This window comes from Hyperolius riggenbachi, chromosome 4 (assembly GCF_040937935.1).
Source record: "Hyperolius riggenbachi isolate aHypRig1 chromosome 4, aHypRig1.pri, whole genome shotgun sequence".
Classification (NCBI taxonomy): domain Eukaryota; kingdom Metazoa; phylum Chordata; class Amphibia; order Anura; family Hyperoliidae; genus Hyperolius; species Hyperolius riggenbachi.
In genome coordinates this window covers 15,175,104-15,247,192 of record NC_090649.1, presented here as the reverse complement: position 1 = coordinate 15,247,192, position 72,089 = coordinate 15,175,104, and the positions used below count along the sequence as shown (strand labels likewise).

At 45.6% G+C, this 72,089-nt stretch overlaps 1 protein-coding gene across 1 annotated transcript; it reads left to right on the top strand.

The window, feature by feature from the left end:
* Positions 1-35,639: 35,639 nt before the first annotated feature.
* On the top strand, positions 35,640-69,053 carry LOC137504552 (vomeronasal type-2 receptor 26-like). The gene is made up of 7 exons (XM_068233133.1): positions 35,640-36,072; positions 40,378-40,411; positions 40,484-40,512; positions 44,315-44,427; positions 46,917-47,141; positions 65,129-65,252; positions 68,137-69,053. Exons 1-7 carry the CDS (start codon positions 35,640-35,642, stop codon positions 69,051-69,053), a joined length of 1,875 nt encoding a protein of 624 aa, XP_068089234.1.
* Positions 69,054-72,089: the final 3,036 nt, after the last annotated feature.

The window sequence follows — 72,089 nt, the reverse complement described above, 5'->3', positions numbered from 1 at the left end:
TAGCTTCCCCCCGAGATGGACAAAATGGACAAACCAGGTAGAGGAAGAGGTAGAGGCAGACCCAGAGGAAGGCCACCTGGCACTGGCAGGTCTGTGCGAGGTGGTGTTGCTGTGATTTCGTGCGGACCTGGACCAAAGTACAGTGCTCAGAAGAAGGCACGTGCCATCACTTCCCAAAATTGTGAGGACGTGCTTGAGTATTTAACACAGAAAACCTCATCTCCCGCAGCCACCAGCGCTACAACAAGTGCCACATCCGCTGCATTTGACACTTCGCAGGAGTTATTTGGTGGTGGTGGTGGTGAAATCACTGATACACAGCCACTAGTACTACTGCAACAACAAGAAGAAGGCGCAGGTACACCACCTCATACGTCTGAGTTAGGTGGCGATAGTATGGACGTAATGTGTGAGGAGGGGCATGATTATCCACCTGAAGTTGGTGCAGTTGAGGAGGTGTCTGAGGAAAGCGAAGCAGGGCAGGAGGATTATGATGACGATTATACGGATGTCACGTATGTACCCAATAGAGGAGATGACCAGGGGGACAGTTCAGAGGGGGAGCCAGAGAGGAGTAGGAGGAGACGACTCCATGATAGAAGCAGAGGGAGCTCGTCCTCAGAAACAGCTGGGGGCAGTGTCCGGCGCCATGTATCGCCAGCTATGGCCAGCCAGCCAACATGCCCTTCAAGGTCAGCTGTTGATGCCACCGTAGTGCCATCACCCCAGGGGGGCTCTGCGGTTTGGAAATATTTTACGGTGTGTGCCTCAGATAGGAGCAAAGCCATCTGTTCTCTCTGCCTCCAAAAATTGAGCCGTGGAAAGGCCAACACTCACGTAGGGACAAGTGCCTTACGAAGGCACCTGGAGAAAAGGCACAAACAGCTATGGGAAGAACACCTGAGGAAAAGCAGCACCCCTCAAAAGACAAGCCACCCTCCTTCTCCTCTTCCTCCTTCAGGTGCATTGTCTTCATCCGCTTTCTCCCTTGAACCTTCACAGCCACCCTCCTTCACACCACCTCTGCCCTTGAGCGGTTCCTGCTCCTCTGCCCACAGCAGTAGCCAGGTGTCCGTGAAGGAAGTCTTTGAGCGGAAGAAGCCAATTTCGGCCAGTCACCCTCTTGCCCGGCGTCTGACAGCTGGTGTGGCGGAACTATTAGCTCGCCAGCTATTACCATACAAGCTGGTGGAGTCAGAGGCTTTCCGTAAATTTGTGGCCATTGGGACACCGCAGTGGAAGATACCAGGCCGCACTTATTTTTCACGAAAGGCCATACCCAAACTGTACCGTGCAGTTCAGAGGCAAGTGGTGTCAACTATTGCAAAGAGCGTTGAGTCAAGGGTCCACCTGACCACGGATGCCTGGTCTGCCAAGCACGGGCAGGGCCGCTACATTACGTACACAGCCCATTGGGTCAACCTGGTGACCGATGGCAGCAAGCAGGGAGTACGTGGCTGCACAGCGGACCGACTTGTCACACCTCCACGGCTTGCAGGCAGGCCTCCTGCCACCTCCTCTCCTTCTCCTCCAGCTACATCCTCTTCGCTGTCAACCTCCTCCTCCTCCTTGGCTGAGTGGCAGTTGAACTCTAGCGGTGCTGCCATCTCCTCTTCTGCTCCAGCTACACAGCCCCATCTCCCCAGAGCCTACGCTGCATGCCAGGTACGATGGTGTCACGCAATTTTAGACATGTCTTGCCTCAAAGCGGAGAGTCACACTGGAGCAGCTCTCCTGGCTGCTCTTAACAAACAGGTGGAGCAATGGCTGACCCCGCACCAACTGGAGATCGGCAACGTGGTGTGTGACAACGGCAGCAATCTCCTTTCTGTTTTGAATTTGGGAAAGCTGACACATGTACCCTGCATGGCACATGTGCTGAATCTGGTCGTGCAAAGATTTGTCTCAAAGTACCCAGGCTTAGAGGACGTCCTGAAGCAGACCAGGAAGTTGTGTGGGCATTTCAGGCGGTCTTATACGGCCATGGCACGGCTTGCAGACATTCAGCGGAAAAACAACTTGCCGGTGAGACGCTTGATATGCGATAGCCCGACTCGCTGGAATTCCACCCTGCTCATGTTCTCTCGCCTGCTAGACCAGGAGAAAGCCGTCACCCAGTACCTGTACAGCTACAGTAGAAGGACACAATCTGGGAAGATGGGGATGTTGTGGCCCAGCAGCTGGACACTGATGCGAAATGCATGCAGGACCATGCGGCCGTTTGAGGAGGTGACCAACCTGGTGAGTCGTGCTGAAGGCACCATCAGCGACTTGATCCCCTACGCTTACTTCCTGGAGCGTGCCGTGCGTAGAGTTGTGGATGAAGCTGTGGAGGAGCGGGAACAGGAACAGCTATGGCAGGAGGAGTCGTGGGACCAATTTTCAGCCGAACCACAGGTTTCCTCAACACCTGCGGCACCACAGAGGGGGGAGGAGGAGGAAGAAGAGGAGAACCTGCGGCACTTGCAGAACAAGCTGTCAATGATGCTTTACAATGCATTTAAGGGTGATGTGACAGTACAACGCAATAAAGGTACCACTGGCAGTATTCCTCCTCCTCCTCACCAGTCCACGCAGGCAAGGACAGGCCGCTCCAGCGATCTCGAGGTGATGTCGGACATGCGGACATTCTTTAGTCCAACGCCTCGCAGTAGCCCTTCGGGATCCACCCTCCACCAACGCCTGGACTGGCAGGTAGCCGACTACCTGGCCTTAAGTGTGGATGTACACACTGCGACTGCAAGCAGCGAGGATGAACCCTTGCTCTACTGGTTGCGCATGCTTGACCTGTGGCCAGAGCTGTCCCAATTTGCCATACAACTTCTCTCTTGCCCTGCCGCAAGCGTCCTGTCAGAAAGGACCTTCAGTGCAGCTGGAGGCATTGTCACTGAGAAGAGAAGTCGCCTAAGTCATGACAGTGTTCAGTACCTGACCTTTATCAAAATGAACGAGGCATGGATCCCTGAGGGCTATTGCACGACCAAAGACTAAGTCAGTCCCCACAGACAGCATCTCTGCCTGCAGGCCGTTTGACTGCCTTCTCCGCCGCCACCACCACCAGGGTCCAGGACTCTAGGCGGATTCAAGAATTTTTAAGGCCGCTGCTAGCAGCGGCCGCTACACTAATTTTTCTTGGGCATGCACATGCCTGCCTAATTTTTATGGCTGAACTGCAGGCGGCTGCAACAATAAACAAAAGGCATGTACATGTGCCCATCCCCCTTCGTGATCATTACCTTGCCGCGGTGAAGGGGCTTGCGTATCACAATGAAGCAATGACCGCCGGCTATATGAGTGTCTCGGGTGGGGGTGGCACACCAAAGATAATAAGGTCGTTGTTTCATTGTGGTCAGACCAAATTTGATCAGCTGGACAGTCACTGTTCTGTCATTCAGCTACATCAGCCGGGCGAGCATATGGGCTGAAAAGCCACCATCACCTGCACTCTCGTCATGGTGTGCACCAGTCCAGCACGGCCGTCACTACACAAACGGCTGTTTGCAGTCACTGCATACCTTTCACTGCATCTGTGACTGCACATTATACCTGGCAGTCAGTGCATAACTTGCACTTGAATGGATACAGTTTCAAAAAATTTAAAAATACAACCATCTAAAGTTTCAAACAATTTAAAAATACAACCATCTAAAGTTTCAAACAATTTAAAAATACAACCATCTACATTTTCAAACAGTTTACAAAAATGCTAACAAAAATTGCCCTTCGTAAAACATTCTTGGCAAATGCTTTTGACTTGGTTTGTCTTCTGCTGGCTCAAGGGTCCATCTGACCACAGATGCCTGGTCTGCAAAGCACGGTCAGGGCAGCTACAGCATGGGTCTCAGAAGGCTCCCACTTCGGGCCGGAATCCAACCTTCATTCCCCGCGGTCACAATGGCAGACTTGCCCTCCATAATGGATTCTCGCCGGAGACCAACCTGGTGAATCGCAGTGAAGGCACCATCAGACTTGCCCTCCATAACGGATTCCCGTTAAAGGATTTAAAGTTGATTCATTACAATTAGGGCCTCAAAAGGTCCTCCTGAGTCCTGTATTGTTATTTTTGGTCACTACCTCGGGGCGGGCGCGCATGCCTGCCTGCCTGCTGCCCTCTTTGCCTGGATGTGTGGTGGTAGCCGTTGATTAGGCTCCAACTCCGGAACGCAATACAACCATCTAAAGTTTCTAACAATTTAAAAATACAACCATCTAAAGTTTCAAAGAATTTAAAAATACAACCATCTACATTTTCAAACAATTTACAAAAATGCCATCAAAAATTGCCCTCCGTAAAACATTCTTGGCAAATGCTTTCGACTTGGTTTGTCTTCCGCTGGCTCAAGGGTCCATCTGACCACAGATGCCTGGTCTGCAAAGCACGGTCAGGGCAGCTACAGCATGGGTCTCAGCAGGCTCCCACTTCGGGCCGGAATCCAACATTCATTCCCCGCGGTGACAATGGCAGACTTGCCCTCCATAACGGATTCCCGTTAAAGGATTTAAAGTTGATTCATTACAATTAGGGCCTCAAAGTCCTGTATTGCATGCCTGCCTGCTGCCCTCCTTGGATGTGCAGTGGTAGCCGTTGCTCAGGCTCCACACCGGATTCCATACCTCATTCCCCGGCCATTACCCGGGGTCACAAATGGCAGACTTGCCCGCCTCCATATGATTCTCGTGAAAGGAATGTGGTGTCATATTTGCCCGCCATAACTGGTTCTCGTTAAAGGATTTAAAGTACATTCATTTCAAATACACAGCAGGGCCTCGAAAGTCTTCCTCCTGTATTGTTATTTTTGGTCACTACCTCGGGGCGGGCGTGCATGCCTGCCCGCTGCCCTCCTTGGATGTGTAGTGGTAGCCGTTGCTCAGGCTCCACACCGGATTCAAACCCCTCATTCCCCGGCCTTTAACCGGGGTCACAATGTCAGACTTGCCCGCCTCCATAGGATTCTCATTGTAGCGGTACTGAACAAGTACACAGCAAGTGGAAAATGTAATTTAAAAACAAAACGTAAGCTTTTTAACAGTGCCATGGAAAGTTGAGAAGGAAGTCATACATTACCTGACATCACTGAGTGAGGAAGAGCAATCTCGCCATGTTGCGCAGTAGTCCAGCACGGCCGTCACAACACACAACAAACAGCTATTTGCGGTGCGTTACACAGTGAGTTTGGTGTGTCAGTGTGAAGCAGTACTCTAATTACACTTCCTGATTGATGTATACACATGCAAGATGTTTTAAAGCACGTTAGGCCTGCAATTTAGCATTCAATGTGATTTCTGTCCTTAAAACGCTGCTTTGCGTCACATCCAGATTTTTCCCCGGGACTTTTGGCATGTATCCCACTCCGCCATGCCCCCCTCCAGGTGTTAGACACCTTGAAACATCTTTTCCATCACTTTTGTGGCCAGCATAATTTTTTCTATTTTTCAAAGTTCGCCTCCCCATTGAAGTCTATTGCAGTTCGCGAACTTTTCCGCGAACCGAACCTTCCGCGGAAGTTCGCGAACCCGGTTCGCGAACCTAAAATCAGAGGTTCGGCCCATCTCTAACAGACAGTAGTGAGATAGTTCACCCGAGGAGCGGGTAGAACTATAATTAACAACCGTACTGGTCACCCGAGGGGCGGGTGACTCAGGCTGTAGTGTAGCCACTATCCCCTGAGGGGCAGGTAGAAAGGATAGTACTTGTAATAAATGGCAGAGATGCCGCCGCGCAGTCTGGCGGTGGGGCGGCTATCTCCGCGTTCAGACGGGCGGTTTCACATGTCTGGGTCGGCTGGGATCTCTAGTGCACATGGATGGAGAGCTACATGCGCGCGCGCCAGAAGTCAGGACCTTTGTACCAGCAGGAACTGTATCAGCTGATCAGGACGATCAGCTGATTCCTGCTGGACTCCTGATTGGCTGAGTGGCTCGGGCGGGGCGGCAGAGTCCTGCAACTATATATACTGCTTGCTTGCCAGTTGCTGGTTGTCTGCCGTTGCGAACACTTACATGGAAGCACTCAGACCTTAGTCAGATCCTACAGTGTGTTAGAACCAGGAGGACCTGGGAATTCACACTGAGCCAGATTACTTCTGTTATCATTGTGTTATACTTCAGACTAGTTCCAGGGTGTTGAGACCACGGACCTCACACCCAAGATTAGGGACTATGTGTTATCATTCTGTTATACTTAAGACTAGTTCCAGGGTGTCGAGACCACGGACCTCACACCCAAGATTAGGGACTCTGTGTTATCATTCTGTTATACTTCAGGCTAGTTCCAGGGTGTTGAGACCACGGACCTCACACCCAAGATTAGGGACTCTGTGTTATCATTGTGTTATACTTCAGATTAGTTCCAGGGTGTCGAGACCACGGACCTCACACCCAAGACTAGGGATACTGTGTTCCATCATATTATACTCCAGACTAGTTCCAGGGTGTTGTGACCACGGACCTCACACCCAAGACTAGGCATTGTTTTCATATCTGTTATGACCTATTGCATTTCTGACTATCCCTCTGCTTTCTGATTCGGTACCTACGCATATCTGATTATCTGCTGCCAACCCTGCCTGCCTTTGGATACCGAATCAGCCTTCTGTCTCTGTACCTTGTCTGTCCGTGTGTTGCCGACCCGGCTTGCCCGACCTTGAGAGCTATCTCTCTCCATTAGAGATAGTCTCCAGACCTGCTAGTGACATCCACCTTTCAGGTGTCACTCACTCACAGGTCCTTCCTACTTTCAGCCTGGGGCTCCACCTCTTTGGAGGTCTCAGGCTGTTGAAAGGTTTTTGCACTTCTCAGAGGGCGGTATCGCCCATACTGCCAAAGACCACCTGCTCCTCGGGTGGTCCAACTCAAAGTCATTACTGTTGCACCAAACACTCACACTATATAGGTGTCCAGAGGTTAGTTATACTTGGATTATCGGTGATTCTGCAGATCATCAATAATCAGGTATATATCTGTATTCTTGTGATACTGCAGATCACCAATAATCAGATTCTCTCTGTGTGCTGACACCGATCGTTACAGAACTGTAGTGACTATTCACCTGAGGAGCAGGTGATTCAGATTGTACTGCAGCTACTGACCGCCTGAGGAGCAGGTGATTCAGACTGTACTGCAGCTACTGACCACCCGAGGGGCAGATGATTCAGATAGTACTGCAGCCAGTATTCACCTGTGAAGCAGGTGATGCTAGCAGAGGATCCCTCACCAGTGACTAGGCTCTCTGGTGAGGACAGGAGAGTCAGACAAGCAGGTTTGGCAACGAGCGGACAGATAAGGTACAGAGACAGAAAGCTAGATCAGAGTAGTGTTTCAGGCAGAGTCGGCAACTATATCAGATAGGCAAAGGTACAGGATCAGTAAACAGAAGAGTAGTCAAGCTAGCAGAAGGTCATAACAGATAATACAATTCAATTAGTACTTTAACCTCCTTGGCGGTAACCCCAAACATAGTTCGGGGTAAGCCGCCGGAGGGTGCCGCTCAGGCCCTGCTGGGCCGATTTGTTTAATTTTTTTTTTGCTGGACGCAGCTAGCACTTTGCTAGCTGCACCAGCACCCCGATCGCCGCCGCCGCGCGCCCGATCGCCGCTATCCGGTGCGGCGCGCGGCCCCCCCCCAGACCCCGTGCGCTGCCTGGCCAATCAGTGCCAGGCAGCGCGGAGGGGTGGCCCGGGACTCCCAATGACGTCCCGACGTCAGTGACGTCGGTGACATCATCCCGCCCGTCGCCATGGCGACGGGGGAAGCCCTCCAGGAAATCCCGTTCTTTGAACGGGATTTCCTAAACGGAGATTGCCGAAGGCGATCGAAGAGGGCGGGGGGATGCCGCTGAGCAGCGGCTATCATGTAGCGAGCCCTGGGCTCGCTACATGATATAGAAAAAAAAACTTAAAAAAAAACTGCTGCGCTCCCTCCTGGCGGATTTTTTTATACCGCCAGGAGGGTTAAGCTATCAACAGAATCTGGCTAAGTGTGGATCCCCAGCTCCTGCTGGTTCTAGCACACTTTGGGATCTGACTAGGTCTGAGTGCTAACACGTAGCATATAGGCATGGTCGGAATAGCCGATTTCCGTTTCCGGCACAATTCCGCATTCCGACATATACAAATTCCGTTACCGTTCCATTCCGACGGTATACCGGGGCAGTTCCGCGGAATTCCGATTTATACGGAATTCCGTTGGAAAAATCTCTCTCTCTCTCTCTCTCTCTCTCTCTCTCTCTCTCTCTCTCTCTCTCTCTCTCTCTCTCTCTCTCTCTCTCTCTCTCTCTCTCTCTCTCTCTCTCTCTCTCTCTCTCTCTCTCTCTCTCTCTCTCTCTCTCTCTCTCTCCTCTCTCTCTCTCTCTCTCTCTCCATCCCATCCAGTAGGGAATTGCAGATTTTCAAAACAGCTTATATACCATAGCTGGGATTTGAACCCAGAACCTAGTGTGTAGTAGGTATCTGTCTTACCCTCTAGACCATGACCCACACTACATGCTAAAGCTGGCGGTAGCATAAACCATACTTCCATTATGATCAATTCGATAGAAAAAAGTAGCATGATTAAGGATTTGTACTTTTTGAAAAGCATGCTTATATACCATAGCTGGGATTTGAACCCAGAACCTAGTGTGTAGTAGGTATCTGTCTTACCCTCTAGACCATGACCCACACTACATGCTAAAGCTGGCGGTAGCATAAACCATACTTCCATTATGATCAATTCGATAGAAAAAGTAGCATGATTAAGGATTTGTACTTTTTGAAAAGCATGCTTATATACCATAGCTGGGATTTGAACCCAGAACCTAGTGTGTAGTAGGTATCTGTCTTACCCTCTAGACCATGACCCACACTACATGCTAAAGCTGGCGGTAGCATAAACCATACTTCCATTATGATCAATTCGATAGAAAAAAGTAGCATGATTAAGGATTTGTACTTTTTGAAAAGCATGCTTATATACCATAGCTGGGATTTGAACCCAGAACCTAGTGTGTAGTAGGTATCTGTCTTACCCTCTAGACCATGACCCACACTACATGCTAAAGCTGGCGGTAGCATAAACCATACTTCCATTATGATCAATTCGATAGAAAAAAGTAGCATGATTAAGGATTTGTACTTTTTGAAAAGCATGCTTATATACCATAGCTGGGATTTGAACCCAGAACCTAGTGTGTAGTAGGTATCTGTCTTACCCTCTAGACCATGACCCACACTACATGCTAAAGCTGGCGGTAGCATAAACCATACTTCCATTATGATCAATTCGATAGAAAAAGTAGCATGATTAAGGATTTGTACTTTTTGAAAAGCATGCTTATATACCATAGCTGGGATTTGAACCCAGAACCTAGTGTGTAGTAGGTATCTGTCTTACCCTCTAGACCATGACCCACACTACATGCTAAAGCTGGCGGTAGCATAAACCATACTTCCATTATGATCAATTCGATAGAAAAAAGTAGCATGATTAAGGATTTGTACTTTTTGAAAAGCATGCTTATATACCATAGCTGGGATTTGAACCCAGAACCTAGTGTGTAGTAGGTATCTGTCTTACCCTCTAGACCATGACCCACACTACATGCTAAAGCTGGCGGTAGCATAAACCATACTTCCATTATGATCAATTCGATAGAAAAAGTAGCATGATTAAGGATTTGTACTTTTTGAAAAGCATGCTTATATACCATAGCTGGGATTTGAACCCAGAACCTAGTGTGTAGTAGGTATCTGTCTTACCCTCTAGACCATGACCCACACTACATGCTAAAGCTGGCGGTAGCATAAACCATACTTCCATTATGATCAATTCGATAGAAAAAGTAGCATGATTAAGGATTTGTACTTTTTGAAAAGCATGCTTATATACCATAGCTGGGATTTGAACCCAGGACCTAGTGTGTAGTAGGTATCTGTCTTACCCTCTAGACCATGACCCACACTACATGCTAAAGCTGGCGGTAGCATAAACCATACTTCCATTATGATCAATTCGATAGAAAAAAGTAGCATGATTAAGGATTTGTACTTTTTGAAAAGCATGCTTATATACCATAGCTGGGATTTGAACCCAGAACCTAGTGTGTAGTAGGTATCTGTCTTACCCTCTAGACCATGACCCACACTACATGCTAAAGCTGGCGGTAGCATAAACCATACTTCCATTATGATCAATTCGATAGAAAAAGTAGCATGATTAAGGATTTGTACTTTTTGAAAAGCATGCTTATATACCATAGCTGGGATTTGAACCCAGAACCTAGTGTGTAGTAGGTATCTGTCTTACCCTCTAGACCATGACCCACACTACATGCTAAAGCTGGCGGTAGCATAAACCATACTTCCATTATGATCAATTCGATAGAAAAAAGTAGCATGATTAAGGATTTGTACTTTTTGAAAAGCATGCTTATATACCATAGCTGGGATTTGAACCCAGAACCTAGTGTGTAGTAGGTATCTGTCTTACCCTCTAGACCATGACCCACACTACATGCTAAAGCTGGCGGTAGCATAAACCATACTTCCATTATGATCAATTCGATAGAAAAAGTAGCATGATTGGATTTGTACTTTTTGAAAAGCATGCTTATATACCATAGCTGGGATTTGAACCCAGAACCTAGTGTGTAGTAGGTATCTGTCTTACCCTCTAGACCATGACCCACACTACATGCTAAAGCTGGCGGTAGCATAAACCATACTTCCATTATGATCAATTCGATAGAAAAAGTAGCATGATTAAGGATTTGTACTTTTTGAAAAGCATGCTTATATACCATAGCTGGGATTTGAACCCAGGACCTAGTGTGTAGTAGGTATCTGTCTTACCCTCTAGACCATGACCCACACTACATGCTAAAGCTGGCGGTAGCATAAACCATACTTCCATTATGATCAATTCGATAGAAAAAAGTAGCATGATTAAGGATTTGTACTTTTTGAAAAGCATGCTTATATACCATAGCTGGGATTTGAACCCAGAACCTAGTGTGTAGTAGGTATCTGTCTTACCCTCTAGACCATGACCCACACTACATGCTAAAGCTGGCGGTAGCATAAACCATACTTCCATTATGATCAATTCGATAGAAAAAAGTAGCATGATTAAGGATTTGTACTTTTTGAAAAGCATGCTTATATACCATAGCTGGGATTTGAACCCAGAACCTAGTGTGTAGTAGGTATCTGTCTTACCCTCTAGACCATGACCCACACTACATGCTAAAGCTGGCGGTAGCATAAACCATACTTCCATTATGATCAATTCGATAGAAAAAGTAGCATGATTAAGGATTTGTACTTTTTGAAAAGCATGCTTATATACCATAGCTGGGATTTGAACCCAGAACCTAGTGTGTAGTAGGTATCTGTCTTACCCTCTAGACCATGACCCACACTACATGCTAAAGCTGGCGGTAGCATAAACCATACTTCCATTATGATCAATTCGATAGAAAAAGTAGCATGATTAAGGATTTGTACTTTTTGAAAAGCATGCTTATATACCATAGCTGGGATTTGAACCCAGGACCTAGTGTGTAGTAGGTATCTGTCTTACCCTCTAGACCATGACCCACACTACATGCTAAAGCTGGCGGTAGCATAAACCATACTTCCATTATGATCAATTCGATAGAAAAAAGTAGCATGATTAAGGATTTGTACTTTTTGAAAAGCATGCTTATATACCATAGCTGGGATTTGAACCCAGAACCTAGTGTGTAGTAGGTATCTGTCTTACCCTCTAGACCATGACCCACACTACATGCTAAAGCTGGCGGTAGCATAAACCATACTTCCATTATGATCAATTCGATAGAAAAAGTAGCACGATTAAGGATTTGTACTTTTTGAAAAGCATGCTTATATACCATAGCTGGGATTTGAACCCAGAACCTAGTGTGTAGTAGGTATCTGTCTTACCCTCTAGACCATGACCCACACTACATGCTAAAGCTGGCGGTAGCATAAACCATACTTCCATTATGATCAATTCGATAGAAAAAGTAGCATGATTAAGGATTTGTACTTTTTGAAAAGCATGCTTATATACCATAGCTGGGATTTGAACCCAGAACCTAGTGTGTAGTAGGTATCTGTCTTACCCTCTAGACCATGACCCACACTACATGCTAAAGCTGGCGGTAGCATAAACCATACTTCCATTATGATCAATTCGATAGAAAAAGTAGCATGATTAAGGATTTGTACTTTTTGAAAAGCATGCTTATATACCATAGCTGGGATTTGAACCCAGGACCTAGTGTGTAGTAGGTATCTGTCTTACCCTCTAGACCATGACCCACACTACATGCTAAAGCTGGCGGTAGCATAAACAATACTTCCATTATGATCAATTCGATAGAAAAAAGTAGCATGATTAAGGATTTGTACTTTTTGAAAAGCATGCTTATATACCATAGCTGGGATTTGAACCCAGAACCTAGTGTGTAGTAGGTATCTGTCTTACCCTCTAGACCATGACCCACACTACATGCTAAAGCTGGCGGTAGCATAAACCATACTTCCATTATGATCAATTCGATAGAAAAAGTAGCATGATTAAGGATTTGTACTTTTTGAAAAGCATGCTTATATACCATAGCTGGGATTTGAACCCAGAACCTAGTGTGTAGTAGGTATCTGTCTTACCCTCTAGACCATGACCCACACTACATGCTAAAGCTGGCGGTAGCATAAACCATACTTCCATTATGATCAATTCGATAGAAAAAGTAGCATGATTAAGGATTTGTACTTTTTGAAAAGCATGCTTATATACCATAGCTGGGATTTGAACCCAGAACCTAGTGTGTAGTAGGTATCTGTCTTACCCTCTAGACCATGACCCACACTACATGCTAAAGCTGGCGGTAGCATAAACCATACTTCCATTATGATCAATTCGATAGAAAAAAGTAGCATGATTAAGGATTTGTACTTTTTGAAAAGCATGCTTATATACCATAGCTGGGATTTGAACCCAGAACCTAGTGTGTAGTAGGTATCTGTCTTACCCTCTAGACCATGACCCACACTACATGCTAAAGCTGGCGGTAGCATAAACCATACTTCCATTATGATCAATTCGATAGAAAAAGTAGCATGATTAAGGATTTGTACTTTTTGAAAAGCATGCTTATATACCATAGCTGGGATTTGAACCCAGAACCTAGTGTGTAGTAGGTATCTGTCTTACCCTCTAGACCATGACCCACACTACATGCTAAAGCTGGCGGTAGCATAAACCATACTTCCATTATGATCAATTCGATAGAAAAAGTAGCATGATTAAGGATTTGTACTTTTTGAAAAGCATGCTTATATACCATAGCTGGGATTTGAACCCAGGACCTAGTGTGTAGTAGGTATCTGTCTTACCCTCTAGACCATGAACCACACTGCATGGTAGTAGGTATCTGTCTTACCCACTAGTAAGGCTGAGGCTGGAGAGGCTGCAGCCTCAGGGCGCAGTGTAGGAGGGGGTGCACAATTCTTACAGCTGTCATTCCCAATTGTGTTTGAAGCAGAAAGAAATAAGAAAAGGTGATACATGGCAGCGACAGCAAGCCAGATAAGTAGAGATTAAGGTGTTGGGGGTGGGGAGGGTGGGGGCCCTGGGGCACCTCTTAGTGTAATAGCAATCAGTGTGTGACAGCTGGGGTGGGAGGGATGGGGGGGCGCACTTTGCTGTCTCAGCCTTGGGTGCTGAAGGACCTTGTCCCACCTCTGACCACACTACATGCTAAAGCCTGGCCCTGAGTGTGGTTGATGGTCTAGAGCAGTGGTCCTCAAACTAAGGCCCGCGGGCCGAATGTGGCCCCCTAAGGCTTTCTTACCGGCCCCCCACACAGAAAATGTATTGCTTATAAATGCTGTCAGCTACATCTTTAAATATTGGTGGTCCACATATGGAATAGCAGTGCAGCACCCCCCATCCACATGGAAGCCAGAAAGCAGAAATTTTGCTGTCTGTCTGTCCAATTGGCTTGCAGATTGTCACCTGGGTATGCTTCACTGTCTGGTCCGCAAAGACTTCTACGTCATTTTATGTTTACTCCGGCCCACCAGCGGTCTGAAGTATGTTGACCCGGCCCTCAACCCAAAACGTTTGGGGACCCCTGGTCTAGAGGGTAAGACAGATACCTACTACACACTAGGTTCTGGGTTCAAATCCCAGCTATGGTATATAAGCTGTTTTGAAAATCTGCAATTCCCTACTGCATGAGATGGATGGATGGATGGAAGAGAGAGAGAGAGATTGAGAGAGATTTTGTGTTATTCCGTCGGAATTATAAATTTTCCGCGGAATTCCGTTTGAGAGGTATAGGAATTCCGATTTGACTACCGGAATCGGAATTAACCTAATTCCGGCCGGAATCACGGAATTTATAATTCCGCGGAATTTTCCGAGCATCCCTAGTAGCATATGCAACAGCAGACGCGGAGCAACTGAATGACCTGTCCTATATATACTGCAAGCGCTCCACAGTGCCGCCCCAGTCACTCAACCAATCCGGAGCATAGCTGGAGTCAGCTGATCTCCCGATCAGCTGACTCCCCTTCTAGTTGCATAAAGGTCCTGTCGCCTGGCGCGCGCGCATAGCCCTTAGTCTATGAGCAATAGAAGGACCAGGCAAAGCACCAGCGTGTAACTGCGCGGCGGAAACCACCGGCTGTGACGCGGAGATAGCTGCCATGCCGCTTGCTGTTGCGGCCGTATCTCCTCTATCCATTACAGTACCCCCCCCCCCCTGAGGAGTGGACCCCGGACACTTCCTACCCGGTTTCTCTGGGTGTAACTCATGAAACTCTTTCTTTAACTCCTCCGCATGCACGCGACAATCCGGCACCCAAGTTCTCTCCTCTAGGCCATAAGGCCATACCCCTTCCAATGGACCAGGTACTGTACAGAATTCTGCACCAATCGAGAATCCAAAATCTTCTCGATCTCATACTCAGGTTGGTTGTCAATCATCACGTGGGGGGGGGGGGGTGAGGAGTCCACATGCACAGCAGGCTTAAGCAAGGAAACATGGAATGATCTCACACCTCTCATGCTGGCTGGGAGATCAATCACATATGTCACATCATTAATCTTTTTGGACACAGGGTATGGGCCTATGAATCTGGGTCCCAACTTAGGTGACGGTTGCTTCAACGCTAGATGTCGAGTAGACACCCACACTTTATCTCCTGGGGAAAACTTCCACTCTTCAGAGCGTCTCTTATCTGCCTGTTTTTTCTGAGTCTGGAAGGCTTTCCCCAGATTTCTCTTCACTAAGACCCAAATCTCCCTCAAAGCCCTTTGCCAATCTTCTAAGGCCGGAAAGGGAGAAGATGCCGCTGGTAAACTTAGGAGATCTCCCCAAGACCACCTGAAATGGAGAAAAACCTGAAGAAGAACTCTTCAGATTATTATGCACAAACTCCGCAAATGGCAGGAACTTTACCCAATCTGATTGCGCATCTGCCACATAACATCTAAGAAATTGTTCCAAAGACTGGTTAACCCTTTTGGTCTGTCCACTGGTCTGTGGGTGGTAGCCTGTTGAAAATGAAAGGTTCATATTGAGCTGATGGCAAAAGGCTCTCCATAATTTTAGACAGATAGGTAAACTTAAATAACCCCTGTGCTGAAATGAGAACAGGGGGAGCGAGCTGGATAAAATTAGTCTCCTATATGTAGAGGATGTGTTGGGTGATGGAAGTCGGTGCTGCTCTGTGTGGTCCACTTGCAGTGGCAGAGAAATCTATAAAGGACATGGGGTAGGGGGAAAAAACACAAAAAGAGCGCACTCAGAAAACTGATGATAAAAGGGAGACCAGCCGGTCTTAGACAGATCTCACCTGATGTGGTGGCTGATATGCCCTCATGGGTATTATCAGCTTGCAGGCTTTTGTACCTCTGAGACTCAATCCCTTAGCAGGGAGAGTCTCCTTTCTGAAAAGTTTTCAGGAAGGAGACTCTCCCTGCTAAGGGATTGACACCAACGGCTACAAACCAGACAGCTGCTCCTGATATCCTGCTCCAAGCCACAGGATACCTTTGGACAAAGAGCCTGCTTCTGACCTGGTCCCTGGTCTGAGAGGTACAAAAGCCTGCAAGCTGATAATACCCATAAGGGCATATCAGCCACCACATCAGGTGAGATCTGTCTACGACCGACTGGTCTCCCTTTTATCATCAGTTTTCTGAGTGCGCTCTTTTTGTGTTTTTTTCCCCTACCCCATGTCCTTTATAGACTCCATAATTTTGACACAAACTCGACTCCCCTATCTGACACTACATTTTCCGGAATGCCATGCAGCCGGAAAAGGTGCTGGATAAAGAGTTTAGCCAATTCCTGGGCCGAGGGGAGTCCCTTCAGAGGCACAAAATGAGCCATTTTACTGAACCTATCAACTACCACCCAGATGACCGTCTTGCCTTCAGAGCTGGGGAGTTCTCTCACAAAGTCCATAGACAAATGAGTCCAGGGTTCATTTGGCACTGGTAGAGACTGAAGTGTACCCACCGGTGCCTGACGAGATGGCTTACTTCTGGCACACACAGAGCATTCCCTTACAAACTCCTTGCAATCAAGTGCCAAAGATGGCCACCATACACATCTAGCCAAAAAGTCTTGAGTTCGAGCAGCTCTGGGATGCCCTGCATTCTTATGGGTATGGAATAGTTGCAAGAGTTTTAAGCGAAAGAGAAGTGGTACAAAGAGAATCCCCTCGGGCTTCCCTTCTAGGATATCCTGTTGGTAAGGCCCTAATGTAACTGCCCAATCCTCCCAGGTCTCCGTGGCTGCTACCACCAGTTTCTGAGGTAAGATGGTCTCAGGGGTTGCAGGCTGAACTGTCTCAGGCTCAAAGCCCCTAGACAATGCATCTGCTTTGACATTCTTACTTCCTGGGGTGTACGTTATCACGAATCTGAACCTTAAAAAGAACAGGGACCAGCGGGCCTGTCCGGGACTGAGTCTTTTGGCCCCTTCAATGTACTCCAAGTTTTTATGATCAGTATAAACTGTAATTGTATGTTCTGCCCCTTCATGCCAATGACGCCACTCTTCAAAGGCTAACTTAATGGCCAGAAGCTCCCGATTGCCAATATCGTAGTTCCTCTCAGCTGGAGAAAACCTACGAGAAAAGAAGGCACAGGGATGGAGTTTGCCTTGTAAGCTAGAGTGCTGAGACAGTACAGCCCCAACCCCAATCTCCGATGCATCTACCTCAACGATGAAGGGGAAAGTGACATCCACGTGTCTCAGAATGGGAGCAGAACAAAATAGCTTTTTAAGCGTCGCAAAGGCAGACTGTGCCTCTGCCGACCAATGGTAAGTGTCAGCCCCTTTTTTGGTAAGGTTGGTTAGGGGCGACACTACAGAGGAAAACCCTTTGATGAACTTCCTGTAGTAATTGGCGAAGCCAAGAAATCTCTGGAATGCCTTCAAACCTACAGGTTGCGGCCACTCCAACACAGCAGAGACCTTTTCAGGATCCATGGAAAGGCCTGAAGTGGAAATAATATATCCCAGAAAAGGGACTTGAGTGACCTCGAAGAGGCACTTCTCCAACTTGGCGTACAACGAGTTCTGCCTTAATTTATGTAACACAAATTTCACATGTTTAGATGACCCCTAGGAGGCATACAACCTGATCTTAACTCAATGAGACAATCGAAACTTCGATGAGGTGGGAGTTTGTCTGCTGATTTGGGACAAAACACGTCAGAAAACTCAGCGTACTGCACTGGTACCCCTTTCACCTGAACCTTGGTGGCACAAACAGCAACTCTCTCCAAACAATGATGATGACAATGGGTTGACCAGCTCTGTAGTTGACCGGAAGCCTAGTCAATCTGAGGGGAGTGTAGTTGCAACCAGGACATACCGAGGATAATGGTAGAGGTTGCCATTTGCAGGACAAAGAACTGTAGTTTCTCCTTATGTAGCACCCCTATAGTACAGAACAACTAGGGAGTCTGGGAAAGAGGCTGTCTACACTGTAACGGAGAATCATCTACCGCTGTGACCAGAATCTGACGATCCAGCGGGAGTAAAGGAATACCCAATTTTTTCACAAAGTCATAGTCTATAAAATTAGCTGCAGAGCCTGAGTCCATGAATGCCTCTGTGGCCGTGGCCCGACGCTCCCAGGTAATGGAGCAAGGGAGGAGCAAACGGTTATTGTTTAGAGGTAAAAATGGCTCGCCTATGGTATTACCTCTGACTACACCTAGGCGGCAGCGTTTCCCAACTTCTTAGGACAATTCTGGACAATATGACCCTCCTCGGCACAGTATAGACAGAGTCTTTCTGACCTTCTGCGATTCTTTTCCACTTGCGTTAACCTAGAGTGACCGAGCTGCAACGGTTCGTCTTGAGGTGATGAGGGTGGAGAAGAGGCGTAGGAAACAGATCTTACAGCGTTTCTCCCACGGGTCTGTCTTTGATAACGAAGGCGGCGATCAACCCCTACCGCCTACGAAATAGCTTCGTCTAGGGATTTATGTTCAGGAGGCCTGAACATCAAATCAGAAACTGCATCGGATAGTCCTGACAGGAAACAGTCTAATAAAGCATACAATCCCAGTCTAGCTGATACAGCCCACCTCCTAAACTCTGCGGCATAAACCTCCACCGGATTACGGCCCTGCCTGAGAGTCTTTGGTTTCCTTTCAGCAGTGATAGCAATATCCGGATCATCGTATATAATGGCCATGGCCTTAAAAAAACTCCTGAACTGAAGATAAGGCCTTATGCTCGGCCTGCAGACTATATGCCCATGTTTGTGAATTTCCTGACAGTAGGGTCTTTATAAATGTTACCCTCTGGTTCTCAGATCCTGACAGATTGGGCCTCAACTCAAAATAAGACAACACACGATTCCTGAAATTCTGAAAGTCAGATCTATGCCCAGAAAACTTTTCAGGTACGGACATACGAAGGGCCGTGACTGGAGGGGATCGCACTGTATCATTAGTCGTTTGAAGTACCTGAACAGCCCCAGACAGTTGTGTAATCTGGTTTTGTTGGTTAATGATCACCCCGGAAAGATTGTTTACCGCGGTGGTCAGGACTTCAACATGACTTCGCAGTGCGTCCATAATGTTTGGTCTGCTGTTCTGTAACGATTGGTGTCAGCGAGAACAGATTTCTCTGATTATTGGTGATCTGCAGTATCACCAATAATGCAGATGCTATACCTGATTATGTGTGATCTGCAGAATCACCAATTATACTGGTATAGCCAGAAACAGGACAACCAATGTAAGGGTAGGTGTTTGGTGCAAAAGTAATGATAGGGATACCCGCTTTCCCAGAGGAGCTGGGAGATAGGAATATCTCTATATAACACAGGAATACAAACGCCAGCAAGCTGGTGATACAGACAGTAGTGAGATAGTTCACCTGAGGAGTGGGTAGAACTATAATTAACAGCCGTACTGGTCACCCGAGGGGCGGGTGACTCAGACTGTAGTGTAGCTACTATTACCTGAGGGGCAGGTAGAAAGGATAGTACTGTAGTGACTATTCACCTGACGAGCAGGTGATAAAGACTGTACTGCAGCAACTGACCACCTAAGGAGCAGGTGATTCAGACTGTACTGCAGCTATTGACCACCTGAGGAGCAGGTGATTCAGATAGTACTAAAGCCAGTATTCACCTGTGAAGCAGGTGATGCTAGCAGGGGATCCCTCACCAGTGACTAGGCTCACTGGTGAGGACAGGAGAGTCAGGCAAGCAGGTTTGGCAACGAGCGGACAGATACGGTACAGAGACAGAAAGCTAGATCAGAGTAGTGTTTCAGGCAGAGTCGGCAACTATATCAGATAGGCAAAGGTACAGGCAGGGATGATCGTAGTCAGCCAACTTCGCTACGCTGGAACTACGCGTAGTTTTACGCATTTACGCTTCGCCAAACTACGGCTTTGAAATCAAATAAACGCTTCGTATGCATTTCGTAGACTACGCGTTAAAATACGCAATTACGCGTAGTGCAAAACGTAGTGCATGCGGACGCTTATGCCATTATGCGGAAAAATGTACGCATTAATTCCTCTATAAAAGCTTGTGCCAGGACCTCTTCTATGCATACATTCCCCTTTCCAATGCGTAATTTTGTAAGCATAAAATCGTACGCGGAAAAATAGACGCGAATAACGCATTCGTAGTTTACTTCGCAATACACTTGTGAACTATATGTAGGGGGCATAAACTACGCGTAACGGTACTTCGCTACGCATAAAATTGTAGGCGTAGTTTTGAAACTTCACCTACGAACTACGATGTGTAGATGCGAACTACGATGCGTAAATTCGCACTAGCGTAGTTTCTGCTCATCCCTGGGTACAGGATCAGTAAACAGAAGAGTAGTCAAGGCTAGCAGAAGGTCATAACAGATAATACAATTCAATTAGTACTTTAAGATATCAACAGAATCTGGCTAAGTGTGGATCCCCAGCTCCTGCTGGTTCTAGCACACTTTGGGATCTGACTAGGTCTGAGTGCTAAAATAATTAATCAGGGATATACCAAAGACACGAAAGATCACAAATTGAAAAATTACTTTTTCTTTTTTATTTGCAAAAAGGTGCAGAAATATGTACACAAATTCTTTAATCATGTAAAAAAGTGCATATAATTGATTGAAAAAAAGGCAACAACATCGATTTGTTTCGGGTTGGTAACCCTTCTTCAGGCCTTTAAATATATAGTGAACATCTGCACAGTTGGAATACAAGGTAGAAACTCATCTGGTCAAATATAAAGCCAGGGCAGACCACCACAAGATCAAACAAAGAGCCGCATGGAGACCGGACATCCAAACAGGGTGGTCACCCTGTTTGGATGTCCAGTCTCCATGCGGCTCTTTGTTTGATCTTGTGGTGGTCTGCCCTGGCTTTATATTTGACCAGATACAATACAATACAATACAATAACATTTGTAAAGCGCTTTTCTCCCATAGGACTCAAAGAGCATAGCTGTGTCTCAGATTAATACTGGGTTGCAGGCTGGGTTGTGTTACAGAGGAGATAGTCAGATGTTCATGAATGCCAGACTGAAGAGGTAGGTTTTCAGTTTAGACTTAAATGCTTCCAGGGATGGAGCTGTCCTGATTGGGTGTGGCAGGGAGTTCCAAAGAGTAGGGGCAGCATGACAAAAGGCTCTGTCTCCAAAGGTTTTGAGGTGGACTCTGGGGGTGACCAAGGTGTTATGTCCTTTTGATCTAAGATTGTGGGGGGTGTGATGTAGTTGCAACAAGTCCTTCAGGTATCCAGGGCCCAGATTGTGCAAGGATTTGAATGTCAGTAAGCCAATCTTAAACAGAATTCTCCATTTTATCGGTAGCCAGTGGAGTTAGCACAGGGTTGGTGTTATGTGGCAATGGCGGGGTTGGCTCGTTAACAGCCTTGCGGCGGCATTCTGTACTAATTGCAGGCGGCGTAAGTCTTTCTTATGCAGGCCTGTGTAGAGGACGTTGCAGTAGTCTAACCTTGATGTGACGAAGGCATGAACTAGGGTTGGAAGATGAGTTTCTACCTTGTATTCCAACTGTGCAGATGTTCACTATATATTTAAAGGCCTGAAGAAGGGTTACCAACCCGAAACAAATCGATGTTGTTGCCTTTTTTTCAATCAATTATATGCACTTTTTTACGTGATTAAAGAATTTGTGTACATATTTCTGCACCTTTTGCAAATAAAAAAGAAAAAGTAATTTTTCAATTTTTGATCTTCCGTGTCTTTGGTATATCCCTGATTCATTATTTTGACTTTGAGCTTGGTGTTTGTGGTGCACCTGCAGGGATTTTTTGTATATTTTGCTTCTCCCAAATACACTAACTATAGGTCTGAGTGCTAACACGTAGCATATGCAACAGCAGACGCGGAGCAACTGAATGACCTGTCCTATATATACTGCAAGCGCTCCACAGCGCCGCCCCAGTCACTCAACCAATCCGGAGCATAGCTGGAGTCAGCTGATCACCCGATCAGTTGACTCCCCTTCTAGTTGCATAAAGGTCCTGTCACCTGGCGCGCGCGTAGCCCTTAGTCTATGAGCAATAGAAGGACCAGGCAGAGCACCAGCGTGTAACTGCGCGGCGGAAACCGCAGGCTGCGACGCGTAGATAGCCGCCATGCCGCTTGCTGTTGCGGCCGTATCTCCGCTATCCATTACAGTTTTATTGTAAAACTATAATAACGCGAGTTGCTCAGGAGCTTTTACACTGCCACCGTGGAGTCCATTCTTTGCACATCCCTCATCGTGTGGTTTGCAGGGGCATCTGCTAGCGATAAGTACAAACTCCACAGAGTAATCAGCACTCCAGAAAAGATCATCGGACTGCCACTGCCACCCCTCGATCTCCTCCACACGGCAAGGATGAGGACGAGGGCCATCAAGATCTCGACCGACCCCTCTCACCCGGGCAGTCGGTTCTTCAGGCTCCTTCCACTGGGCCGCCGCTACAGGGCTGTCCCCACCGGAACCACCAGACGCCGGAATACCTTCTTCCCCCAAGCGGTACTCCAACTGAACTCGAACCCCACATGACAGCTTGTGTCTTTCCTCTTGCATATAACACCGGTTTGACTGAATGCCGCTCACTATGTACATGTCTATGTTCATGTTCATGTTTATGTAGCCTACCCTACACCGTATGTACGTAGTTTGTTTGTATGTACAAATGTCATGCCATGTGCTCCAAAAACAATTCCGGGTATGTCTCTGGCGAATAAAGCTGATTCTGATTCTGATTCTAATTGCTGAAAACGGAGAAATAATTTTTTTTTCCATTTTTCCTTGTTACACACGTTAAAATGCATTTAGAATAAAATAATTCTTAACAGGTACCACCTAAAGAAAGCCTAATTGGTGCAAAAAACAAAATATGGTGGGGGGAGAGGAGAGAGGGAGAGGGGTAGTAAAAATAAATAAAAAATAGCCAAATTTGTTAAAAACAACAAATAAAAATAAATAAATAAACATTAAAACAGTGATCAGAGCCCACCAACAGAAAGCTCTGTTGGTGGGCAGAAAAGGGGTGGGGGATTCATTTGTGTGCTGAGTTGTACGGCCCTGCAGCAAGCTCTTAAAGCTGCAGTGGCCAGAATTGTAAAAAATGGACTGGTCACTAGGAGGTGTAAGTCTACGGTCCTTAAGAGGTTAAAGTACATATCCAGGCCCAGATTTATATCACAGGAGCCTATAGACACAGATGTCCTGGCACCCTAGACTCCGCCCTCCATGAACCTACAAACACCTGCCGAACCGCACGGCAAGTGTGCTGGCTGTCCAGCTGTTACTTCTCCCTTAGTTCCTTTGCTCCTTAGCATTAAGTAGCCAGAGCTATCCTCAGTATTAGGTAGTTAGAGGTGCCCCCAAGTATTAGGTAGCTAGCAATGTCCCTGATTGAAGGGAGATCTGGAGAGTGGAATACCGAGACCCGGGTGAGGCGCTGTACAGAAGAGCCTGCTGCACACTGAATATGGACTGTCTACAAATCTTTGTCTGCAAAACTTTGTATGATTTGTTATAAGTGGCTGCGCAGATGCAGTCATTAGAACAATTGTGCAGAAAGCAGAAAGTTTGTTCTCTCCTTGCCCTTAGTTGTCAGTCTCTCAGGACAGTGAAAAGAAACTTCTCCCCCCATGGGTAGAGATGGCCTGAACGGTTCGCCGGCGGACAGTTACCGGCAGATATCAGCTGTTCACAGCACCCACGGCGGGTGGCGAGCACATGGTGTGTTTGACCCGCCCCCTATACATCATCATTGAACTAAACTTTGACCCCTTATCTCACAGTCAGTAGACACATGGCAGCCAATCAGCTAGCACCCCTTCACGGACCCCTCCCCCCTATGAAAATGCAGTTGCACCCGCCATGTTTCATTCTGTCTCCGGCTGCAGTAGTGAGAGGAAGGGAGAGAGCACATTGCTGAGATAGGGAATGTTAGCTAGTCCTGTTTTTTTGCTCACTGACTGGCTTGCTGTGAAAGCACCCCAAATAGCCCTTTTGAGGACTGCTAGTGCCTTATACATCATTCTGTGCACAGCCCACCTGCACCCACTCAGAGCTGTGGACGGTATTACTGCTTACTCTGCTATTGTTGGCCCATTCAGTTACAGGTACAGTAGAACTCCAGTGCACTAGTTTAGACTGTATTCTGATAGTACTATTGCAAAACTCTGTGTATGACACAGTCCCCTGATACCCCTAGATTGTAAGCCTTTGGCAGGGTACTCCCATCCCTAGTGGAATCTACAGGATCATGTGCTCCTTTCCTATGACAGCCTGTACTTGTATTACTGGACCTACCTAACCAGCCCAAATCACATGATCATGTATCTTGTACCCTCTCCCTTCCCTAGTGTATTCTACATGATGGTGTGCTCCTTTCCTATGACAGCCTGTACTTGTATTACTGGACCTACCTAACCAGCCCAAATCACATGATCATGTATCTTGTACCCTCTCCCTTCCCTAGTGTATTCTACATGATCCTGTGCTCCTTTCCTATGACAGCCCTGTACTTGTATTACTGGGTCTACGTAACCAGCCCAAAGCACATGATCATGTATCTTGTACCCTTTCCCTTGCCTAGTGTATTCTACACGATCGTGTGCTCCTTTCCTATGACAGCCTCGTACTTGTATTACTGGGCCTACCTAACCAGCCCCAAATCACATAATACTGGAACTTGTACCCTCTCCCTTCCCTACTGTATTCTACATGATTGTGTGCTCCTTTCCTATGACAGCCTCATACTTGTGTTGCTGGGTCTACCTAACCAGCCCAAATCACATGATCATGTATCTTGTACCCTCTCCCTTCCCTAGTGTATTCTACATGATCCTGTGCTCCTTTCCTATGACAGCCTGTACTTGTATTACTGGGCCTACCTAACCAGCCCATAATCACATGATCATGTATCTTGCACCCTCTCCCTTCCCTAGTGTATTCTACATGATCGTGTGCTCATTTCCTATGACCACCTGTACTTGTATTACTGGACCTACCTAACCAGCTCAAATCACAGGATCATGTATCTTGCACCCTCTCCCTTCCCTAGTGTATTCTACATGATTGTGTGCTCCTTTCCTATGACAGCCTTGTACTTGTATTACTGGACCTACCTAACCAGCCCATAATCACATGATCATGTATCTTGTACCCTCTCCCTTCCCTAGTGTATTCTACATGATCCTGTGCTCCTTTCCTATGACAGCCTCATACTTGTATTACTGGAGCTACCAAACCAGCCCAAATCACATGATCATGTATCTTGTACCCTCTCCCTTCCCTACTGTATTCTACATGATTGTGTGCTCCTTTCCTATGACAGCCTCGTACTTGTATTACTGGACCTACCTAACCAGCCCAAATCACATGATCATGTATCTTGTAGCCTCTCCCTTCCCTAGTGTATTCTACATGATGGTGTGCTCCTTTCCTATGACTGCCTCGTACTTGTATTACTGGGCCTACCTAACAACCCAAATCACATGATCATGCATCTTGTACCTCATTTCCCTTTCCTAGTGTATTCTACACGATCGTGTGCTCCTTTCCTATGACAGCCTGTACTTGTATTACTGGGCCTACCTAACAACCCAAATCACATGATCATGTATCTTGTACCCTCTCCCTTCCCTAGTGTATTCTACATGATGGTGTGCTCCTTTCCTATGACAGCCTGTACTTGTATTACTGGACCTACCTAACCAGCCCAAATCACATGATCATGTATCTTGTACCCTCTCCCTTCCCTAGTGTATTCTACATGATCCTGTGCTCCTTTCCTATGACAGCCCTGTACTTGTATTACTGGGTCTACGTAACCAGCCCAAAGCACATGATCATGTATCTTGTACCCTTTCCCTTGCCTAGTGTATTCTACACGATCGTGTGCTCCTTTCCTATGACAGCCTCGTACTTGTATTACTGGGCCTACCTAACCAGCCCCAAATCACATAATACTGTATCTTTTACCCTCTCCCTTCCCTACTGTATTCTACATGATTGTGTGCTCCTTTCCTATGACAGCCTCATAATTGTGTTGCTGGGTCTACCTAACCAGCCCAAATCACATGATCATGTATCTTGTACCCTCTCCCTTCCCTAGTGTATTCTACATGATCGTGTGCTCCTTTCCTATGACTGCCTTGTACTTGTATTACTGGGCCTACCTAACCAGCCCCAAATCACATAATACTGTATCTTGTACCCTCTCCCTTCCCTACTGTATTCTACATGATTGTGTGCTCCTTTCCTATGACAGCCTCATACTTGTATTACTGGACCTACCTAACCAGCCCAAATCACATGATCATGTATCTTGTACCCTCTCCCTTCCCTAGTGTATTCTACATGATCATGTGCTCCTTTCCTATGACAGCCTGTACTTGTATTACTGGGCCTACCTAACCAGCCCCAAATCACATGATACTGTATCTTGTACCCTCTCCCTTCCCTAGTGTATTCTACATGATTGTGTGCTCCTTTCCTATGACAGCCTCGTACTTGTATTACTGGAGCTACCAAACCAGCCCAAATCACATGATCATGTATCTTGTACCCTCTCCCTTCCCTAGTGTATTCTACATGATCCTGTGCTCCTTTCCTATGACAGCCTCATACTTGTATTACTGGACCTACCTAACCAGCCCAAATCACATGATCATGTATCTTGTACCCTCTCCCTTCCCTAGTGTATTCTACATGATCATGTGCTCCTTTCCTATGACAGCCTGTACTTGTATTACTGGGCCTACCTAACCAGCCCCAAATCACATGATACTGTATCTTGTACCCTCTCCCTTCCCTAGTGTATTCTACATGATTGTGTGCTCCTTTCCTATGACAGCCTCGTACTTGTATTACTGGAGCTACCAAACCAGCCCAAATCACATGATCATGTATCTTGTACCCTCTCCCTTCCCTAGTGTATTCTACATGATCCTGTGCTCCTTTCCTATGACAGCCTCATACTTGTATTACTGGACCTACCTAACCAGCCCATAATCACATGATCATGTATCTTGTACCCTCTCCCTTCCCTAGTGTATTCTACATGATCGTGTGCTCCTTTCCTATGACTGCCTCATACCTGTATTACTGGGCCAACCTAACCAGACCCACGTCACATGATCATGTATCTTGTACCCTCTCCCTTCCCTAGTGTATTCTACATGATTGTGTGCTCCTTTCCTATGACTGCCTCGTACTTGTATTACTGGGCCAACCTAACCAGACCCACGTCACATGATCATGTATCTTGTACCCTCTACCATTCCTAGTGTATTCTATATGATCGTGTGCTGCTTTCCTATGACAGCCTCGTACTTGTATTACTGGACCTACATAACCAGCCCAAATCACATGATCATGTATCTTGTACCCTCTCCCTTCCCTAGTGTAATCTACAGGATCATGTGCTCCTGTCCTATGACAGCCTGTCCTTGTATTACTGGGCCTACCTAACCAGCCCATATCACATGATCCTGTACCTTGTACCCTCTCCCTTCCCTAGTGTATTCTACATGATCGTGTGCTCCTTTCCTATGCCAGCCTCATACTTGTATTACTGGGCCTACCTAACCATCCCAAATCACATGATCATGTATCTTGTACCCTCTCCCTTCCCTAGTGTATTCTACATGATTGTGTGCTCCTTTCCTATGACAGCCTGTACTTGTATTACTGGGTCTACCCAACCAGCCCAAATCACATGATCATGTATCTTGTACCCTCTCCCTTCCCTAGTGTATTCTACATGATTGTGTGCTCCTTTCCTATGACAGCCTGTACTTGTATTACTGGGTCTACCCAACCAGCCCAAATCACATGATCATGTATCTTGTACCCTCTCCCTTCCCTAGTGTATTCTACATGATCGTGTGCTCCTTTCCTATGACTGCCTCGTACTTGTATTACTGGACCTACCCAACCAGCCCAAATCACATGATCATGTATCTTGTACCCTCTCCCTTCCCTAGTGTATTCTACATGATTGTGTGCTCCTTTCCTATGACAGCCCTATACTTGTATTACTGGGTCTACCTAACCAGCCCAAATCACATGATCATGTATCTTGTACCCTCTCCCTTCTCTAGTGTATTCTACATGATGGTGTGCTCCTTTCATATGACAGCCCTATACTTGTATTACTGGGTCTACCTAACCAGCCCAAATCACATGATCATGTATCTTGTACCCTCTCCCTTCCCTAGTGTATTCTACATGATCCTGTGCTCCTTTCCTATGACTGCCTCATACCTGTATTACTGGACCTACCTAACCAGCCTAAATCACATGATCCTGTATCTTGTACTATTTGCCTTGTATGATGACTTTGTTCTATGTTGTATAACCTTGTTATATCTGTCATCCTTGTATCACTGTATATATTTATTATCCAGTGCTGCATAATATGTTGTCGCTTTATAAATACAATAAATAATAATAATAACAACTGTGCACAGTACTACTGCTGTTGGCCCATTCAGTTACAGGCACAGTAGCACCTCCAGTGCAGGACTTTAGACTGTATTCTGATAGTACTATTGCAATCCTCTCTGTGTGACACTACACAGCCCAATGATACCCACAGCTGTGCACAGAACTACTGCTATTATTGGCCCATTACATTGCAGGCACATTACCACTCCAGTGTTTTTTCTTCCACTGTATTTTGATAGTACTACTGCATTTCTTTGTGTGTGACACTCCACAGCCCACTGACACCCAGAGCTGTGCACACTACTGCTATTGTTGCCACATTAAGTTGCAGCCACAGTATCACTTCAGTGCATTATTTTTCACTTGTTTCAGGCACCGTGCCCCAAATAAAAAAAAAAAATGACAGGCAGAGGCAGGCCACCCCGCATGGGTCTTCAAGGTCATGCTGCTGTGATTTCCTGCAGCCTTGGAAGAATGCCCAGTGTTCAGAGGCCACGTACCATCAACACCCAAAATTCAGACAACTTGCTTATGGAGCAAAAGATAAGAGCCAGATTGGGTGTGAAATACTCAAACTTCTATTTTCCTGCTCTATGGAACTAACAGTTGAAACAATTCTACCTGGGGTCTATCCGGTTGGACAATACACACTCACATCAGAAACATAACTGCACAATCAGGCATAGGTACCATGTTATAACTCAAGGGAAAGAAGGCGGTCAGGCATAGTAAGAGTGTCTATTATAACATTCCTGTATAGCGGTACATATATATTTTTGGTTATTGTTTATGTTTTTGTATGTAGATAGTTGCTAGTTAATCAATAGTTATTCTACTCACTCCTATATTGTTCAGGTTCCATACCAGGTTCTGATTCTATCGTGATAGAGTACTGTATTACCCTATGCTACTTAAGTACTCTGGTGGGGGTCCATTCTGGCCCACTGGTTCCACTAGATTACATGCATATATATTTCCTAAACATAAATATCCTCTTCACGGCTACCTACTAGGTAAACGCCTGGATTGAGTGTATCCTAGACGTCTATTATCAGGTTTACTCCTTTGTTTTAATTTCTTCTCAGAAATATAACTCTATACTACTAGATACAAAATACAGTAGTACTTTTGTATTGATGTTTGACATTGCATGTATATGTATCTGTATGCTCAATATTACTGAACTGGTACTGAATATACTTCTCATGTATACTCAACTTTTCTTAAAGAGTAACTGTCAGGCTGCAAAAGCTCATTTAAACCTCTATTCTCCTGTGTTAAACAGTTTAGAAGGAAGCTAAAAAGGCAATACTGAAGTTAAAAATCTCTCTTACTTTGATGTTTGCTGAACAGCAAGGTTCTGTATCCAAGCTCCTAAGGAGGCCGGCAGGACGCATAACAGATACTGCAAAGCATTCTGGGGCTGCCTCTTCTCCCCACTGCAGTACCTTGGGTCATCCCCTTTATTTCCCTATCACGCCCTAAGGCTGCTTTCACAGTGAGAAGTTACAGGCTCATGTTACAGCAGCCTCTAACAGAAGCCTAACTCACAGCACTGAAAAATCACAAGGCACATGTTCCATTAGAGTATACCACATGAGTCCGCTATTGTTCCTAGCCACATGGCTAATTAATATTCACTGCACAGTAGTGTTGTCTATTAGGATCTTTTTTGTGAGTTGAATCATCAGATAGCAGGCAGGATATGACATCACAATTGGCTTCATACGAGACAGACAAACATGGAACCTGCCATGAGCTGTCAGGAGCATCATTCTCTGCAAATACTATATAAAAATTCTGTGAAATCCAAAGGTGGACAGTAAAATGCATATGTAATGTAAGTACAGCCAATATTGAGCTACTGATATATGTGTTTTTTTTCTCTGAGACCCTATACCTAACAGCTCCTCTTTAAATACCAATAAAGATTTTTTATGATGAAAAAAAAACAACCAAAATTCAGAGGACATAGTTGACTGGTTTACACAGCACACCCCATCTTCTACAGTTTCCGCATGGAGCCTTGATGCACCATCCTCCTCCTGCTCTGATTCTGGCACCCCGCAACAACTTACCATTCATCCTGCAGCCGCCACCACCACCCCTAGAACCACAGCCAGGAGTTATTCACATATTTGTGTGATGAATTTAGTGATGCACAACCATTATTGGCAGAGGATGAAGGCGATAAGGATGTTACACCACCTGATATGTCTCAGTCAGGCGTTAGTACACACACGAATGTAAGGTGTCATGATGATGTTGTAGTACCTGTTGTTGGTGTCTTTTTAGAGGTGTCTGATACAAGTGAAGCAGCTGATGATGATGATGATGATGTGTCCGTGGATGTCACATAGATGCTCGCAAGAAGAGCTGAAGAACAGGGGGACAGTTCAGATGGGGAGACAGAGAGGAGGAGGAGACGAGTTACTAGTAGAAGTAACTAGCAGGGGGAGCTCATCAAAAGGAGCTAGTGGAACTGCCACACAGCATGTATCGGCACCTGGGGTCAGCCAGCCAACACGCCCGCCAACTTCTGTTGTTACTACCACCACCATCAGCAGCAAAATGCCATCAACCCAAAGCTCACCAGTACGGCAATTTTTTTGTATGTCTGCCTCTGACAACAGCAAAGCCATTTGCAACCTGTGCCATAAGACTCTGAGTCATGGGAAGTCCAACACCCACCTGGGTACAACTGTTGATAAGGCACCTGAGCTCCAAATACCAATGCCAGTTTGAGCTACACATGTGTAGAATCAGCACCCAAAGTCTAAGCCACCTTTCTCCTGGTCCAGATTCTTCAGCCACGTCACCCCCTGCTGTACTTGTCCCTTCACAGCCACCCTCCACTTCTCCTTTCACCTTGAGCTGTTTCGCCTCATCTGTCCACAGTCAGGTTTCTGTCAAGGAACTTTTTGAGTGTTAGAGAAGCCGATGTCTCCGAGTCACTTCCTTTCCCGGCATCTGACAGCTGGCTTGTCGGAACTGTTAGCCCGCCAGCAGAGCCCGGGACAAGGTCCTCCAGCACCCAAGGCTGAGACACCAAAGTGCGCCCCTCCATCCATCCCTTCCCCCCAGCCATCCTACACTGCGCCCTGAGGCTGGAGCCTCTCTTGCCTCTGCCTCAACTCAGCCTTGTGTGAGCCCCTCCTACACTGCGCCCTGAGGCTGGAGCCTCTGTCACCTCTGCCTCGGCCCAGCCCTGCCCACCAGCTGTTACCATAGAAGCTGGTGGAGTCTGAGGCCTTTACAAAATGTGTTGCGATTAGGAAACTGCAGTGGAAGAGAAGATACCTGGCAGAACTTATTTTTCCAGGAAGGCTTTCCCAAACCCAGTGCACTAATAAAAAAAAAATTCTAAATAACAATTCATTTTTTTTTTTATAAATAACATTGAGATCGGGGGCGTGGCTTGCTAATGGCTGTGTGAAGACGCACCAGCGCTAAGCTCCCGCAGCCCGGACTCCAAATCTCTAAAACAACGAGCATAAACTCACTGAAATAGCCCATGGGTGGAGGCAAGAGGAAGGGAACGAAAACCCAGCACAGCACGCCATCACATTCCCAAATTAAACGCTTTCTCAGGCCGTTGGAGAGACGACTGCAAGACCAGGAGACTTCTAACATGGCGGAGGCTCCACGCGGTAAAGCTAGCTCCAACTCTCAGTCACCGAGAGACAGCGGCACGCCAAAGAGCTCACCCACAACTACAGGGACACAGAAAACCCACCAATCTGACCACCCTCATAGCCCTCCAGACAAAAAGCAGCAGACGCAGCCAGAAGAGAGACCCGACTCGTCACGAAGCGGAAAACAAGACCGCCCGCTCACCTCACCACACAGCAGCACCTCCTCGGCATCTCCCAAAGCGGGGGCAAGGGGACCTTCCTTCCAGACAAGTCCGAATCAAGTATCGCAGGCAGACAAGTCCTCGACACGGAATTCCGATCCTGCAAAAGCTCCACAAGGTAGGCCTGTCTCCCCCGCTCAGCAAACTGACAATGCCCGCCATGCTGATGCCAATCCCATAGAGACACACTCAGCCCAGCCCTCTCCCAAGCGGCCCGCAGGACTAGCATCCCCTTCACTGTCTGAAGATGCGGAATCATACATAGAAGTTGAACTTCATGACTATATTAGATCTCTCCCCACTAAGCAAGATCTAGAAAACTGCTTCATTAGAATAATGGAAACTTACAAACAAGATATGGCAGAGTTTAGACAAGATTTTGCACATGTAACACACAGAGTGGAGGATGTGGAAAAAGCACAAGAAGATCTCGCTGACTCCCTAAGAACGCAAACTAATACTGTTAATGCTCACTCTGAACATATTGCTGCCCTATACATGAAGATCGATGATCTAGAAAATCGACACAGAAGAAATAATATACGCATAAGAGGGGTCCCCGAAACAACTAGAGCCCCAGACATCATGGCCACTACTGAAGCAATATTTAATCTTTTTCTAGATGCTCCGGCAGACAACAAAATTGAAATCGACCGGGCCCATAGGGCGGCCGGTCCCCCAAGATCTGACCCAGCCAAACCACGCGACATCATTTGCAGAGTCCATTTTTTCAAAGAAAAAGACGCCATAATGACAGCTGCACGTCAGAAAGGGAACATAGACTATGAGGGTGTTAAAATTCACCTATTGCCTGATCTCTCGAGCCTTACTCTGCGACTACGCAGAGCCTCTAGACCATTGCTGGATGCCTTAAAGGACCGTGACATTATATACCGCTGGGGTTACCCCTTTGCAATCTACATCAGCAAAGATGGGAAATCAATTCACCCAATGATCTGCCTAAAGTGAGAGAAACATTCGACCTGCCTGAAATCACCTTGGATGAGTGGCCTATCCACACGGACAATTTAGCCTTACCGCAAAAGGAGAAGTGGAGAAGGGTCCCAAACCGCAACAGACCCGCTAGGAATAACATTGACAGATAGGCTCATCATAACCCCCAGCCCTGAGCAAATAAGAGGCATTTTACTAATAGGAATATGCGGTCGGCTGACCTCTGTATACCCTCATCACACTATAACTGACCATGCCATAGGGCGAGAGGAGGTAGGGATAAAACTAACTGCATTTATGGCCTAACTCACTGTTCCTACCCCCCCCCCCCCCCCCCTCCGTTAGTTAAGAAAGGGCCTGACCTAGCTGGTCTAATTCTGGAGTTCTATACACCCTTAAAAGCGTACTAAATCCAATAGTTAAGGATAAGTATTTCTTACTTAAAACATGTTGTTTTAGATAGAATGTGTTATTGTTTATATCAAGGAGTCCTGGTTTGACGGGAGTTAAAGAAATAGGCGATTGGCTTCCATCTCCCGCCAAATCTTTCATCCCGATGACACCGAATCTATGGTCTCACCCGGGATGTGTGATACCTTCCAACAGTTTTCTACTCAGGATCTACCTAGACCTGAGACCTATGTTAACAGTTTTAATCTCTCTTATGTTTTTCTCTATCTTCTCATATATGTTTCTCACTCCCTGCATGTTCCTCCCGAGTAGGGGAAAAGGTGACTCTACTAAGGGTAAGACATCAATCAGATACTGTGATGTAAGTGACATGTTAATAACTACCTCTCAGCCCCCAACCCTTGACTATGGATAATTGCATCATAGCGTCCTACAACGTTAAGGGTTTTAACGCCCCCAACAAGCGATCCCAGATCCTATATCACCTCCATAAACAACACGCCTCCATTATTCTCTTACAAGAGACCCACTTCAAGGAAGGAGAAATACCCCTGTTCCACTCTAGATACTACAACAAATGGTACCACTGCCCGAATCCCCTAGGCAAATCTAAAGGGGTATCTATAGGATTTCACAAAAATCTCAGCCTCAATGTCCTTAACTCTATGATAGACACCCAGGGTAGATATATCTTCCTCACAATACAAATTCAAGAAATTAAGTACACTTTGGCAAATATATACCTTCCAAATCAAAATCAGGGTACCGCTTTACTCACATACCTCAATAAACTAGCACAATTTGCAGAGGGTAATATAATCTTGGGAGGCGATTTCAACTTATGTCTTAATCCACTACTAGACTCCTCCTCTCAACGAATCTCACTCCCAAAACAAGTCCTAGTAAAAATCAAGGCTAAACTTCGGTCTCTATGCCTGGTAGACGCCTGGAGAACTCTTCACCCAACTAACAGAGACTACACATTCTTCTCCCCTGTCCACCAATCACATAGTCGAATAGACTATATTTTTACCTCTCAGAGACTTCTTGACAGAAACATACAGGCGTCTATAGGCATCAGACTGTGGTCAGACCATGCCCCTATTTTTTGCTCATTTGCTTTACATAGATCCCCGGGAGCTCAAAGCCAATGGAGACTAAACGATAACTTACTTCGTGATCCCACATGTGTAGCAGACATACAAAAAACCATTGAGAATTTCTCTCTTAATCATAGCCATGATGACACCTCAGCTGCTATTAAATGGGAAGCCTTAAAATGTGTGCTACGAGGAGTTTTCATCTCCCATGGCTCTCGGCTCAAAAGGGAACGCAGTGAGCAAATTTCCAAATTACTTCTGGAAACAGAGGACCTAGAGAATAAATTAAAAGATAAATACTCACCTGACACGGACCTAAAATTATCCAACACCAGACAAACCCTATTATCTTTATTAGACCAAAATACCTTGATAGCTAGGGAGAAATCCCGGAGTATGTACTTTCATAGAGGAGGTAAATGTGGCACCCTACTAGCTAAATCTCTTCATCCAATCTCGACCTCCACAAATATCTTCTCCATTAAAAATACACAAAACCAGACCAAGGTTAAAACATCTGACATAGCCAAGGAATTCAACACATACTATACCTCCTTATATAACCTTAAAGGGAAATTTCACGACCTAGATCCGATTAAATTAAGAGACAAAATAGCCTCATATATTGATGCTACCCCCTTACCTACACTATCTCCCGAAACTATTGAGGAATTAGACCAGCAATTCACGGAAATTGAGCTGTTGGCCTGTATAGGATCTATTAAAAAAGGTAAAAGCCCCGGACCCGATGGTCTCTCAGGAACCTTCTTCAAAAAATTCTCAGCACTTTTGTCTCCAATACTGCTACAGGCTTTCAATTCAATTGACGACTCTCATTTTTTTACCCCCCAAACCACAATGGCACACATTACGGTTATCCCCAAACCGGAAAAAGACCCAAATTACTGTGTAAATTATAGGCCCATCTCCCTGATCAATATAGACCTAAAACTCTTTGCTAAAATGTTAGCTGAAAGGCTTAAACCCCTACTTCCCAAGATTATACACACGGACCAGGCAGGTTTTGTCTCAGGGAGAGAGGCTAGAGACAATACCCTGAAAACGGTCTCCCTGATCCACCATGCCAAGAAAACTAACACACCCCTATGTATTATATCTGTAGATGCTGAGAAGGCGTTCGACAGGGTCCACTGGCTGTTTCTGGAGCTATCCCTCAGGCAGTTGGGCTTGGGAGATTCCTACATGAATAAAATATTATCACTATACCACAATCCTAGTGCCAGGATCCGAGTTAATGGGACCCTGTCGGACGCCTTCAAAATTGCCAATGGTACTAGGCAGGGATGCCCGCTTTCCCCCCTGCTTTATGTAATCTGTATGGAGCATCTGGCGATGGCGCTCAGACAAAACTCATCAATTCAGGGAGTGAAAATAAGGGATCATCATTTTAAAATCTCGTTATTCGCAGATGACCTGCTACTCTACGTATCTAACCCCCACATTGCATTTCCACACATCATTTCTGAGTTACATAAATTTGGAGATGTTAGCAACTTCAAAATCAACATCACAAAAACTGAAGCATTAAATATAAATCTCCCAGCATTAACAATTAATACTCTAAAAAATTCCTTCAATTTCAGATGGCAGCCTAGCCATATTAAATACCTGGGAATTCTAATACCCAACGACTTAAGTAAAATATTCCAACTTAATTACCCACCACTTCTAAGTAAAACCCAAAAAGAATTAGACAATTGGACCAACCTCAAACTCACCTGGTCTAGCCGCATAAACGTGGTTAAAATGGACACTCTTCCTAAAATTCTCTACACATTACAAGCAATACCTATTGGACTTCCCTCCACATACCTCAAAAAATTACAATCCATTATGCTAAACTTCATCTGGTTAGGTAAAATTCATAGGACTAAATTCAAACTTCTCACAAGACCCAAAATGGAAGGGGGCATGGGATTACCTGACATTAAAACATATTACCACGCTACCCTGCTAACACACATACTGAACTGGTTCCAAGATAGAGACAATAAACAATGGGTCATACTAGAAGCAGTTACATCCAAATTAGATCCAAGAGCACTGCTATGGATTCCTCCATATTTAAAACCCACACCAGACGACATTGCATTCTGGTCTCAAATTGTTCTAAGAAAATGGCGGGACATCAGAGATCGAATCAGGCTATCCACTCCTTACAGCCCACTTACGCCTCTTCTAGATAACCCTAACTTAGCCACAGGGCTTCAACAACCTTCCTTTCTAGGCTGGGACAGGAAATTCTGGCCCCAAGTGAGACATATTATCTCCTCGAATAGGCTTATACCAAAAGAAAACATAGGCAACCCCCAGAATCACCCCAAAGTAAACTGGCTGTTATGGTCCCAGCTTTCCTGGTATTATAAGTTTTTAATGTCCAAAGCCAATATACACAGAAGTCTAACACCATTTGAGCGAATGTGTGCCACTACATCCTCCTTAAATCACAAAGTCTCTCAGATTTACTCTCTACTGGTATGTACTAATAGTGAAAAAGACCTTCTTAAACTAACAGACGCCTGGGATAGAGACTTAGGACAGACTCTTCCAGCAGAAGACTGGGAAAAAATCTTTGAATTAACACATAAATCCTCAGTCTCTCTGAACTTTCAAGAGAGGAATTTCAAAATATTTGCTAGATGGTACCGAGTCCCATCTCAGGTGTCTAAATATAACCAGGAAAGCTCAAACCAATGCTGGAGGTGTCAGCAAGCTATAGGAACTCATATCCACATCTGGTGGGAATGCCCCAAAATACAACAATTCTGGGAGGGGGTGTTTGAGGTTCACAGGCAAATGTACTGTGAATCTATCCCTTTGAAAGCATCAACGGCCCTATTAACCCTACTACCGGGCAGACCCTCAACCATTAAAAAATCAATAACTCCAATTCTGCTCATTTCAGCAAGACTATTAATAGCCCGCCATTGGAAATCTACTACAAATCCTACTATGGCCGAACTTTTCAAGGAAATAAATGGTATTATGCGAATGGAGGACCTCTTCACTCCGACCTCAGATACAGCTGAATCTTTTGTCACTAGATGGGCCATATGGCTTGATTTTAGAGACTCAGAACAAGCCAAGACCATCCTACTCAGAGATATCATTCTCCCTATGTCAACTGCACCACAAATACCAACCTAACTAAAAAACTTAAAAATTAGTCTGGCCCGAACTGGATTCATCCCCCCCTACACACCCTTCCCCCCCTCCCCCTCCCCATTCCCCCCCTCCCCCTCCTCAATTCTTCTCTTTCGTGCTCCCCTCTCTCTTCCTTCTTTTCATCCTGTCTTATGTGCTCTGCTATAGGCACTCTTTACTCTCCCTTCCACATAATTATAACTCAGTTTGGATGTACACCAGTCCCTCATTCACCTGAGGTACATATGCGATATACTATAGATTCTTACTATGCATGTAGTAAATTACTTTACTTAGCTAGGATGAATAGTAGGACCTCTTCATCCATCAGGACCTCTCCATCCGGATTCTCTCACCAAAGATTACCCGAGACAACTAGGTACCTGCTTTACTCAGAACAATTGTATCGGTACCATAAACTCACTTTTATGACATAGTCCTCAACAACTGATGTACACAATGTTTTTTTTATGTGGAATATTCTTCTGTCTGTTTAAATGTATTATAAAAATTCCTAATAAAAATTTATTTGCAAAAAAAAAAATAACATTGAGATTTTTTTTCTAAATATCAATTAAAGTTTTTTTATAAATAAGATTGACATGTTTTTCTCAAATTATATTTGTATGTGTAAACCTGCGCCTTCATGTGCAGAGCCACGTCACCGCATCTCTGACACACAGTGCTGGGGCAAGGGTCCATCTAAGGGTGGCCATACATGGTACAATTTTTCATTTTTTTTTTATTAGATAATTTAGTTTGATTATTCCGTTAGATCGAATATAAAGATTTTTCCAGCATGTCCGATCTGATATTTCTCGAATAAATGGGATAATCATTCAAATTTCTTGATCAAAAAAAAATATTTTCAACTTTCATTCGACTCGATCATTTAGATCGAATAAACGGGATGATCAAAAGTTTTTATTGTACCATGTATGGCCACCATAAACACTGATACCTTGGCTGGAAAGCATGGTTAGGACAGGTATATTACCTACAGTATACTGCACATTGGGTAACCCTGGTGACCACTGGCAAGCCTCCACTGCGTGGCTGTGCATTGGAGTTGGTGACACCACTATGAATGGCTGGCAGGCCTGCTGCCACGGTGCCACCTCCTCTTCTCCTACTCCTCCTCCATCATCCTCTTTGCTATTGTAACCGACCAATCGATTACTATCACAAGGAGAGAGTTCCCTTATTACTCTTAAAGCGGAAGGACAGCGACTGACCAGGAGGATAAATTGGTGAAAAATAACAATTGATTTTATTTGGCAAACAAAGAAATAATGTCCACTAACATGCAGAACAAGAATACAAACCCCCAATTGAAATCCTCAATATCAAGACCACCCTTGAAATACACTAAATTAATGAGGTAAAATAAGCAACAAATTCAGAGTTAACACTTCTTGCTTGAAGATCTAGCACCTGAAAAGAAAAAGGTTACTTCCTGAAATATCATTAGAGGCTACTGCACTTGGACCTTGCTTGAAGTTCCTGCACCTGTAGGAAAAACAAAGAACAAAACACAGCAAATACACATTTCACAAATCTTCATCAGACCTTTTTCTTCATCTCACTCTCAATACGTCTATAGCGATACAGTTTTCTCTTTCCTATCTAAAAATATGTATGCATACATGTATGCAGGGCCGGGCCGAGGCATAGGCTGGAGAGGCTCCAGCCTCAGGGCGCAGTGTAGGAGGGGGCGCAGAATTCATTCAGCTGTCATTCCTAATTGTGTTTGAAGCAGAAATAAATAAGAAAAAGGGATACATGGCAGTGACTGCAAGCCAGATAACTAGATATTAAGGTGTTGGAGAGGTTGTGGGCCCTGTGGCCCTCTTAGTCTAATAGCAATCAGTGTGTGATGGCTGGGGTGGCAGGGATGGAGGGGCGCACTTTGGTGTCTCAGCCTTGGGTGCTGGAGGACCTTGTCCCGGCTCTGCATGTATGTGAACAAATACACCTGAGAGAAACCAAATAGGAAATGGACTAATGCTTCTGGTTGGGTAGATAAGTAGTGACTGACTCGAAGTAGTCCTTACTGTATGGTAATGACCATAACAGTCTTCAGTTCCTTGCAAAAGTCTTATCTAACCATACAGTGGCTATGAATTCATATTCACACTTAAACCTGTATATGATCATGGAGTAGGGGTACCCCTTTAAAAGAACTGATGATAAGTTGCTGATGAAAGATCTTTTCCTGAAGCAGATGATAGCTTATAATAACCTTACTTTACTTTACATGCAGCACACTCCAAGATGCCAGTTCAATAATTCTGAAGTAAGTTTCTTCCCTTTATTGTTATCAAAGTTTTTCTTTTTCCTGTATGTCACATATGTAAGTATCAATTCTCTCCTTTTATTACTTCTCACTGCAGGTTGGTTTAAGCTCTAAATGCAATCACTTCACTTGCAGAACACACAGAACACAGCAACAGATCTCTTCACGGGTAAGTTCCTATTTTTCTCCCATGAATTGATAAATTTCTTTACTAATGTGTTATTCTCTTTTCTCCACACAGAGAGATTAACACTCCAAAAATTTCGTCAGGTAAGTGTCTTTTCCACTCATATCAGGCAGAGCCACACTGGGGATTATTCTTGAGGCATATGCACAGTCAATGTACAGAGTAAATGCATTCAAACACAGGCTGACTGGCTTTACTGTGGAGAGACAGATTAATAATCAGTACCAGTGAGTGCACACACAGATTCTCTCACTGATCAGCTCTGTGGTGACAGGTAGGGAAGCACAGTCATTGGTTCACATCATACAGTACTCTGGTGTTGCTATGACAACATTTCTTCTCCTCACACACACTGTATATATATTATCTAACTGTAGACAGGGCCGGATTTGTACTTTTCACCGCCCAAGGCCAACTATACCGTCTGTTTGGTTGTTATATCTGTGTGCCCCAATGAGAATTCTACTTACTTTCCCTCATTGGATGTCAGTTGTCACAGATGACTATTTTAGTAATATGCGTATAGATTATAAGTTATGTTTTCCTTAAGAACTTTTATATTATGTTTGTTATCTCATTAATGATGGAACCATTGTGTCACCATGAGAGCTAGGCTGAAGTGTACCTGCAGGATAGAGCTTACAGGTCTTGCAGGGACAACACAAGTACAGGACAGGGAGTTTGAAGGTTAAATCTGTTCTTGTAGATATGGATGGCTGCATAGAATAGCTTTACTGCCCCTCACTGAGCCGCCCCTAAATTTCTGGTGCCCTAGGCCATGGCCTATGTGGCCTTGCCAGAAATCCGGCCCTGACTGTAGAGAATCAGACGAAGAATATTTAGCTGATTTGATTTGACAGTCTGATTTTTGTGTCATTACTATTAGGAAAATGTCTTTTTAGATAAACTCCTGTCACTTTCTTTCTGTGTTTCTGTGTGGTGAAATTTCACTTATCTGTCAATTTTTCCTGAAGTGGTCTCCTTGGCCTTGCTGAGCTATCTCTCACTCCTCTGTGGATGAGGTGTCTCCCTGAAGTGGTCTCCTTGGCCTTGCTGAGCTATCTCTCACTCCTCTGTGGATGAGGTGTCTCCCTGAAGTGGTCTCCTTGGCCTTGCTGAGCTATCTCTCACTCCTCTGTGGATGAGGTGTCTCCCTGAAGTGGTCTCCTTGGCCTTGCTAAGCTATCTCTCACTCCTCTGTGGATGAGGTGTCTCCCTGAAGTGGTCTCCTTGGCCTTGCTGAGCTATCTCTCACTCCTCTGTGGATGAGGTGTCTCCCTGAAGCGGTCTCCTTGGCCTTGCTGAGCTATCTCTCACTCCTCTGTGGATGAGGTGTCTCCCTGAAGTGGTCTCCTTGGCCTTGCTGAGCTATCTCTCACTCCTCTGTGGATGAGGTGTCTCCCTGAAGTGGTCTCCTTGGCCTTGCTGAGCTATCTCTCACTCCTCTGTGGATGAGGTGTCTCCCTGAAGTGGTCTCCTTGGCCTTGCTGAGCTATCTCTCACTCCTCTGTGGATGAGGTGTCTCCCTGAAGCGGTCTCCTTGGCCTTGCTGAGCTATCTCTCACTCCTCTGTGGATGAGGTGTCTCCCTGAAGTGGTCTCCTTGGCCTTGCTGAGCTATCTCTCACTCCTCTGTGGATGAGGTGTCTCCCTGAAGTGGTCTCCTTGGCCTTGCTGAGCTATCTCTCACTCCTCTGTGGATGAGGTGTCTCCCTGAAGTGGTCTCCTTGGCCTTGCTGAGCTATCTCTCACTCCTCTGTGGATGAGGTGTCTCCCTGTTTTGACTCAGGGAGCTGTCTCTCATGGTCCCCTTTCTGTGTGTCATCAGTGAGCTAAATTCCTCTGCTACTGAATGCCATTTCTCTCTCTGTCAGCTCAGTTTCTCCCCCTCTGGTCTCTGTCATCTCTCCTCACGCTGCCTGTGTCACCTTCTGAGGTAAAAATCAGAGAGGGCTTGCCTCTTCAGCTGGAGGGGCGTTCCCAACCTGTGTAACTGACACCCGCCCCCTGACTGAGAGCAGAACAGCCATCTTGAGTGCTGGCTGCTTGCTCTGTGTAAATACAGCCTGTGCCAGCACTAATTCTCATAGCTGATGCTGGCCAGAAATAAAAATACATGTTTTTTTTTTTTTTTTTTTTTTAAATTAAAGAAGCTGCACTATTTGTAGCAGGGCTACACTATCATTCTCAGCTGAGTCCTCCTCTGCTGCTGCTGCGCCCTCCTCTACCCCAACTGAACACCCCCAGCTCCCCAGGGCCTATTCCACATCCCAGTGCACACACCAATAACATTTTTTTCTAATTAACAATTACATTTTTTGTTAATAACAATAACATTTTTTCTTAAATTAAATTTGTATATGTAAACCTGCACAGACATGTCCAGAGACTAGTCACCACCTCTCTTGTCAGTGACACTCACCAGGGATGCAACAAACATTCATTTTCTTTAAAAAAAAAAAAAATAATTTTTGGGGTAAAATGTGTAGGACATGACGTTGTCTGGCCTCTTCTACAGCGTTTCCAAAACATTTTTTGGGGGTCAAATTACAAAACCTACACATACATGTGCAGAGCTAAGTGACCGCATCTCTTGTCAGTGTCACTGACCAGTGTCACATTCTAGACCTAGTAGCGCTCACTCTCACGTGGCTGCATGTTCGCGTAATTAGCATGGACAAGTTCACAAATAAGCCAAAATAAAAAAAATATAATAATTAGGTTGTACACTGGTTCCATTGTACAGTTTTATTAATAACTTCCCATCATGGCCTGTGCTACATGCCATGCTGGTCCGTTCAGTTGAGCGCATATGCAGAACCACACACCTAAGGGTCTTACAGACCTGTTAGTGCTCAATTTCGGTATACGCAGCATTGGGTCTGTCACTGTGAAGTGGACATAACCCTTACACTACCACCAAGCAGCCCTTTATTCCTCAAATGTAGTAATGCACTGTGATTTCTGCCCTTTAGGTATTAAAACCTGACCTTGCGTCATCTCCGTAATTTTTGGTGAAACTTTTGGCATGGATCCCCCTCCAGCATACCACAGTCCAGGTGTTAGACCCCTTGAAACAACTTTTCTATCACTTTTGTGGCCAGAAAAAGTCCCTGTAGGTTTTAAAATTCGCCTGCTTATTGACGTCTATGGCGGTTCAGTGTCCATGAACCCAAGACTTGATGTTCGTGACATCTCTACCCATGGCCTCCCCCTTCGGCTGCATCCCTTGCAGGGTCTATTGTTGCACCCCTGGAAGCATACATACGTGCCCTACAAATGAGTGTCACCAGCAGATGCTACCTCTGACAAGTGTTCAGAGACCTTAGTAATCAATGGGATAGTTGCAAATCTGTACGGGTATTAGAGAGGGTTTGACGACACACTTTTATCCCAGCAATGCACTTCCAAATTGCAAGCTTAACAGGAGACCAGAAAGTCAGTATCTGGTATGGGATATACGACAAGCAACAATTTGCTGCAGGCACAGGATTAATTACATAAGGCTTATTCACTTCTGGTGACCTGGTCCACAAAGTCAAGTCTTCTAGTTGATGCTGGAGAAAAAACTGGCATGAGGATACCTTTACTATTCAGAGTGTGCATGCAGAGAGGAAGGGGGAACAGGGTGCCCATTGATGGTGGATCTGATGCAGTGGTATGGAAGAGGGACAAGGGGGAAGGCACATGTGGAAGAACCTCTGTATTGGTAGACAGCAGCAGCAGTTGTGCAAATAGCCAAGAGACAACTTACCCAGTTTTCAGATAGTACAGGGTGCGTGTCATAGTTCAGGAAGCCGCCATGTCATAGATATAGGGTTAGCGATAGCAAGAACCAGGAAAAAATGGTGATGAACAAAGAGTGGTTCCTTCTCACTTTACTCAGGCATTCTCATGGCCAGGGAATCTCTGCTGCTCCCGTTCCAGCAGCCAGAACCAGCAGTAGACTGGGAAACCTTCTCAGGGTTGTCGAAGAAGTATGTGCGGCCCGGCAAAGAAGTATGTGCGTCGCTTCCACCCTGGCGATTGCTGGATCCCTGAATTACTCTTGCATGGGGCGCGCATCATAGCACTAGTGCGGCCAAATTTCCCTTTTCTGCCACTAATCGTTGCTATAGTTTTAAAATAATCAATTCTACTATAAAACCCATCCATTTTATTTGTCCATTATCACAACATTTAAATTATGCTCCTAGTACAATGTGTGACATCAGTATATTATGTGGAAATAAAGGTGTATTCCTTCAGGTTTTTTTTTTTTGTGTGTTCCATCAATTGCAAGCCCTAATGTACTAAAATAACAGTAATATATCCTCATGGCATACATATAAAAAAAATATGAATCCCTAAGGCAACTATTTTTTTTTTCATCTGTTTGCTTAGTAACTGGGGAGGGGGGATTTGGAAGGTATTTTGTAACGAAAGGTGTCAGCACACAGAGAGTATCTGATTATTGATGATCTGCAGTATCACCAACAATACAGATGTATACCTGATTATGGACGATCTGCAGAATCACCAACAACACAAGTATGACTAACCTCTGGACACCTAATGAAGTGTAAGTGCTTGGTGCAACTGTAAGGCTAACTCCCGTGGAACGGAAGACACAGATACTGCTGTAGCCAGTGACCACCTGAGGAGCAGGTGGCCTCTGGCTGTGCAGTGACTATCTCTTTAAGAGGTTAGAGATAATCTTGCAGCCAGTGATTCCCTGATGGACTGGAAATCAGACTGTACTGCTGCCAAGGATTCCCAGATGGATTGGGAATCAGACTGTACTGCAGCCAGTGGACTCATATGGGGTAGAGGCCCCTGACTGAACTGCAGGAAGGACTCTCTGAGAATCAGGAGGTCCTTGCAGCTAATTGACACCTGGTGGATTATTGTCACGGGTAGTACAGACAGACTGATCACTCAAGGGATGAGTGACAGTCAGAAGGGTCAGACAGGCCAGGTCGGCAACACACGAGCAGATAAGGTACAGAAGGTACAGAGACACAAGGCCGATTCGGTAACCGGGCACAGGCAAGGTTGGCAACTGGTAGACAGATAGGCAGAGGTACCGAATCAGAAAGCTAGAGAAAGGTCAACAGAGCCAGAGGTCGTAACAGATATCAAAAACACACAATCCTAGTCTAAGGTGTGAGGTCCTTGGTCTCGACACCCGGGAACTAGTCTACAGACTAACACAATACCCTATACTAGGATGTGAGGTCCTTGGTCTCAACACCTGGGAACTGGTCTAAAGTATAACACAGTAAAGACACAGTAATCCTAAACTTGGGTGTGAGGTCCTTGGTCTCAACACCCTGGAACTGGTCTAAAGTATAACACAGTAATGACACAGCAATCCTATGCTTGGGTGTGAGGTCCTTGGTCTCAACACCCTGGAACTGGTCTAAAGTATAACACAGTAATGACACAGTAATCCTATGCTTGAGTGTGAGGTCCTTGGTCTCAACACCCTGGAACTGGTCTAAAGTATAACACAGTAATGACACAGTAATCCTATGCTTGGGTGTGAGGTCCTTGGTCTCAACACCCAGGAACTGATCTAAAGTATAACACAGTGATGACAAAGTAAACATCAAGAGCGGAATCTGGCTAAGTGTGAATTCCCAGTTCCAACTGGTTCTAACACACTGTAGGATCTGACTGAGGTCTGAGTGCTCACACGTAAGTATTCGCAACGGCAGACAACCAGCAACTGACAAGCAAGATCTATATATACTACAGCGCTCCGCAGCGCCGCCCCCAGCCACTCAGCCAATCAGGAGTTCTGCTGGGATCAGCTGATCATCCTGATCAGCTGATACCTCTCCTGCTGGCATAAAGGTCCTGTCTTCCGGCGCACGCGTGAGTAGCTCTCCATCTGTGTGCACTATAAGGCCCAGGCAAACCAGACACATGTCGCTGTGTGGAAACCGCCGGTCTGAACGTGGAGACAGCCGCCCCGCCGCCAGACCGCGCGGCGGCATCTCCGCTATTCATTACAGATTTATTACATTATTTTTTCTTTTAATTAAAAATCTGTGGTGTGTGTAATTTAGCTTTTCGCTACTAGATGGTTTACCAGGAAGTGTTTCTTTTTTCTTTTCTTTTTTCTACATTCATTCACTTTTTTTGTTATGAATGGACATGGCCCCTGATCGTGGTCATGTCCATTCATTACAAGTACTGCAATCGGTTCGGGGTAGCCTGGTTTCCCTTTCTGATCGCTGAAACAGAAATGCCACCAAAGTCCGAGCAGCAGTGACACACGCATGCGTACCCACCACTTAAACACAGGTCGAGAATAATCATCCAGTTAGACTTGAGTTGCGCCTATCTGGATGAGAATACTTGTCCATATAGGCTTAAGTGGTTAAAGTACACAACCAATTACAGGAAATATATTATTTTTATTGAATGAATGTTCTCATAGAAAAACTGACTATTGCTATTTTTTCTTTCTATTTGTTTTTAATTATTATTATTTTTTCTAGCTGAATTTGTACATGAAGAATTTGCGTTTCCGGACTCTGGGCGGAGAGGAGGTGTTTATTAATAAAGATAAGAATTCTCCTGTAAAGTTTGAGATTTTGAATTTTGTGATTTGGTCAAACTCAAGTAAGGAAACTAAGACGGTTGGGTATTATTACCAGAACGCTGATATTTCCCAAATACATATCGATAGAAGCGCCATCCACTGGAATCCATTCTTCACTCAGGTAGGTCAAAAAATCGAATTCTCTGCAACAGACACACTTCTGTCTAATGTGTGCTAAATTTTCTTATGTTAAAGAGAAACCGTTACCAAGAACGGAACTTCATCCCAATCAGTAGCTGATACCACTTTTCCAATGAGAAATAGTTTCCTTTTCTCAAACGGATCATCAGGGGGCTCTGTATGGCTGATATTGTGTTGAAACCCCTCCCACAGTGTAATGTCGGGACCATGGTGCTGACATCACACTGTAGGGGCCTTGTTGCATTGTGGGAAATAACAGCTGTTTCCAACTGCCTAAAATGCATCATCTCTTTCCACAGACATCACCTGCCAGCAGTAAAGATGTCCCCATATTGATAATAGTCAGAATGTAAATCAGGGAGAGGAATGATTGTACAATGGGCAAACACTGACTAAATCCTTTATAAATAATTATTGTAAAAAGTAAGCACTTTTTCATTGTTATTTTCACTGCAGTTCCTCTTTAAAGTCAAATTCCATCCTCGATAAAAAGTCGTGGTGTTCGTAAGGACTCGGTAATTATGGCTTGCCGTAATTATGAGTCAAAATTCCGGCATCATAATCGGCATTTGTAATTGATCAGAATTACGGTTACCGATCTTGAATGAGTCAGACAGATTAGCTTTGTCAATGATTTAGAGTTTAGAGAGTGCATTAGTGAAGTGTAGTGATAGTGCGCAGTCAGTGACAGTGTAGAAACAGGGATTGCATTCAGTTAACTTAGCAGCTGGGTAGCTAGGTAGTGTTTTGGGTGTATTTATAAGGGACTAGCTGATGACCCAGCGCTTTGCTCGGGTATATATTTGGCTGGTGTTGGCTCTGCCTACTTTTTTCTAACCCTAAAACACAAACACTCAATGACCAAGTTTGTGAGCTTTGGGGTCCTTGGCATCAATAATTTGTATTTTCCCATTGAAATGAAACAAATCTGGAGGGGGCGTAGCCTGACCAAGGATGCATGAACAGCTAAAGGACAGAGCTCCCGGCTCCTCATCAGGCTCTTACCTCTTTCAAGCAGCTTTTGGAACTTAATTTCCGTGTCATGTGCAGGAGAAAGACCCAGGGACACTCCAGAGACACTCTCCCCCAAAGCTCTGGGCAGATTCGCTCTTATTTTCAGCCTCAAACTGGCAAGACAGCTCGTAAGCCATCTAAGATGGCCCCTGCTCCTCTTGCTGTGTCGCAGCGTGGGGAGCCACCCGCCCATTCCCCATCTCAGATCTCTTCGGCTGCACGGAAGGCACAGCGCAAACACTCCTTTATCCACATAATAAAGACTATACTTATTTCTCTCACCCCTACAGAATGTATTCAAGAATTGATTATCTTTTTGCCCCCCCCTTCAGTTCTTGATTTATCCCCTAGAGCCAACATAGATGTCATTCTTATGTCCGACGTGCTCCTATTTTCCTCTCCTTCAATATTCCTGACAGTGTAGCCCCCAATTGTCATGGCGATTGAATGAAAATTTACTCAATGATCCCATGTGTTTGAATAAAATTTGAACCGCCTCCACGCACTTCATACAAGACCACAAACAAGGTGACACCTCCTCCCCAATCCAATGGGAAGCCCTAAAATGTACCTTAAGGGTAATTCATTAACCACTTCTGTACTACGCTATTTTGTGCTGATCTGTGCTGCGTGGACTCTCCAGCCCACAGCACAGATCAGGTTGCAGCCAGGCCGATCAGACTTCCCCCCTTTTTTCCCCACTAGGGGGATGTCCTGCTGGGGGGGTCTGATCGCCGCCGGCTGCTTGCGCTTGCAGGGGGGCTCTTCAAAGCCCCCCTCCGCAGTGCTTCCTGGCCTCCTTCCCCTTCCCTCCCTCTCCCTCCCCCTGTGAGCGGCGCAGGACGGATTTCCGTCCTGCACCTGATGGGATAGGCTTTAGCCTATCAGATGCCGGCGATCCCCGGCCAATCAGAGGCCGGGGATCGCCGATCTCCTCTTCGGCGCTGCTGCGCAGCAGCGCCGTATACATGTAAACACCGGGGAAGATCTTGTTCTACCCTCCAGGTATCGCGTGTTGGCCTTGGGGCCCCGGCCAGTGAGAGGGGCCCGGGGCCCCTGGCCATCATGTGAGCCAATCGTGTGTTTTTAAACGTTTTCTTTCAGCTCTAGGACATGGCGGACAGGTGAGCGGTTAGGGAGGGACCCCTGTGGGAGGAATGCCTGCACGGGGCGGTCCTGCTAGCGACGCAATCTTGCGATGGCGTCCAACTGAAGCCTCCCACCTGAATGCTAATGGCTGCTAGATGTGGTATGGCAGGTAAAGGGTGTATGACAGTGCATCCTGATTGGCTGACGAGCACCTGCTGACCAATTTCAAATGTAGCTGGATGCATGTACTGCTGTGTTCTATTGCTTGTGTGTGTTGAAATGCACATAAGAGACAGCTTTTCACCAGTTAATGCACGTAATGACAGACAGTTTTTCACCAGTAAATGCACATAAGAGACAGCTTTTCACCAGTTAAGGCACGTAATGACAGACAGCGTTTCCCCAGTAATTGCATGCAATGAGAGACAGCATTTCACCAGTTAATGCACATAATGACAGACAGCCAGTGTCCCCAGGTAGCCAGGTGTATAGATGTCCCCAGTATATGTAGTCAGGCTAGTGATGGTGGGCTGGGGGCCCCAGGGCACCTCAGTCCTGGCTGGTGGTGGGCTGGAGGCCTCAGGCATGGCTGGTGGTGGGCTGAAAGTCTCAGGCCTGGCTGGTGGTAGTGGGCTGGGGGCCCCAGGGCAGCTCAGGCCTGGCTGGTGGTGGTGGTGGGCTGGGGGCCCCAGGGCAGCTCAGGCCTGGCTGGTGGTGGTGGGCTGGGGGCCCCAGCACAGCTTAGGTCTGGTGGGAAGACCTCAGGCCTGGCTGGTGGTAGGTGGGCTGGGAGCTGGGGCCCCCCAGGGGGGCACTCAGAGTCAGGCCCGGTGGTTGGTGGTGGTGCCGTGCCGGGCTCAGCTCAGAGGGGCAGCTCAGGCCTGGGTGGCTGGTGCAAAAAAAAAAAAGCCTCAGGCCTGGCTGGTGGGCTGGGCCCCCCCAGGGCAGTTCAGGCCTGGTAGGTGGTGGGCTGGGGGCCCTAGGGCAGATCAGGCCTGGCTGGTGGTGGTGGGCTGGGGGCCCCAGCACAGCTTAGGTCTGGTGGTAAGACCTCAGGCCTGGCTGTTGGCAGGTGGGCTGGGAGCTGGGGCCCCCCAGGGGGGCACTCAGAGTCAGGCCTGGTGGTTGGTGGTGGTGCCGTGCCGGGCTCAGCTCAGAGGAGCAGCTCAGGCCTTGGTGGCTGGTGCAAAAAAAAAAGCCTCAGGCCTGGATGGTGGGCTGCCCCCCCCCCCCCCAGGGCAGCTCAGGCCTGGTAGGTGGTGGGCTGGGGGCCCCAGGGCGGATCAGGCCTGGCTGGTGGTGGGCTGAAGGCCTCAGGCCTGGTTGGTGGTGGTAGGCTGGGGGCCGCAGCGCAGCTCAGGCCTGGCTGGTGGTGGGAAGGCATCAGGCATGGCTGGTGGTGGGTGGGCTGGGCCCCCCCAGGGGGGCGCTCCGGGTCAGGCCTGGTGGTTGGTGGTGGTGCCGTGCTGGTGCTGGGCTCAGCTCAGGCTCAGGAGGGCAGCTCAAGCCTGGGTGGCTGCCTGGTGCAAAAAAAAAAATTGGCTGGAGTGAACAGGACAGGACACCCACCCCACCCACCTTGAGCTGCCTTTTCGGAGTTCCGAGTCCTGCTGGCTGCTGTGCTGAGCTCTGGGAGTCCTGTGCGCTGTCCACCATTGGTGCCTGGGTCACTGCCACTGGGTGTGACTGTCTGAGTGCTGTGCCACGGAGAGTCTGGAGACTGGAAGTCAGTGACGCCGTCTGACTGACTGTCTCCTGTTGGCGGACGGCGGCAACTAGCTCAGTGGGTGGGCGAGGAGAGCGTGCTGCACGTGTCACGTGACGCCGGATGTCGTCACGTGACACACTTTTATACGCGTCGTCACCACACAACATACCCTTGCAGGGCGGGCCGCTCTGACTGCGTGGCTGAGCCTGAGCCAGCACCCGGGCTGGGGCGGTGACTGATCACTGGTGGGTGGTGACACAGTCAGAGCCAGCCCAAGCCCTCCTCCCAGGCTCGGCTCCTTATGTGCAGTAAGGTCAGGTCGCACTCGAAAGTTCTCGGAACTTGCGGCGGCCGCGGCGGTGGGGGGGCTTTAAGGGGGGCTAGTGAGCTGCCAGCTGGGGCTGAAGCCTGGGTAAGCCCCGGCGTGGCTCCGCCATTGTTTAGGAGACACCTTTGTTCATAAAATTATGGCACTTTACAGCCATCCCTCTGCGCAGATACGAGTAAATGGGATTCTATCAGAACCCCTTCCTTTTTGCAACGGCACCCGCCAAGGTTGCCCCCTATCCCCCCTCCTCTATGTTCTAGTCATGGAACATCTAGCTAACGCCTTACGCCAAAATGAAGCCATCCATGGAGTGTCTATTCAGAGATTTTCCCATAAGGTTGCACTGTATGCTGATGACTTACTGATATACGTTACACAACCCATGATCTATTTTCCTAACATCCTATCTGAATTTGAAAAGTTCGGTACTCTTAGTAACTTCAAAGTTAATTTAAACAAAACTGAAGTCCTTAACCTATCATTATCTCAGCATACAGAACAGACACTGAATACTTCCTTCAAATTCAGATGGCAACGTTCTTCCATACAATATTTAGGTTTCACAATCCCCTGAGACCTAACCAAATTATACTCCCTTAACTTTTTCCAGTTCCTTAATGAGGTCTCAAACTGTTCTAAATCTTGGGCACAGCTGCCCATCTCCCTCTCTGCTAAAATAAATATTATACAAATGGACATTCTACCCAAACTCCTTTATAAATTCCAGACAATACCTATCTCCATTTCATTCATTAACCCTCCTGGCGGTCTATTAAACACCGCCAGGGGGCAGCGCAGCAGTGTTTTAAACATTTTTTTTTGTTAAATCATGTTGCGAGCCTAGGGCTCGCTATATGATAGCCGCTGTGCAGCGGCATCCCCCCACCCGCTTCGGTCGCCTCCGGCGATCTTTGATCAGGAAATGCTGTTCATAGAACGGGATTTCCTGGAGGGCTTCACCCGTCGCCATGGCGACGGGCGGGATGACGTCGTGACGTCAAAGGGAGTCCCGGTCCAACCCTCAGCGCTGCCTGGCACTGATTGGCCAGGCAGCGCACGGGGTCGGGGGGGGGGGGGGGCAGCACGGCGCGGTAATCGGTGGGTAGCGGCGGGGATCGGAATGCACACGCAGCTAGCAAAGTGCTAGCTGCATGTTGCAAAAAAAAAAACAATTATGCAAATCGGCCCAGCAGGGCCTGAGAAATCCTCCTGCGCGGCATAGCCCGAGCTCAGCTCGGGCTTACCGCCAGGAAGGTTAAGTTCTCCATACTTACCAGAGCTAAACTACAAGGTGGTCTTGGACTCCCTGATTTCTCACTATATCATAAAGCTGTTCACTTATCTAGAATTATAGAGTGGCAATATGCTTCACCTGATATACACGAATCTTACCATGAAGAATCCCGAGCTCAGGTTAGTCTTAAAACCCTGACCTGGATCCCGAAATCACTTAGACCAAAGGGTCTAGAGCTTGCGTACGTTAAAAAGGGGCGATGGGAAAAAAGGGCGCCGGGTTTTTAACGATAAACATGGATTACGTTTAAAAATGTATTTCGTTTAAAAGTAATGTTTTTAAACGTTATAAATCATTAAATAATGTGTATTAAATCGGCAATTGTAAAAACGTTAATCTTTCGTTTAAATAATGAAACGCATAATAACGTTTAAAAAAAAAATTACTAAGTAACCCTCCCTGTACCTACCCCTAACCCCTAGACCCCCCTGTTGATGCCTAAACCTAAGACCCCCCCTGTTGGTGCCTAAGTAACCCTCCCTGTACCTACCCCTAACCCCTAGACCCCCCTGTTAGTGCCTAAACCTAAGACCCCCCTGTTGGTGCCTAAACCTAAGACCCCCCTGTTAGTGCCTAAACCTAAGACCCCCCTGTTGGTGCCTAAACCTAAGACCCCCCTGTTGGTGCCTAAACCTAAGACCCCCTGTTGGTGCCTAAACCTAAGACCCCCCTGTTGGTGCCTAAACCTAAGACCCCCCTTTTGGTGCCTAAACCTAAGACCCCCTGTTGGTGCCTAAACCTAAGACCCCCCTGTTGGTGCCTAAACCTAAGACCCCCCTGTTGGTGCCTAAACCTAAGACCCCCCTGTTATTTTTTTCGTTTAAAAATAATGTAAAAAAAAAAAAAAAAAAAAAAAAAGTAATGTTTTTCGTTTAAAAATAATGTTTGGGAAAAATATTGTACTGGTTTTCGTTTAAAAATAATATTTAAACATGTATAAATCATTAAATAATGTGTAATCATGAGAAACAGTAATAAAACATTAAGTCTCCGGGCGCCGCTTTTAAAACGTTAGTTTTCTCCGGCGCCCTTTTTTCCTACCGGGCGCCCATTAAACGATATTTATTATAGAAGTGAATGGCGGCGCCCGATTTGTCCACTAGCCTCAGGCGCCCGAATTTACTGTTTCCCTAGATATTGCCTTTTTAAGCCTTGCCACACTTAAATGCTGGGACCAAATACAAAACAAGGTACAGCTACTTCCATCGCTCAGTCCACTTTTACCACTATTTGGCAATCCAATGTTTCCGGCAGGGACGTCTGCTAATAAGATTTTCCAATGGTCTAAAAAAGATTGCCCTAGATTACGTTAAGTATTCTCCTTTAATCCCCAGATTGAGACATTTAATAATCAAAGCTGGCTTTTATACCGCCAATTTAGAGGCTTCATGGATGTATTTAAACTCAATAATTACTCATCTAGGGACCTTACAGATCTTGAGCGTTTATGCTCAACTAAAGAAACCCCCCCTTCCCCCCCCCACTTACTTTGCCTTGCTGAGAGAGAACACTTACAAAGGTAAACCTACTTTCATAAGGTATTGGGAGTCTGCTCTTAATAAACAATTCTCTGAGGTAGACCTCACTAAAGCTGGCCACTAACGGTCCAATTTCTAGCGAAAAATCGTTCGAGCGATCAGAAATTCTGATCGGATTGGTTGTAAATAATCTCCATTGATGGACACAATCGATTATGAACGAGTAAAAAAAATGTCGCCCGAATGAATTTTCGTCGAACGAAAATTTGAATTTTCTTGGTGGTCGTGATAGATAGGAAGCAATGATTGGTTAGTTGATGGTGTAGTGAACGATTTTTCGTCCGATCAGAATTTCTGATCGTTTGAACGATTTTTTGCTAGAAATTGGACTGTTAGTGGCCAGCTTAAGATTTTTTCCTTAACCCATGCCATGTCGAGGAGTAATAGCTCACAAGAAGGAAATTATCGACTCTTAGCCCTTTGGTATAGATGCCCAGTCACCCTACACCATATTTTCCCAGATACTTCAGAATTGGGTTGGCGCTGCGGTACAGACATAGGCTCCCCTCTTCATATATGGTGGCAGTGTCCTTTAAAGCCAGTGTTTACCTATTTAAAAATCAAAAAGTCAGATACTCACCTAAGGAGAGGGAAGGCTCGGTCCTAATGAGCCTTCCCTCTCCTCTCCCGGTGCCCTCGGTGCTGCGCTGGCTCCCCTGTTCGCGTCCGCCGCCGCAGGGACTTTGGAGGTCTTCGGGAGCACTCGGGCTTCCGAAGACGGGCCGCTCCATACTACGCATGCGCGAGTGCGTCATAGAGGGCGCTCGCGCATGCGTAGTATGGAGCGGCCCGTCTTCGGGAGCCCAAGTGCTCCTGAAGGCTTCCGAAAGCTCCCTTCGGCTGCGGAAGTGGCAGTATTTGACCGAACTGGTCGAATACTGTCATGGGGGATCCTGCGCGAGACCGGGCACCGGGAGAGGAGAGGGAAGGCTCATTAGGACCGAGCCTTCCCTCTCCTTAGGTGAGTATCTGACTTTTTGATTTTTATAATGGTAAACATTCACTTTAATACTTCCATTTTGGGAGGCAGTTTTTCAGACTTATAGAGACATGACTCTGGCCCAAATTTTCAACTCACCTGAAATTGCGATTCTCTCCTTGGACCTTTAGCCAAAATTAAGAAGGGAATCCTCCGCCACTGCCTCACTGCTGCACATACCATAGTGGCCAGACACTGGAAATCTTCCTCTACCCCTCCTCTACATGACTGGGTTAAATCCATGTATGAACTAATGAAGATCGATGAGCTTACTGCCTCTGATGGTCCCTCCACAGATACCTATTGCAACTTGTGGGGTTCCTGGTTTGACCATAGAGACTCGCAAAACTTTTTGTTGTTGTTAAACAGCCTCCCCTCAGGCAATCCTATCTCTGTCTCTACCCATGTCTGAGTTGTTTGGCATAGCGGATTTCTGAGATAAGATTATATTTATCCTCCCAGTTATGGTTTCTTATATGTAGACATTTAATCAACTTGAAATATTTCATGTGTGTATTATCATTTTATCTAATTCGCAAAAGTGACAAGAAAGAGACAAATGTCTGATCTTCTGATACTCTCTCCTTCCCCTCTTTATTCTACTCCCCCATGTCTCTCCTCTCTCCACTCCTCTTCCCCCTCCCATCCCTCTCCTATTTCCTCCAGTATCCTCCTCCCATCCCTCTCCTCTCTCCACTCCTCTTCCCCCTCCTAGTCCTCTCCTCTCTCCACTCCTCTTCCCCCTCCCATCCCTCTCCTCTCTCCACTCCTCTTCCCCCTCCCATCCCTCTCCTCTCTCCACTCCTCTCCCCCCTCCCATCCCTCTCCTCTCTCCACTCCTCTTCCCCTCCCATCCCTCTCCTCTCTCCACTCCTCTTCCCCCTCCCATCCCTCTCCTCTCTCTACTCCTCTTCCCCCTCCCATCCCTCTCCTCTCTCCACTCCTCTTCCCCCTCCTATCCCTCTCCTCTCTCCACTCCTCTTCCCCCTCCCATCCCTCTCCTCTCTCCACTCCTCTTCCCCTCTCCCATCCCTCTCCTCTCTCCACTTCTCTTCCCCCTCCCATCCCTCTCCTTTCTCCTCTCCTCTTTCCCCTCCCATCCCTCTCCTATTTCCTCCTGTATCCCCCTCCCATCCCTCCCCTCTCTCCACTCCTCTTCCCCCTCCCATCCCTCTCCTATTTCCTCCTGTATCCCCCTCCCATCCCTCTCCTTTCTCCTCTCCTCTTCCCCCTCCCATCCCTCTCCTATTTCCTCCTGTATCCCCCACCCATCCCTCTCCTCTCTCCACTCCTCTCCCCCCTCCTATCCCTCTCCTCTCTCCACTCCTCTTCCCCCTCCCATCCCTCTCCTCTCTCCACTCCTCTTCCCCTCCCATCCCTCTCCACTCCTCTCCCCCCTCCCATCCCTCTCCTCTCTCCACTCCTCTTCCCCCTCCCATCCCTCTCCTCTCTCCACTCCTCTCCCCCCTCCCATTCCTCTCCTCTCTCCACTCCTCTTCCCCCTCCCATCCCTCTCCTCTCTCCACTCCTCTCCCCCTCCCATCCCTCTCCTCTCTCCACTTCTCTTCCCCCTCCCATCCCTCTCCTATTTCCTCCTGTATCCTCCTCCCATCCCTCTCCTCTCTCCACTCCTCTTCCCCCTCCCATCCCTCTCCTCTCTCCACTCCTCTTCCCCCTCCCATCATCCCTCTCCTATTTCCTCCTGTATCCCTATCCTTTCCCCTCATTCTCTCAATACACGGGTATCCTGTAATGATCCATAATGGATCTAATATCAGTACTAGCTCTTACAACACGATAGTCAGTATTTTATTCAGAGTGTGATCACACGTGTATTAGTGCACAGTATTCTTCAGTACTGAAGGAAGTGACAGCCCTAAATGGCAGGGGCTATCACTTAGCAGAGAGAGTGGTCATTCAGTCAGAGTCGGTAACAGATCGGTCGTATAGCGGTACAAAATCGTTAGGCAAAATCGTGGTGAGTATACAGGCAGAAGTCGGCAGCAGATCAGATAGGCAGAGGTACAGAATCGTAAGGCAAACTCGTAGTCGGTATTTCAGGCAAAAGTCGGTAGCAGATCACATAGGCAAGGTACAGAATCGTAAGGCAGAGAGTAATCAGAAGTACAGGCAAAAGGTCATACACAGTAATAATTAATTTACGATAATTACAATAATAATAATAATCCTAGTCTAGTGTGAAATCCCCGGGGTCCTGCCGGATCAAAGCACACAAGGATCTGACTAGGGTCTGAGCACTGGCACGGTGAAGTATTCGCAACAACAGACAATGAGCAAATGACAGCTCCAAGCTTAAATACAGAAATCAAATTCAAGCCGCCCGCCCAGAGGGCTGAACCAATCAGCCGCGTGTGATTGGCAGGTCGGTGTCAGCTGACCGCAAGATCAGCTGACCCGCCTCCTGAAGTTATAAAGGTCCTGCCGCCCCGCCCACGAGCGTGCTGACCTAATCTGATGTGCAGAGGAGAGGCCTGTCCTTCCAGAGCCCGGAGCTGCGCAAGATGTCTGAGAGGTCGCGGCAGCCGCCACGGTGACATCAGAGGAAGGAGCGGCGGACAAAGTCTTCTCTGCCGCTGAGGTAACATTGCTGTACCTGACATATCCGCTCTCATGATGCGTCTTTAGTCACCCATTATTTTCTCAATTGACTGGCTTAACATGTACACGACCCTTATTTTGCCAACTTATATTCTTTCACTATTTTCTATGGGTCTGAAAACATATGTTAGTCTACTATACCATGTTAATCTTATATACTGTATATGCTTACCGACACCAGTTGGTACATGTTTTACCTATCCGGTTAATACCATTGTTACTATCTTTCTATGTTTATTAATTTAAAATCTTTAATAAACACAAATTTAACAAGAAATGAAACAAATCTGATTAGCTGTTTGTGACTCCACCCCCTTTTCAGCGTGTGAACCCCAGTCACCCAATGACTGACTCTACCAGGTTTGAGGCCTCTGCCATTAAGAGTGTAAGAATGGCAGCAATTTAAATATTGCCCTTGAAAATCAAAAGGTGGATTTTAATTGGCTTTTGTAGGCTCCACCCACTTTTTGGAATGTTAATCCCAGTCACCCAGTGACCAATTGTGCCAAGTTTGAGAACCCTGCCATTAACAGTGTAAGAATGGCTGCAGTTTACATTTTCCCAGAGAAAATTCTATTTGGCTCCGCCCACTTTTTGTAAACTTGACACACAGTCACTCAATGACCAAGTATGTAAACTTTTAAATTGTGTAAATGAAAACAGTTTATCCAAATCCCAGGAAAACTTGGTATTTCGACATGTACTATCCTCTACCTGTTCAAACATCCAACTAGAGCAAAAGATCAGAACTAGATTAGGAGTTAAATCTGAACACAACATTATCCCTAAATCTTGGTTATAAACCCCTGGCTTAGGTTAATGTATATGCAATTTTCTTCTCTATATTCAATGATGACATCAGAGTCTGTCGTTAGCTAATAATGCTTAGACCTTGGTTTGTTATGTCTGTTCCTTCTGTTCTATATGTTAAGGTTAAAGGCTATTACTTATGGCCATTTCTCTTCATGGAAACCAACTACAAGTCAAACCAGACGATATACCTACACTGGTGGGTGGCCTTATGGCCATCTGGTCCCGTCGGTTTTAGTAATTGGGCTCACCCCCTTGATGACTACCCTAAGGGTTGTGTAAATGTCAGATAAGGGGCTCTCCTCTTGATTAATGACTTGTCCTGTTAAGTATAATGATGTTACCTCTCTTTCATTGTTCCGCATTTGTACAATGAGCTGTGTATCCCAATAATTTGTATTGAACTGCCTATCTTACCTGTTACAATTTACAATAAAAAACTTTGTATAACGAAAAAAAGAAAGCAGTTTATCCAGCAAATAAATCTGATAGGCTGTTTGTGGCTCCGCCCCCTTGAGCAAATTTAAACACCAGTCACTTAATGACCGACTGCAGCAGGTTTGAGGCTTTTGCCATTAACAGTGTAAGAATGGAAGCAGTTTAAATATTCCATTGAAAATTAATAGGTGAATTTTGATTGGCTGTTGTAGGCTCCACCCACTTTTCTGAATATTAATCCCAGTCACCTAGTGGCCAACTGTGTCAAGTTTGAGAGCCCTGCCATTAACAGTGTAAGAATGGCTGCAGTTTATAGTTTCCCATGTAAAAAGTTGGTTGTTTTTGGCTCTGCCCACTATTTCTAACCTTGACATACAGTCACTCAATGACCAAGTTTATGAGCTTTGGGTTCTTTGGCATCAATAAGTTGCATATTTCCATTGATATTAAATAAATCTGGCTTGTGCTGACTACAACAGTTAATAGCAATGCTCCCATACATGCTGTTGCTACCAAAATAGGTACAGATGTTAAGGAGTATATTAGGTACAATGCAGACATTTTTTTTTGTCATTTTTCAAAGTTTAAAAACCATTTTTTTCTTTGCATTTTAAAATCGATTTTCTCAAAAACTATAAGGTCTTTTTGGAAAATTCTTTTTCCCCCCTCGTACCCACTATTCTCATAAACATCGGTAGCAATTTTTGTGTCAATAGCATGTATGGGGTCTTTGCTATTACCCGCCAAAATCGGCACCAAATTACATGTAATTTCCCAAAAATTACGCAAATTTGTATGCAACAATTACGAATGACTACGGAATCAATTTAGTTTGCAAATCGTAATTAAGTATAGGCATACTTTGCAAAAATTTACGCGAAATTTAGCAAAATCGTAATTTTGCTGATTACGATTATCACTAGAGAAAGGTTCCAAATATGAACTCCATTGAATCAATGGGGAAACTGTCAGTGTTAGACCTCATTAGTGTTAGACCTGGTCTCTCTGGAGAGTAAACAAGGCAATCCACCAAATCAACAAAATGGCCTCAATTCACTAAGCAGTTTAGACTAGGCTACTGATGGTTTTAGTCTACTGATAGTTTTTAGTCTACTATTGGTTTGGTGTAAATCACTTGCATCAAAAGGGAATTCACTAGTAATGACCAAATGTTTTAGACCTGTTTTTAGACCTGGTCTAAAACATTCGGTAATTAAGTCGGTAAAGCAGGGTAAATGATCAAAAGATGCAATTCACAAACGAATAGCTATGACTGACATCCTTCTCCTCTGATGAGCTCTCCTCTGGATACAATTATACTCCTGCATAATTCATTTTAAAGGTTCCATCCTCAAGTCTAAAATACCTCACAGAATTACTTTACCTACAGAAATCAGCTGGTCTAATCTCTGTCAGAAAAAGTGGGTGTGGTTAATCCTTATTTGCCTTTGTGAATTGCATCTTTTGATCATTGCTCCTGCTTTACCGAAGTAATTACTGAATGTTTTAGGCCAGGTCTAAAACAGGTCTAAAACATTACACCAAACCATCATTAGATTAAAAACCATCAGTAGACTAGTCTAAACTGCTTAGTGAATTGAGGCCAATGCCTTGGAAAGGTTACATTTTTTCTCCTCCTCATCATCATCAGACTCAGTAAGTGTTTGGTGGTTTGTTGCATCTCTGTGTCTGATTGCGTTCGCTGTTTTGTGGGAAGGAAATTAAAGGAGAAACATGTATCACTGGTAAGTTCTGCCAAGTTCTCAGTTTCTTTTTGGGCCATTTTGTTAAATGCCTTTCTCAAAATGGCCCAAGAATTATTGTGTTCTTAAATTTGATATTGTTTTAAATTGAATGCAACACTCTATAATGTAACACTGTAATACTGTCTTGATAATGATCTATTACGCGTACGTTAAAAAGGGGCGCTGGGAAAAAAGGGTGCCGGGTTTTTAACGATAAGCATGGATAACGTTTAAAAATGTATTGTACTGTATTTCGTTTAAAATTAATGTTTTATTAAGTTATAAATCATTAAATAATGTGCATTAAATCGGCAATTGTAAAAACGTTAATCTTTCGTTTAAATAGTGAAACGTATAATAACGTTTAAAAAAAAAATTACCAAGTAACCCTCCCTGTACCTACCCCTAACCCCTAGACCCCCCTGTTGATGCCTAAACCTAAGACCCCCCCTGTTGGTGCCTAAGTAACCCTCCCTGTACCTACCCCTAACCCCTAGACCCCCCTGTTAGTGCCTAAACCTAAGACCCCCCTGTTGGTGCCTAAACCTAAGACCCCCCTGTTGGTGCCTGAACCTAAGACCCCCCTGTTGGTGCCTAAACCTAAGACCCCCTGTTGGTGCCTAAACCTAAGACCCCCCTGTTGGTGCCTAAACCTAAGACCCGCCTTTTGGTGCCTAAACCTAAGACCCCCTGTTGGTGCCTAAACCTAAGACCCCCCTGTTGGTGCCTAAACCTAAGACCCCCCTGTTGGTGCCTAAACCTAAGACCCCCCTTTTGGTGCCTAAACCTAAGACCCCCTGTTGGTGCCTAAACCTAAGACCCCCCTGTTGGTGCCTAAACCTAAGACCCCCCTGTTGGTGCCTAAACCTAAGACCCCCCTGTTAGTTTTTTCGTTTAAAAATAATGTTTAAAAAAAAATGTACTGTTTTTCGTTTAAAAATAATGTTTTAAAAAAAATAGTGTACTGTTTTTCGTTTAAAAATAAAATTTAAAAATGTATAAATCATTAAATAATGTGTAATCATGAGAAACAGTAATAAAACATTAAGTCTCCGTGCGCCGCTTTTAAAACGTTATTTTTCTCCGGCGCCCTTTTTTCCTATCGGGCGCCCATTAAACGATATTTATTATAGGAGTGAATGGCGGCGCCCGATTTGTCCACTAGCCTCAGGCGCCCGAATTTACTGTTCCCATCTATTACACTACTTGTGCTATAGTAAAAAAAAAAAACTACGTAAGGCTTAACCACTTCACCTCCAAGGCTTTTTCCCCTTAAAAAACTAGAGCAATTGTAACCTGCCAGCGTTCCTTCCATTAATTCACCTATAGCTTTATGACTACTTATCACAACGAAACAATCTATATCTTGTTGTTTTTCTTTTTGCCACCAAGTAACAGTAATATACAGTGGGTTGCAAAAGTATTCGGCCCCCTTGAAGTTTTCCACATTTTGTCACATTACTGCCACAAACATGCAACAATTTTATTGGAATTCCACGTGAAAGACCAATACAAAGTGGATTGAAAATCATACATAATTCCAAACATTTTTTACAAATAAATAACTGCAAAGTGGGGTGTGCGTAATTATTCAGCCCCCTGAGTCAATACTTTGTAGAACCACCTTTTGCTGCAATTACAGCTGCCAGTCTTTTAGGGTATGTCTCTACCAGCTTTGCACATCAAGAGACTGAAATCCTTGCCCATTCTTCTTTGCAAAACAGCTCCAGCTCAGTCAGATTAGATGGACAGCATTTATGGACAGCAGTTTTCAGATCTTACCACAGATTCTCGATTGGATTTAGATCTGGACTTTAACTGGGCCATTCTAACACATAGATATGTTTTGTTTTAAAGCACTCCATAGTTGCCCTGGCTTTATGCTTAGGGTCATTGTCCTGCTGGAAGGTGAACCTCCGCTCCAGCCTCAAGTCTTTTGCAGACTCCAAGCAGTTTTCTTCCAAGTTTGCCCTGTATTTGGCTCCATCCATCTTCCCATTAACTCTGACCAGCTACCCTGTCCCTGCTGAAGAGATGCATCCCCCGAGCATGATGCTGCCACCACCATATTTGAAAGTGGGGATGGTGTGTTCAAAGTGATGTGCAGTGTTAGTTTTCCGCCACACATAGCGTTTTGCATTTTGGCCAAAAAGTTCTATTTTGGTCTCATCTGACCAGAGCACCTTCTTCCACATGTTTGCTGTGTCCCCCACATGGCTTGTGGCAAACTGCAAACGGGACTTCTTATGCTTTCTGTTAACAATGCCTTTCTTCTTGCCACTCTTCCATAAAGGCCACATTTTTACAGTGCATGAGCATGACTAATAGTTGTCCTATGGACAGAATCTCCCACGTGAGCTGTAGATCTCTGCAGCTCATCCAGAATCACCATGGGCCTCTTGACTGCATTTCTGCTCAGCGCTCTCCTTGATCGGCCTGTGAGTTTAGGTGGACGGCCTTGTCTTGGTAGGTTTACAGTTGTGCCATACTGCTTCCATTTCTGAATGATCGCTTGAACAGTGCTCCGTGGGATGTTCAAGGCTTTGGAAATCTTTTTGTAGCCTAAGCCTGCTTTAAATTTCTCAATAACTTGATCTCTGACCTGTCTTGTCTGTTCTTTGGACTTTAAGGTGTTTTTGCTCCCAATATTCTCTTAGACAACCTCTGAGGCCCTCACAGAGCAGCTGTATTTGTACTGACATTAGATTACACACAGGTGCACTCTATTTGGTCATTAGCACTCATCAGGCAATGTCTATAGGCAACTGACTGCACTCAGATCAAAGGGGGCCGAATAATTATGCACACACCACTTTGCAGTTATTTATTTGTAAAAAAATGTTTGGAATGATGTATGATTTTCGATCCACTTCTCATGTGTACACCACTTTGTGTTGGTCTTTTCATGTGGAATTCCAATAAAATTGATTCATGTTTGTGGCAGTAATGTGACAAAATGTGGAAAACTTCAAGGGGGCCGAATACTTTTGCAACCCACTGTACCTTTTTGACATACATATTAAAAAAGTTCTCCCTAAGGTAACTATTTATGTATTTTTTTTAATTGTAATTTTTTTTTTACAAACATTTTTGGGGGTAACTATTGGGGAGTGTGGTAGGTTAGGGGTTAATTTTAAATGTAAAAAAAAAAAATCTTTTCATAACAAAAAAAAAAAGTTTGTAGATGTAATTTTACTATTTGGCTACAAGATGTCCTTGCGCACAACTTCCCCATGCCTAGTATTACAGCGCAAACAGGAAGTAATGCGTGGACACGTAAGTATAGTTTTTTATGAATGACAGCACCACCTCAATGATGGGGACACCACCTGGGGACTTAGATCAATAAATGGTAACCGGGTTCCCATTCATTGATCTCCCATCTAGCGATCAGTGGTGGTAAGGAGCGGGGTATTGGGGGGGGGGGGGGGAGGCGAGCGGGAGCGGGCAGCAGCAAGGGACGTAATTCATCATCCCGGGGGAGGGGAGGTGGTTAATAAAGGAGTACAGATTGGGGTGTCACTGAGTGAGTTGGGTTCCAGGTGGTGCCAATATTAACAATATCAGTAATATAACATTTTCGATATTTTACTTTAGATTGACCTGATGGCCAGTTTTCACACTAACTCCCTATTCTACTGTCTGACTAACACCAACCCCCCCGCCAATGCCTAACTCTAAGCTACAGTCCTACTAGCTAACACTATGGCCCAACCCCTCTCGTATCCAAACAAACACAACAAATAGCTGGTCTTCAATATGAAGTACTAGTTGATTGTTTACAACATAGATAATCAGCTAGTGTAAGCACCGCTTAATAAGTAGCCTATTGGTTACTACTGTAACCGACTGGCTTCTAGTACCCACATCAGGTGCCCAAATACTGATACTGACTTCTGTATGGCTTCTGGTGGCTGATAGTAATAGTTTAGTAAACGCCCCACTGACCATGCAAATCAATTTTTATGGTAATTTGCCTCCCTGGCTGACACTAATACCCACCTACACTAACAACCAGTATATGCTGTGATGTACCACAGTAGAATTCTGTTTCTTCGCCACCAAAATAATCTTGCTTGGGGAATTGCTAGGATCCTATAAGTGGTTCTCAGCATTTGTGAAATAGTTAAAAATGTTCTGTAGACCCAACAACATTGAGAACCACTAATTCCAAGGCCGGAGATGGAAGTTAGCATGGCTCTGAAACAGAGACTGTTCCTGTACAGACACAATTGTGCTGTTGCTTGGCTGGTGGAGTTCTGAGAAGGACTTGGGAGGTTGGACATGGACATCTCAGGCAAAGCTTAGGAGGAACTGACAGAAGTTAGAAGGGCTGTTTGCACACAATAAAGAAAAACAAAAAAAAAATTACATAAAAATAAGTCTGTGTTTTCTTCTCTCTCAGACCCCGACCTCTGTGTGTAGCCCCAGCTGCCTCCCGGGATATCACAAGATTCCCATGGAAGGCTTTCACAGATGCTGCTATGCCTGCCGCCCCTGCCCAGAAGGGGAAATCACTAACAGGACTGGTGAGTAAAGAGAAAAATGCATCTAACAGCATAAATTAGTTTCACCAGTGAAGAGAAGACCTTGAGAAGATGCAGAGCCGGATCATCCACAAGGCCATCCTAGGCAGTTGCCTAGGGCCTGTAGGGAGTCTAGAGGTCTGATTAATGCTAGCCAGTGAATCTTACTAAAAAAGCCAGGTAACATCAGCATTGGCAAAAACTGCTATCTTGCTCAGCGCCCCATTTCATCATGATCCTTTTCTGTTGAGATGCAGAATTGATAGGTCACATTGCAACAAGTAAGCCATTGCTAAGATGTCAGAATATGAAAAAGGTGTCTTGCTTCAGCCATGAAACCCAACCAATGGACTACTGAAGACGGGAAGAAGGTGTTATGAACCGATTAATCCAAATTTGACATGTTTGGTTCATCATGCAGGATTTTTGTACCCCGTTGACTAGGCAAAAGGAGGTTTCTTCAGCATGTGGCATCAATTCAACTGTGAAATATGTAGGAAGATGTGTGACAGTTTTGCTGGATCCTGTAAGAATCTATGAGGCTCTTGCAATGTAAAACCCTCATTCACTTAAAGGGGAACGTCAGCCTAAACAAACATACTGTCATTAAGTTATATTAGTTATGTTAATTAGAATAGATAGGTAATATAATTTTTTACCCACCCTGTTTTAAAAGAACAGGCAAATGTTTGTGATTCATGGGGGCTGCCATCTTTGGCATGGGGGCAGCCATCTTTTTGGTTGAAAGGAGGTGACAAGGAGCAGAAGACACAGTTCCAACTGTCCTGTGTCCTGATCACCCCTCCCAGCTGCACACACTAGGCTTCAAATGTCAAATTCAAAATGTAAAAAAAAAAATTTGCACCAAAACAACAGAACAAGAGCAACAACATCAGAAATCCCATCATGCTTTGCACAGCATCAGGGGAAAAAAGCCCGGGCAGTTTTTTTTTGTGCAGCTAAAAATGAGACTTGGATAAGAGAAACAAAGTTCTGATGCTGTGAAACTGTTAAAGAAACACCAGACCTTTTCAGTGCTGCTGAGTCGATTTTTAGTCTGGAGGTTCACTTTAAGACTATATTCAGAGTCCCTTAAAGAGACTCTGAGGTACAGACTAAGCAGCAAGCTCATGGTGACCCAGAACTCATTGGAGTGTGTAAGGGACTACAATGGTCCTAAAAGCCCCCTTACTATGATGTTAAGAAAAACAAAAGTTTGCTTTCTTAACCCTCATGGTGGTATAAAAAATTCTGCCAGGAGGCAGCGCAGCAGTTTTTTCTTTCTTTAAATCATGGATTTCCTAGAGGGCTTCCCCCGTCACCATGGCGACGGGGCGGGATGATGTCACCAACGTCAGCGACGTCATTGGGAGTCCCGATCCACCCCTCGGCGCTGCCTGGCACTGATTGGCCAGGCAGCGCACGGGGTCTGGAGGGGGGGGGGGGGGGCGGCATGGCAAGACGGATAGCAGCGATCAAGCGCTGGGCGGTGGCGAACGGTATGCTGACGCAGCTAGCAAAGTGCTAGTTGCGTCCAGCAAAAAAAAATTATGCGAATTGGCCCAGCAGGGCCTGAGAAAACCTCCTGCGCGGCTTATCCCGAACTACGTTCGGGGTTGCCTCCAGGAAGGTTAAAACAGAAAAACAATTGTGATAATTCAGGATGGAGTAAGCTCTGAGATGTCTCCCACAATGCATCACTGCTGAATATATGCAAATTACCCATTGTTTCCCTTAGAAGCTAAACACACCTCCAGAACTGCTGGAATGCAATGATGTGTCAGTTTGTTAATTTGTACAGAGCCACAATAATCCAACATGCATACAGACTGTTTTGGATTGGTTGAGCCTCATCAGTGCATGGCATGGGTTAATTTAAATCGCAATCGCTACGCACTTAGTAATTTTGATTTTCAGTGTGAAACATCCCTAAATGGAGAATGATCACCATTAATGTCTATAACAGTGGTCATTCACACACCAACAGGCTTTTATAGGCTCAGGGAACCCATGTTCCCTAGCACCAATAAATGCAACCTTTACAGCTGCCGTGAGCATGCACCTACATGCATGCAAAGCAAATGCACATGGGATTTGCAGGAGCATGTGTATATGTGCAATTATGCACGTGGGCAATTGCGCAGAGGTTTTGCCAAAACTATAGCCGCAAAACTTTGCAATTGCACTGTTTTGGGTGATTTCTTAGGTGTGAAACATCCCTAATGGAGATTGATGGCTGTTACTGGTTGTAGCAGTCAGCATTTACAAAACTACAGACATTCATTGGCTCAGGGACATACGTTCCCTTGCACCAATAATTGCTCCCATTGCAGCTCCTGTTGTTTACACGCATTGCAGCGTGCATGCTCACACACAGGGACCTGCGGGCATGTGTGCGATTGTGGCGCTTGTTGAGGCCTTTTTATACACCTGACCAAAGCGTTGCGGTGCAATGTTCCACTCTCATCACATTGCACCGCAACACCAAAAACTGCATTCATATGACCTGGCCTGCAGCAGAGTACGCCAACAGTGTCATTTGCATAGTACCGCCCCCACACGCCCCTCACATTTCAAAACAAATAAGTCCATAAATTATGTGTAGTAAAGAAAAATTACGAAGGGAATAAATATTGTACAATTGAAGAAAAAGCATGTATATAGAAAGCAATCCTGCCCTATACGCTGGTTTAGCTCTAATTGATGGATTCCAAAAACATTCCTGAGATCTAGATGAAGAAATCACAGCCAGAACTTTCCTAGATGTGGAAACTCTATAACCTCCTCGTTGGCTCATTATCTCCATCGTTTAAAGCCTTGACCTTGCAATTTAGAAGCTTTTTATCAGTGCTAAACTAGTATTTGATTTCATGTCTTTGCTTTGTAGATATGGAGAGATGTGTGAAATGTCCTGATGATGAATGGCCCAATGAGAGAAGAGATAGCTGCATTCCAAGAAGCACAGAGTTCCTCTCGTATGAAGATACGCTGGGGTTAGGCCTTGCTGTGGTTGCTTTATTGTTTTATTTTGCCACTACTGTTGTATTTGGTATATTTATGAAATACAAAGGCACGGCTATTGTAAGAGCCAATAACCAGAACCTCAGCTTCATTCTTCTCCTCTCGCTGAGCTTATCCTTTCTGTTTCCTCTGCTATTCATCGGACGTCCTACAAAGATGTCCTGCCTCCTCCGACAAGTGACCTTTGGCATAGTTTTTACCATCTCTGTTTCTTCTGTCTTGGCTAAAACAGTCACTGTTATTTTGGCCTTCAGAGCTACAAAACAAAACTGGACACTAAGGAGATGGCTGGGGAGACATTTCTCTATTTCTCTTCTAATTATCTGCTCATCTGTGCAAGTTGTGATCTGTGTCTTCTGGTTGACCTTCTCTCCACCTTTCCCAGAACATAACACCCAGGTGGAGGTGGGGGAGATAATACTGCAGTGTAATGAGGGCTCTACCACTGCTTTCTACATTGTGATTGGCTACATGGGAGGCCTGGCAATACTGAGCTTCTTTGTAGCGTTTTTAGCCAGGAAACTCCCAGACACCTTCAATGAAGCTCAGTACATCACCTTCAGCATGCTGGTCTTCTGCAGTGTTTGGATCTCATTCATCCCAGCCTACCTCAGCACCAAAGGGAAGTACATGGTGGCTGTGGAGGTCTTCTCCATCTTCGCCTCCAGTGCTGGACTCCTGGGCTGTTTCTTCACCCCCAAATGTTACATCATTCTGATGAGACCAGAACTGAACACCAGATCTAAACTGAACATGGAGCGAAAACTAAAACATCCATCTTAAAATAACCAAGTTTTAACATTATATAAGTAGACCACTTTATAATAACGGAGTATGAACATCATTAGTTTCTACTGTAGTAGCTGGTAAATACAAATGCTTCAGCAACACACCAAAGAGTCTTCAAATAAGACAGCAACCAGAGGTCTCCAAACCACAATTGTACCACAGCAAGTAAAAATAATCCTCAGTATTGACCAGTGTTCTTCTGGAACGAGTTTTCCACACTCAGATCAGCAACCTTCAGTCACCCAGTGCTCTAACCAAAGCTAGAAGGTTCTGAGTTTCACACAAGGATACACTTTATTTCACCAAAAAGATTAAAACATTTGCAGGATAAAAACACTTTCATTGCAGGTTCAGACAAACTGGACCAGGGTGCATCAAAACGCATCAATAGATATATTGGGCTTGATTCACTAAGACAAATAGCATGCCTTATGAAAGTTAACATGCCTTATAAGAGTTAACATGACTTATCAGAGTTAACACGCCTTATAAGAGTAGCATAGCAGGCACTACAAACGTATGCCTGCTAATTGGCAATGATGAGAGCTCCACTCCTCCTGCCCTGAGCCCCTGCGAGTCCAATCACTTTAAAGGACATTATCCCCGCACTATGATTGGCATCATAGGCTGCCTGTCACTTGACAGGAAACTTGACAGGCAGCCTACTGGGCCAATCAAAGTGCGGGGATAATGACTTTTAAAGTGATTGGACCTGCAGGGTTAAGTTTGTAATGCTCGCTATGCTACTCTGATAAGGCACACTGACTCTGATAAGGCATGTTAACTCTGATAAGGCATGCTAATTGTCTTAGTGAATCAAGCCCATAAAGTGCTCTGTGCATTTATAGACCCAAACTCGTCAGATTGCCTGTTCTACAACCCGTCTGGTTTCGGCCTTGCTTCGTCATAAAAAAGAGAAAGATCGAAACCGGTCGGCTTGGAGACTGGGAGTTGTGTTCATGACTGCACAGATCACTTTTGTGTATATTGATGTGTTGTGATGTACATCGGTCTAGTTTTCAATGTGTTTTTATCCTGCAAATATTTGTTTGGTGAAATAAAGTGACTCTCTTTTGTGAAACTCATAAGTTGACCTGAGTTTATGTTTCTGTAGGAGTGGACATCTGCTTTGATCTGAGCACTGGGTGGCTTCAGGTTGCTGATCTGGGTGTGGGAAACTCAATACAGACGGTTCCCCTAGTTACAAACAGGTTACATACCAGGAGTTTGTTTGTAAGTTGAATTTGTTTGTAAGTTGAGTCCTATGTTATATTCCGGGAGACGTTGATGAATTATTTTCTTTTGGATAACTCTGGACTTGGACATATAGTATAAACAACTTATTTTGGTTGCTTTCAACATGCTTTTAAAGCGGAACTGAAGATAGTATTACAACAAACTGTTTCACTTACCTGGGGCTTCTGCAAGCCCCCAGCAGCCATCCTGTCCCATGCCGGTCCTGCACGAGCTCCGTTCTCCTGCCGCCAGCCCCCAGCAGCCATCCTGTCCCGCGCCGGTCCTGCACGAGCCTCCGTTCTCCCGCTGGCCAGCCCCCAGCAGCCATCCTGTCCCGCGACGGTCTTGCACGAGCCTCCGTTCTCCTGCCGTCAGCCCCCAGCAGCCATCCTGTCCCACGCCGGTCCTGCACGAGCCTCCGTTCTCCTGCCGCCAGCCCCCAGCAGCCATCCTATCCTGCGCCGGTCCTGCACGAGCCTCTGTCCTCCTGCTCCATTCCTCGATTTATAATTTGAGGCCAGCACAGCCCTGCCAAGTGTATCCTTTCTATGCGTTCCCTTCTGCAATTGTGCTATTGCGGACTGGAACACAAAGAAAGAATACGTGTGGCCAGAGCCGCGCAGACGCAATGGCCCAGCGTCTAAACCAAAAGTAGCTGGCAGCCGGAGAATGGAGGCTCGTGCAGGACCGGCGTGGGACAGGACGGCTGCTGGGGGCTGGCAGCAGGAGAACAGAGGCTCGTACAGGACTGGCGTGGGAGAGGACGGCTGCTGGGGGCTTGCAGCGGGAGAACGGAGGCTCGTGCAGGACCGGTGTGGGACAGAAAGGCTGCAAGGGGCTGGCAGCAGGAGAACGGAGGATCATGGAGGACCGGTGTGGGACAGAAAGGTTGCTGGGGCTGGCGGCGGGAGGACGGAGGCTCATGCAGGACCGGCGCGGGACAGGATGGCTGCAGGGGGCTGGCGGCGGGAGGACGGAGGCTCGTGCAGGACCGGCGCAGGACAGGATGGCTGCATGGGGCTGGCGGCAGGAGGACGGAGGCTCGTGCAGTACCGGCGGACAGGACGGCTGCTGGGGGCTTTCAGAAGCCCCAGGTAAGTGAAACAGTTTGTTGCAATACTATCTTCAGTTCCGCTTTAATTTGTTTTAAACTACTTACAACAGTTTATCTAATGCCATAACATGTACAAATAAAAATATGTCTTAAAAAAGCAGTACTGTATGTACTATACATGGAGACCGTTTTGTTTGAATATATGAAAAATTGTAACTTGAGTCATTTGTAAGTAGGGAACTGACTGTATAGAAGGACACTTGTCAGCAATTCTGACCTCTAGTGGTGTGGTAAGGTAATACATATTTTTTCAGTTTACATTATGTAAAAAAAAACCAAAAAAAAAAACTTGTTGCTAGAAACTAAATAAAAAGTAAGATATACTCTTATAGATATAACAATATAAATGGAAAAGCAAAATGGGAGGACCACAGATAGATGGGTTTAATCAATTTTCCGATCACTTATACAAAGTCGATCAGAAAAATTATCAGAAATCAGATTGGACTTGTCAGAAATAATCGATTCAACCAGTCTATCTCATGTAAAATTGCATGGTGTGTACCAGACATGAAGTATCAGAGCAGTTCATCTCCCTCACTGCCTTTCTGTAATCACAGACCTGTTGCATTTATTTTCTGTTATGTATTGTTCTGATTCTTTCACAAATATATATTTTTTAAGTTTTAGTATATGTTATTACTTTTGGTATACAAAACAGAAAGTAACAATACAAAAGT

Coding starts and splice junctions, on each gene's coding strand:
- LOC137504552 (XM_068233133.1), top strand. CDS start 35,640: ATGGCACACATTACGGTTATCCCCAAACCGGAAAAAGACCCAAATTAC. Junction 47,142..65,128: donor GGAATCCATTCTTCACTCAG/GTAGGTCAAAAA, acceptor CTTCTCTCTCAG/ACCCCGACCTCTGTGTGTAG. Junction 65,253..68,136: donor GGAAATCACTAACAGGACTG/GTGAGTAAAGAG, acceptor TTTGCTTTGTAG/ATATGGAGAGATGTGTGAAA.